Source organism: Sinohyriopsis cumingii, chromosome 19, assembly GCF_028554795.1.
Source record: "Sinohyriopsis cumingii isolate HCF-2022 chromosome 19, ASM2855479v2, whole genome shotgun sequence".
NCBI classification, from domain to species: domain Eukaryota; kingdom Metazoa; phylum Mollusca; class Bivalvia; order Unionida; family Unionidae; genus Sinohyriopsis; species Sinohyriopsis cumingii.
Genome location: NC_142979.1, coordinates 15,407,733 through 15,467,149, shown reverse-complemented (window position 1 = coordinate 15,467,149; position 59,417 = coordinate 15,407,733). Strand labels below are relative to the sequence as shown.

The 59,417-nt window shown below is 35.6% G+C and overlaps 1 protein-coding gene across 1 annotated transcript; it reads left to right on the top strand.

Moving 5' to 3' along the window:
- The first annotated feature begins 22,671 nt into the window (after positions 1 to 22,671).
- On the top strand, positions 22,672 to 35,844 carry LOC149775175 (uncharacterized). The gene is made up of 3 exons (XM_089943868.1): positions 22,672 to 22,822; positions 28,335 to 28,399; positions 34,349 to 35,844. Exons 2-3 carry the CDS (start codon positions 28,355 to 28,357, stop codon positions 35,399 to 35,401), a joined length of 1,098 nt encoding a protein of 365 aa, XP_089799994.1. The 5' UTR covers positions 22,672 to 22,822; positions 28,335 to 28,354; the 3' UTR covers positions 35,402 to 35,844.
- The last annotated feature ends 23,573 nt before the right edge of the window (positions 35,845 to 59,417 follow it).

Here is a 59,417-nt window from a genome sequence, read left to right as displayed (position 1 = left end):
GACCATCATACCCACGCACCAAAACATGCCTTTCTGGAGTTTCAAAATGTAAATCTATATAATATTCAAGAACATAATAGCATGATATTTGACACCTGGGAGTAAAATTCAGCTTGACTATGTAGAAGCCACTATTCATATTGCACGTGCATGCCTTAATTTATTGTCGTATATGGACTGACCTCAAAACATCGTCACGGATCTACAAATTTACCAACAAGATTTATGCACTTTGTACCCGATTTATTTTTTCTCATTGGAACACTTGGAGTTATAATGACAGTCAGTTGTTGACATGTATTTTCCTGCAGATGTAATGTGATGTGATGTGATTTGGATTTGTAACGTAGCTTTAACAATTGTTCTATCATATCGCTACGATGTCTGCAATGTGGCAGTTTATAGTGATGCCTAGCAGTGGGGCATCATGCCGCAGTCATGTATCATGATGTCCCACCCAGTCACATTATTCTGACACCATGCCAACCATTCTTAACAGTAACAGCAAGGCAGCTGTTAGTACCATTTTTGTAAGTCTTTTGTTTGACTCGTTCGCGGTCATGCAGACGTAGCTCCCACTAATTAAAGATGATATGCTGTGATACTTTCTGGCAATAGTCTGTAGCGGGAGGATGCTCGTGGATGAATTAGTATCCTCGATGCACCTGTGGAAAATACATAATTCAACGTGTTACGTATTTAAATATTAATGACCTATTGCAAAAATTAAAAACGTAATTAAAAATGATTGGAGAGTCACATTGAAACTTTCTTCAACAAATGTCTTTGTGGCTGACCAAACACACCTCGCTCTGCTTTAATGCGGCAAAACACATTCACACCTCGGTGACATTAAAAGTATCCAAATCTCAGGTAAAACAAATGCAAAAGACTGATGGAATATTTCCATTCCTTGCAACGATCTCAGCGTTATTATCAGCATCGGCTCCAGCAGGCGCAAAAGCTGTCAGAACTGCATCTGGGATGGTGCTGGAAAAGGCGGCTGGATGCCGTACAAAAAAGGATTGGTCTTCGATTGCCAGAACCAAGTCGCCGAATACCATCCGGAAGAGGTTTTCGATTACCTGGTACAACATGCAGAACGCCACACCGTCAACAAATCTTGATTTGTTCGCGACTGCAAAGTCAATCAAGCGTTTTCGTGGTAATCTTGCATCGATGTTGCCACGTTCCCTTGAAATCGAGATCGACAATCTTGATTTGGCAATGGGACCTGATATTCATTGGGTTACATAAGTGGTGAAACCTGGTTTATATTTTGACTCTTATGGTCATGCACCACCAGTTGAAGCTGCTAATTATTTAACGAAGGGTACTAGCGCCCATAGCGGTTGACCTGAGTAGTGCACCACTGTTTTATTTCGACGATACCAGTATAAACACAGTTGAATGGACCAATGCGTGGTTATCTTGTTGTTGGAGCGTTGTGTGCAGTTGAGCGTTCACCAGCCCCGCAAACACTTATTGATTTCCATTTAAAAAAAAGCTTAATATTATACAAATGTCTATTAAAATTGAAGGACTTTAGCCAGCCCAACGACATGTGGATCGGAACTTGTCTGTCACCAAAGCGGATTTGTACGAGTTTAATTAGTCGTGATGTTGGATTAGACCCAGGTGATCTTGTGGGTTTTCTCGGGGGGGGGGGGGTTAAGATCAAAATGGTAAACTTAAAACGTCAAACGTAAGCAGTCAAAATAATATTGTTAAGCTCGAAGGCTACCTGATTGACAATATTGAAAAAGGTAAACTCAGAGAATCTGGCGCGTCGATTGCGTTTCTCAAAGAGTAAGTTGATGACACTAATGCTACAACAAAATAATACATGGATGAACACATGGATAATGTGTCCGCACCATCACGCGTAGGAGCTGCTTTTATACCATACCTAAAACTGCTGACTAAAGGAAATTCTGAACAGAAAGCTACAATTGGTCAAATTGTTATTGATAATGTGAATGGTTTTGATAAACCTGAATTTAACATCTTAGCTGGCCTGGATAACATTTATTTATCGTATCTGGTTATTGTAGTTGATGGAGTCAATTAAAAGCTTTGATAAACAATCAGACAAGTCCGCGAGTAATAATAGGTCACAAAGTTAACGACAGTACTAGAAAATCTTTCAATATACAACATCAATAGCATCGGCAGCAAAATGATCAAATTAAGTTTGAAGCATTTTATATCAATACATACTGCTAAAGAACCGTCTTTGTGTTTAAGGTTAGATGTATTATATACGCGAAGGATTCTGGCCGTGGTGATGAGGTTAGACAAACTGGCAGCGAATGCTAACACTGATGAGAATTTTGTCCCACTTTTCTATGGAGGGGGATTACCGCCATAATTATATGCATGTATTTTCTATTCTTCCTTGATGCATTATTGTAAATGGCTGCTTGCAAGTGCTACATTCATAATTCTAGTCATGAATTTTCTTTTCTTCACTGGTGCAAACTGGGAATTTGTCTGCTTGCAAGTGCCCAGATCTACTTTCCTTCTGCGACATTGTATCTTGCAGTTTGCCAACTGCTGAATAGATTCCGTAGTTTGTCATCTGACAAATGCTATGTCAGTTATTAAAGTTTGCATTTTCTATTTATAAACTTGCTATATCACAAATTACATCGTTCCAACTGTTGATTACATTTTGCATTACACAGATTTTGCCTTGCAACACAGTAACTTCAAAATGTTCTCCTAGTGCATGTTTTATAACAGATTCTAGCATCATGATTATAATGTAACATCAAGCATGGTGCTAGTTGGCATCAAGGAAGGTTACATACAATAATCCTTCATTATGACAACAGATGGCGCTGTGACACTTTAATTTCTTACAATACGGCTACTCCCCTGACCCTAGTAGCAAGACGTTATACCACTTTACGGCATGTTTGGGCGTCTTTTTTAAAATATCATTCAAATTATATTGCTGCATTACATTCAGCTGGTTCCCAGATTATTAACATTCGGAAGGGAGGTGACCTGCAAGAATCATAAAACAAATTAAATGTATTTACACAATTTTATATTTCTACAGACCCTTCCCACCCCATTTTTATTTGGATATTTTGTGGGTGTAATTTACCGCTACAGCACGGTGAAAGAACAGGGTAGCCACTTACAAGCAAGGTTTAAGGTCATAATTTGTTTACATATTCTCATTCGCAATGTTATCAATTTAGACTATTTTTATTATGTTAGAGTCAAGCAGTGCAAATTCTGCATTCTTTTTAGTTATCGGTAAAAATCTCATAAGGTTTGAGCAAATTGGAGATAATTGCACCTCATGGCCATACTTTCTCTTCTCTAGTCATGAGAGAGAGAGAGAAAGTGAATTACAGAGATGAAGATTATCCCTATGAAATTAAATATTTTGCTGTTAATCTGCTTTACAGTGGCCGTTTAATATCTTTAATTTTATAACAAGAAGCAAGGTAAATATTCAAATCATACAGAACTCATATATATATATATATATATATATATATATATATATATATATATATATATATATATATATATATATATATATATATATATATATATATATATATATATATATATATATATATATGGCATGCATGATTATTTTATAGCCAGCAACTATTGTCACTAGTTGTCTGTGACAAGTATGTCATGTCTCCAATTTCATTTTAAATCTCAAATTCCAATACAATATCAAGAGGCAAATAATCTGAAACAAGGACATCACATGCAAAGTATATACTGTAGCATATATACATGCTACAAAAATATGACTTTATTTTATTATATAAGAAATTAAGTTATAACATTATGAAATATATTTTCTATATTCTAAACATAAAGAACATTTCCATTCAATTATGGGATGCATTTTTACACAGATATCAAACTGGAACAACATATTTTATCATTTAAAATCGTAAGCATCCATATATGTAGCGATATTTGTAGTACAGATAAGATGATTGATTGTAAGGTACTTCACTGATAAAACTATAAAAATATAATATATCGTATATGAATAACGTTGCTACCGCTACCAGTAACCACCTCAATTTGTTTTGTTTTTTATTATTATTTCTACCATACAGTACCAAACTTGCTTGATACATTAGGATATGAAATTAATGAAATAGTTAAAAAGAATAATAAGACTTTTTTACATGTGTCTTCTATAGATATGATTGTTTTCTGTTAGAAGAATAAGACACACACACGCACGCATTATTTTTAAAAAAAGAAACTTTTAAAGTTGTTAAGGCTACTCACAGCTCAGGCTGTTGTAGCATTCATTCCACTGCATAGAGATACTCATTTGTCCGTGATTTTATCATTATTGTGTCCTGCTTAAAATATAAAATAATATTGTCATGAAGGAAAAAGTTATCAGCACAATACAACTATGCCATAAAGCAAAATAAGTAAACTTTTTTGAAAAGTGTATATATTGTCCCGTGCTTAACATTCAGATGAACTATTAGAGAAAAATAAATATTTCATGCAAACCTGCATTCATAAAAAACAATATTGTTCGATGAATTAGTCTAAAAGAAAATTATCATACAAATAGGCATTTATAAGGAACAAATACCTAGATTGTCTTGTTACATTGTTCTTATAGCTTTATTTGTCAATCCCTTTTATTTTTCATTTTCACATAACTAAAACACGAATAAAAACAAGTTTTTCACACACTTTGGCTTTTGGCTTGGATATACAATCATAATTGCTAATTCTGAGGAATTAAAAGTAAATTCTGGATTAGCCGAGTCACAATTATTTTTGTATACCACATACAATTGTAAATTATGCCTCCAGAATATATGACAAAGAGTGGTACTCTTATTAAGTCGGAATCATGCGTCACAACATTAATATTTACAAACATTTATAAAAAATATTCTTAAATCTTTAATGTGACAAAGAACAGCTGAATAATTAGAACCTTAGGGTGCTATGTTTATATTTTTAAAATTCTTGAACCAATTTATTATATTTAATTGGTTTGATCATGGTAAGAGTTACAATAAATAAAAGCAAAATCTCGTTAACATTATGTCTTTTGTCTCCGATTATTTCCACTTTTAGAGTCCCAAGTTTTAAAGGGTGCAAACCAGTTTTTCAGTTTAAAAAACTCCCTGCATTCAAAGGTTGAGGTTCTGTACATTACCAATGCAAATCAAGTATTGGAAAACAACCGTACACTAAATCGTATACTTCTAATCATAAGTAAACATTTTTTTATCATGATACGAACATGATTTTCCACAATTTAATTATTTCAACTTTTGCGATAAAATATGTTCCATAACGACGATTATTATAAGAATAAGAAAATCTTTAGGAATGCTTTTTTAATGTTATTTTACCAATAAACTCTTTTGTGTGCTATTGATGTTGCTCTGAAATATGTTATTTTCGCTGGAGCTTATGTTCAATTGTATCACAGGAAAAGATAAACGTCTGTCCCTTGCGTCAAAGTGGCTAACGTACTATACGATCTTTACAACCAGGGGTCGTCTGATGAAAGCTCATTAACAAGAGTACGAGGGAGTATATAATTGTCATTTTGATCCGCATTTTGCTAAACTAACTAATGTTTCCGAAGTAATGAGATATCACTTTAAAGAAGATTTCATTAGAAATAAAAGTAAATACTAAAGTGCGTCAAAACTGGGCTTGAAGAAGATGGACCCCCCCCCCCTTTAGATCTTCGAGAAAGCACGTGGTTTTAGAAAACGACTAAAACATCGTCTATAACGCACACCTTAAAAAAGGGACTGAAAGAGTTACACTGTTTATTCGACACGTAGATCTAGTAAGTTCTTTCTGATTTCCGCACAAAATGAATGCTGTAAAGCAGTCTAAATTCCCGTGGGGAGCATTTAATGTTTTTGGCAAAGGAAAATCTTTAGAAATATAAGGCTACGTCTCTTTTCAGAACTCCATGTTAATACTTTACTATCCCATTATGACAACAGATGCGACACGAGTTTGGGCGATACTGATAAAACTTAGTATTGAGATTGTTGCAAGGCCAAATCTGTAGGAAAAAAGCCGTTGGAATGATGTAATTTTAATGTGGCAAGTTATAAATAGAATATAAACAAAACTTGTAAAGCATGGAAGATTAGAAAATAATTGCATAGAATTATGGCGGTAATCCCCTTCCATACTTGTCGACGAATACCTGTGCCAGAGTGGTATTACTAGACTCTCGTATACACTCTGATATAAACATTTTAAGTTCCAAATAAAAGTTAATAGTTGGGACCACCCTGACGTGTCAATACCAACTTGATGTCATCTTGGAGTATGTGAACTTGCTCAATCGCTGACAGCACCATCAAGTGCGCAAACACTCCGGGATTGTTTCTATAATGGCGAAGCGGAATCTCTGCGGTATCAATATTTAACACCAAAATTGACTCAATTGAGACAGAAAGATCTCGACTTTCATTCAGCATAGATGCACTTGTTAGGGTAACAGTTACTTGGCAAAGACTATCGTTAGATATAAAAGATGCAGGCTTAATCATTGTTTTTAAATGAAAACAGTGCCAGACCACCAGACAGTGCAGTCAGCGTGGACTTAAATATTTCTGGGCCAGATGTACTCTGTTATTGTATGACAAAAAAGGGTACTTGTCTAGAAGTATATGTGCGTATTGCACCTGGACTTGCTGTGTCCGGACAGGGTCCGCCAATCGTGCAATTGAATTTCGTGTTTGTATTAATAATTGAAGAACTATGATGGACCCTCAATGTTATCGACGTGAAAAAGATAATTGAAAAGGAACAACAGCAAGAGAGCTGCGCTGATAATGAAATATAAGCCCGCTTATTTTGATGCTTTTTATGGTCGTGTCGCAGCAACAACCGTTGGTCTTGGTGTGACTGGAATCGCAACCATGACAACCATCATTGGTGCACCAATCGGTCAGAATTATTGTTGGAGCTATATGGACAGTGCGCTAGGGAAATAATTTCAATACTATTATAATTACGAATACGTATCTATTCAGAACTGCTAGTAGCGGTAGAAAGCAGTCTCAGAACCATTATTAACCTGTATTCAGTGGAAATCAAGGATAACATAATTAGCGAGGCCGAAGAAAAAACAGTGCTGGAAGAAATGGAAAATCACCGACAACTTCGAACAAAACTAACACACCGTAAAGCGGATTTACAGACAAAAATAAAGCCGAGTAAAAATAATCTTCACTTGCATGGATGATTAGCATTAATAGTACACATATTACACATAGTTTATAGCTTGCTTGACCAGCCATGGGGTATAGAGGCTGTGGCGATTATCAGGACCAAAAAAGGCAAATAAACGGAAAACCCTCATAACAGCACCACCAAACGATTCTAGTTTTGAGTCGGTGCTATGCAACATGTGTAAAGGGCATATATAAATAAATTATTGATTTGTGATTGTCCAAAGGTACCATTAAACAAAGAAGCTATTTAATTTTATCAGTAATTGAATCAGGCATTGACATGAGATCGAGTGTAAAATATGGGTTTACTTTTTTGTAATAATTATCTAAGTGTATTGAAACACTTCGTCAAGTATCTACAAGCGATGTGACCTAAACTGTTGTAGGTTGACCCCAGCTGGGAGTTCATGGGCGCTGTATAACTACAACCGTGCGCAAAGAATTATTGAGAGGTTTATCCTTACTAATGTAGGGCGGCTGCATAAGTACCAGTACACCCAGTATTTGCTACTTGCAAAGAAGACTGCCAGCGCACCAGTAAAGCGCAGGACTGAGTGGGTGAGGTGGCTGCTTAACGTTCCGGCAGATCCAAACGGTGAGTTAACGCGGCTTACAGGTAAAAGATTTATTGATTGGTTTATTCTGCTTTATCGAGACCTTTTGTGTAATTTATTCGGCAAGCATAAGGCAACCTGAGGTTATATGTTCAATGGTATCTACGAATTGTTTGTGCAGTCAGCACAATAGATTGGTACCATCATTTAATATTCTGGTTTGAAAAGAGCGGGTATTCACGTATTAATCTAAGGCGGCGAATATAAAGCCTTCTGTTTCAGCTTGTAGTCCACTGCAGTTTTTCCACTGGTTTAATTTTTCTTTGTCCCCTACCCCCCCCCCACCTTGTATCTGCTCATTCCATTGCCATTTACCTATTTGTTTATTTTGTCTTTGGACCTCATTTTTCCAATTTCCCATGGTAAACAACGTGCATATGTGTTTGTTCCCATTTTGTTCACCATTTGATGTGGTAATGTTTCTTCCACTTTTCTTTTGTATGTTTTTTTTTTTTGTTTTGTTTTTCGTTCAAAGATAGGCCACGTCCTTCGTCTGGATTTACACTGAGATTGTTCCGGAATTTATGGCATCTTTTGTGATTGAAAACTTCTTGTTGCGTGTTCAAGCTTGAAGACAGCTTGGAGAAATTCTTCATTTTTCTTCTAACCCCGGAGGTGGACAGCGAATGTTGTTGCTTTGTAGGTGGTTTTGTTTCTATCAAGTCCCTTCCTCCTTCTCTCCTTGTGAGGTATAGTTTATGTACGTCAGCTTTGGGAGGTGCACCTGGTACATTGTTAGAGCTTTCCGGTCCAAGTTTTGTAGTTCTGATATTGTATAGTTTTTACGCTGAAACTCTATGTCGCCATAGGAACAGTGAGCGTATTGATAGCTGTGATCTTATCTGCAGCATTAAGCTCACTTCCCAAAGCAAATCTTGCCCGCCTGTGGTATTCCTTTCTTTTGGTTTCTTTTAAGGGTATATAAAGTGGATTCCATATCCTCTGCTTATTCCTGATGCCTATAGTCTTTCATATTCAAGGTCTTTGATGCTTATTTCTGTGCTAAGTTTGATGTTGTGTGATTCTGTTAGTTTGCCTCGTTTGAATGTAGCATTTACATGTATTTCAAAACCAAATTAGCATCTGATATCCTTGCTGAAATTTGACGGTGTGGATTAGAGTTTCGAGCTGATCAGCAGTTTTTGCAAAAGGTTGAAAGTCATCTATGTAAATGATACAAAAATGGTCTTCTTGTACACTATGCAACCATTTTCTGTTTCATCCAGTTGCATGTTTAATAACTAATGACAAGGCAGAATAGTGGTGCCTTGGAATATTGAACGTTTTATCCTAACATAGTTAGTACTGAACGTTCCTGTATTAAGAATAAGAATGAGATGGGATTTTCCACAATTCCAAGGTTCTCTCCATGACAGTTTTAGCGTTGGTAATTGCTGCTTTATCTCTAGACTTTCGAAAATATTATTATTATTATTATTATTATTATTATTATTATTATTATTATTATTATCATTTTATAAATTTTGCTACTACTACTACTACTAATAATAATAATAATAATGAAAAAATTAATAACACTACACCACCAAACTGCTGCTGCTGTCGTGTAGCCACTACAACAATTATCATTTCCAATAATAATGATAATATTGATAATAACAACAATTATGTTATACTTATAACCATTATTGCTATTATTATTATCATCATCATCATCATTATCATCATCATTATTATTATTATTATTATTATTATTATTGTTATTATTATTATTATTATTATTATTATTATTATTATTATTATTGTCATTATTATTGTACAATAAGCCACATTCCCAGATTGCAAACATGTAAAAAATACGGCACAACTACGAAACAAATTAATTCTAGGATTAAGACATTGACTCTCAAACATTTACAGATTTTGACTGATAAAGAGCAAAACTAATGTAGGATTATAATGCCGTTATTGATTCTTTATGCAAAGTTATATACCTTTACTTGATGTGCATTACAATTAACGTATCATTTCTCTTGTTTACAATTTATGATAGAGTAAGATATTAGAATTGCTATATTGTGTTTAATTTTTTATCCATTATTGTAAATTGTAAGGTTTCTTTTGTAAACAACATATAATATAGATGTCTTTGAATGCAGATTGTATTTTAGGATAATTAGAACTTGTAGATCAACATGTTTACTTGGATTTGAGTTCAAGACATTAGTGTTCCCTTCGGAAATTCATGGTCTACATAATTTTTGTCAGGTTGATTCTCTAAAGTTTAGGAAAACACCTGGCTTTTTACAACTTAGAATGCTCTGGAAATGAACTTTTGACCCTCACACTGGTCCTTTTATTGTGCTTTTAACTTTGTATATTTAGGTTGTCTACATCATACTTATTCATTTCTGTCTTTAACTTCAGTTGTGTTCAGATAAAATTGCTGAGGAATCCTTTGTTTAAATTAATTATTGGAATTATAAAGCGCACATAGGCACATTTACGACTATTGGCACAGCAAAAAGTTCAGATTTAAATTTCATTCGTAACACCACAAAAAAACACCTCTTTCTTTTCCTCCAAAATTGTTATATCAATACGGACAATGGGATTTAACATTGAAATGGCTGTAAAACACAAGCGGGACAATTTAAGGTGGGAATGTCACTTAAGGGACAATGGGAATTTAACATGGGTGATACCACAGGCCTTATAGGGACAGAAAGGAGGTTTATGGGGACAAAGAACTCATACACAAAGAAACAATCAAATACTTATTCAACACAAAGACAAAATTGGCAGTGAGTATATCTTTCCGAGGCATCTGAGGGGCCCTGAAAAGATCCGTTGAATTTCTTTTAATACTTCTTCCAATTTTTCCATCATCTTTTCAGATTTTGCAGGAAATTCATGTTCTTTTTACCGTCTTCAAGCATCCCTTGTGGATAGCCCAGAGCTCTGAACTTTTCATGCACCTTCATCTCATTCACATTCAGCCTGTCAAAGTCTGCTTTTTTGTTAAAGTTCCCTGATCACCATCTCACACTACTTAAGAGTGTGTAAGACCAATGTGCAAAGTCATCTGTCTCTAACTGGAGAAGTGAAGATGTTTTAAAAAGACAAAGAGAAACACATTTATACACCACACACACACACACGCACACACACACACACACACACACACTATCACACAAAATAGGTTAGCATATTTTTATAGCCACGCCACTAAACCCTCACATGCAAACACACATAAAACAAATACATGCAAACACATACAATTTTTGGCAAATGGATCAGTATCTCTTTTTCAGAGATCTGTTGGCTCTGAATAGGCCGGATTTTTGGCTCCATTATACCTGGTTAAAGCCCGCACCTCGCAGGCTGAGCACCACACACACACACAGCGGTGACTCTAGTTATTCTTCCATGCCACGGTCAAAGTTGGGAGTACAGAGGGAGAATGGTCGGCTTCAGACCTAAATCCCACTGAATTCGTTGCTGTGCCTGTGGATGTTGTGGAGGTCGTGGCTCTCATCGCTGAGACTTTCACTCTTGCCGCTGTCGCTCAAACTCTATATTTCAGTTTTCTTTTTGATGAACAGCAAGCCTCCATGGTGGTGGTTGGCTATGTTTTTCCACTTCTTTCTTTCTTTTTCTTCTTCTTCTTCTTTTTCCCTGCTTCTTCAATAGCTTTCATGACCAGTTCTTCCAGGAGGCGACGAGCGTATTCCATGTGCATCTGGAACTCTGACACATTTCCTGTAGTCGGCTCATTTATCGACTGTTGACTAGTCAATGATGGGTAGCCAGACTGGTGAGAGCTTCGCTTTATACATCCGAAAACACCCCTCACATAAACAACAATACACACCATACACAAGACCCTAACAATGACAACATAGACCGCTCGGACCTAAAGAAAACGCTCGCTCCACGTTTTAGATACACAGTATACTAAAAAAATACACACAACCATACATCTACCCTACCAAATACACACTATCATATAAGAAGGTTAGTAAGTGTTTACAGACTCACCTATAAAAATTTACATACAAACACACACTAGAGCATGGAAATGGATGGGGGGGGGGGGGGGCAAAGAAGACACACACGCATAACTAAAACCATAAAATCAAACATACAAAAAAGATTTTGTCAATTAATTTGTCTCTTTTCTAGAGATCAGGTTAGCCCTGAAAAAGGTTGTTTTGTTTTGGCGATTCCTCCATTTAACGTCTGGGAGGAAAACTCATCTATCTGTAGGCTTTCCCACGGGATACGGCTTCCTTCTTCGGAAGGAGATGGAGAACTCTTTGGTGTCCACTCGACAATCCACATAGAATCTCTCCTTCGCCTCATGTTGCTGTTGCTGCCTCTTCTCTTCTTCCTACTTTATTCTCTGTTCCAGTGTGTGTCTCTCTATCCATTTTCATCTTCTTGTTTTACCGCTTCATGAAAGATCTCTTCTATCAGGTCTTAAGCTGCTTTTAACATCGTTACATCCTTTATCTCCTCAGCCGTTCTATTCAGGTTTTGCCTGACACGATGCAAATGAACGTGGGCTTCGTTCTGCTTAGCTATCTTTGAAGTCATGATACTAGTTGACGAGTCAACAATGGATGACGAGACTGATGATGATGATGATGATGATATTGAATTAGGTTCGTTTCGCCTATCGGACATGCACGACTGGTTACTACCCTCATTGTGGATAAATTAATTTTTGGGGGGAGTTAAGGAGCCTTACCACTGCCAGGAGTTAATGTGTGCATAGCACCCTGTTTCATTGTTACTTGTTACGTCTTGGCTGCGGCAAGGAAACCATCCTGCAAGGGAGCCGCTCGCAAACTTCCAGGATTCATTTTAATCCCAGTTAAGGAACTAAAAGTCGTCGTTGCACAATTTTCGAATATTACTAAATGTATGCTATTTTAAGATTGAAGATGAAATGAGCAAGAGAGTCTATGTAAAGAGGTTAAATGGGGATAATTAGCGGAACAGATATAACATAATTATATGTCCTGATCCACTTCAGCATTGTGGTAGATAGGGAGAGAGATAGAACAAATGTTAGTATTACCTGGATATAATGTAGCTCTATGAATATTTATTTGATAGTTGACATGTTTTTATTACCATTGCTGTTTTCTGGTATTGGTCAATATTCTGATTAGGTGCTATTTAATACAGAGTAAGTTAGAATGCTCTGGTACTTGATTACATTACATTTGTTGTATAGAATGTTTGTCATGTTGGTGATTACCTATCATTATATGCATTGTCTTTACAGAGTGCTCTCTTTGTACAACTTGATAATCTTGTCCCATTATTTTGTTTCAATATTTGTTGATATTAACTTCCGGCATGTCACCGTTTACATTGTACATTAAGTTTTAATATCGTTTCAGGTGATGATGCTATAGATTTCCTTAGTGCTGTAGTAGAGTGGAATTTGTTTCTTATCTTTGAACTTATTTTCGGCTGCAAAATCAGCTTTGTCATTTCCTGATATGTCAATGTATGATGGTACCCACATAAATTATTTTGTCTTCATATTGTTTTCCAGGTTCTTTTGTAATATATACGTTCCCTCTACAAAATGGTCTCAAGTGGTATAGTTGCCTGTTGCCAGTGATCTTATTACGTTGAGTGAGTCACTGATGATGACTGTTTATCGGATGTTGGTGGTTTGGATCCATTTTAGGGCTTCGATTATATCCCAGAGCTCGAACTCTACTGTGTATATAGAGCAGTTGTCTGGGAGTCTTTCACCTAGCTCTTTGTTTTCTTCGGGTATTACTACTGCAGCTGATGTTCTGTTAGTATCGGTTGATTTGGATCCATCTGTATAGATTTTGGTGTAATCTTTGTATAATTCGTCGATGTCAGAATGTATTTTTGCTCTTATTTCGAGCGGTTGGTCATACTTGGAGCCAAGTTCCAGTAATAGTTGATGTGTGGGGTGTTGCAGGTCCATGTTGTTGGATCAGGGTATTTGATTTGGTCTGTCTGTCGGGTCTGGATTTCTAAATATTTGGTTAATTCAAGTATCTTCTTACCTCCCGGTGAATTTAGGACTAGCCTGTGCTAAATGGTCTGTTACATCTCACTATGATTGATTTGAATTGCTTGAATGTGTAATATCGTGTACTAATAATCTAGTGACTTGTAATTCTTCCCTTGAGATGTTTCGGTGTGCGCTACATATATACGTTAAGCTTTATATTGAACGCTGTCGAATTACCTCAGGTGATTTGATTTCGATCCGGCAGAGGCTTGGCATCCATAGTCTAGTATAGCTCTAATTAAGGATAATGTGCCCTGGTCCGGCCAGGTGTCTTCTTTTTCGATGCAAATGATAACTTTTGCTGCTTGTTCCTTTGCCTTGTATGTTAAGAAATTCGAAGATAGGCCGGTGTCCTTGAATCTGTGCAGGGCTTTTTTCTTTTTTTTCAGTGTCTGTCTGCATTCGTTGCTTCATTATGGAACTAACGGTTTGCCTTTCGCCCTTCCCATCCACCCGTCCTCGGGATGTTCAATGCCGCCGATGACATTATATTCAGGTTGTAATTGTACATGTTGTCATCTGGTAGTTGCTCCAAGGTCTTGCCCTCAAGGGAAGAGCGGAATACACTCCAGTCAGCCTTATCTAATCTCCACATGAGTTCTTTGGTTGAATTAATAATTGGGATAGATAAATTGGTTTAATAATTATCGAGAAGTGGTTACTTCTTATTGTTTTGGTATGATCGACTTCCCAGTTTGCTATTTCAACTAATTTGGGCGTAACGATTTATAAGTCTATTGCTGATAGCGAGCAGTTTTCCGGATTAATCCAGATACGCGCGCCACTATTTAATATCACAAGTCTGGATTCATTGATCCATATGTTTATTAATCTTCATCATTGATCCAGGTGGTCATCTCCCCATCGTTAACTGTGGGCGTTGAAATCTCCACATATTATATATTCTGAAGGGTTGTCTGATAGTTGAGTATACATTTGGGGCGATGTAAGGTTGTTTCCCCCGGGGTCGTAAATGTTGTAAATGTCAATGGCCGATTGTCCTATGTGGACTACTACATAACGATATTCAAATGATTCTAAATTACTGGGATATGTTTGAATATGTCCTTCTGTGGTATTGGAGATGGAATCGCTAATATAAATAGCTTGACCCCCTCCTTTCTTACTATTTTCTCTCTTTTTGTAATACTTCAGGGATTTCGGTTGCCTTTAATATCACTAGAATAACGAGATTCTTGTAGATAAGTATGGCATTTCCAGTCGACTAATTGACCTTGGAGGTAATAGACGTAGCTCAACATTTTGGAATAGGGAGCACAACAATTGTAAAGGTAGGATTCACATTGGCTGTTAACCTACGGGTTATCGTTTGAACTCTGTGCTATTTGAATTGCAACTTCCTGCTTTGTATTTGCCCCTATACTTATACTTTTATCACTCTTTCCATATTGCATTATTTATCATCAACTCAATATGTTATTGCAGTCAACATCATTCAGTTTGCAAATATTCAAATTTTAGTAATTAAGTAGTAAAGCCATAAAAGGACATACTCCCGTGAACTAGTTTCTTTGTTTCAAAATTCAAATTTGGCACGATTATTTATATTTGCTTTTTTAAACTATATCGCATTAAGAGAATTGAATCTGAACATACTGAAGGGGTGAAAAAAATCTCTTCAAAAAGACGCTAGGCATAATACTTGAACTAGCCTAGGCAGAATCCTTGCGCGTTTTCAAAACCAATTAACTGCTGAAAAATGTTCTGCTACATGAGCAAGGGGACACCAATTCGATTGTAATACCATTCAATTTCAGTCACCAATTACATTTAATTTCATTTTAGTTATATTAGAATCACACATTATTTATAACAGACTTATCACAACGAGTCAGGGATAAAATTAAAATTACCTAAATTAGACGTGTTGTTTGGATATCCACCACGGTATTGAACATGATTGGAACCAACACTAAAACCCCACAAAAGCGCCACCAGTAGAAATAGCAATATTAGCAACATCATTATTAGCAATAGTAGCCCCATCATTGCTCCACCTATTGATTTTCCCGCAGTTATCTGATACTTCCAGTCGAGCCAGACTGCACGCGCACTTGTTGCCTCTATACCATGACCATCCGATGATCCCCACTTATCCGTTCTAGATAAGAAAATAACACAAGGGCATCAAAAGTGTAACTTCCTGCATAATCGTTGTTCGAAATGCCGTGGTTGGTGCTGGTGCCTAATTGCCCCGTGGCTTAGAACAGGGACAAGTAAGATCTCAAATAATTATTCTGCGCAAAGTTAGGTTCAAAGGGTCTGGTAAACAAGGTCTGGTTTTCTTGGACACGTTGAAGTGTTTATAGTTATTTCAAACAGTTCTCAAAATTGTTTTGACTTTGCTATTTGCTAGTGAAGTTTAACAAGCAAAATCATGTTATTTTAATAATTACAATACTGCAGCCCAAGTATTCCTATCCGATAAAATAAGTTAGAATTTATATTTTCCACTGTGCTTGATGGAGTCATATGGCCAAAATGTATGCGCATTACTCAAGAAGGGTACATGAAGCTTAAATTATGTTTTTGTCTCCAAATATACACTAAGACAGTGATATGAGTCTTACATAGTAATTGCCAATTAATTTTATGACTGCAAATAAACCATATAGAACTTAAATCTAAGTCTGTGTTCGACCCATTGCCCCATCATTAGAGGTAGGATGCCCACTTTTAATTCCACTACCGAATCGGATAATTGGCAGTCGTTCTGATCAAAGTGTGACTCATGTCGTTTTTCATTTAAAGCAACCCTTCAATCGGCGCACGTAGAATCAGCCTTCTTGGATGCTGGTTTTGTACTCGTTAGCATTGGCTATCAATGGAAAACAGCAATGTTTCGATTAAGTCTCATTAGGATATCCACTCTGTTCAACAAATACTTGTCTTGCAACCACATGTCCAAATGCAAACGATCGTGGAGCCAAGAAGTCTTGCAGTTTTTTGCATTTCAGGAATGCCGCAGGCCGTGTCGTTGGACACGGTGACTCTTTTCTATTCTCCCGTGTAGTTCTTGTTGGCATACGTCCGTCTCACGACGATGGCTTGGGTTATAGCTCATCTAGTCTTGGTCGTTGTTAATTTGGACGATGCTGTGTTTAGCTCTCTCAAGGTCATTCACGAATAATACTTTACTGCATCCGCTCCCTTTCTGAGGGGAAACGTGGGTCATGAAATGTGTAGCATCGTTGATGTGAAACTTGTCATTGTATTGCTGAACGTGTTAAATCTTTTTGATGAATTTAGGTGTCATTTCTGCTGGGCTGCTAAGCTCGATACTGATACTGAGTCTCAGTTTTAATTATTTGCTTTTATAAGCGTCAATAAACCAGATGAAACTAAGATAAGTCTGCCTTTCATCCTTAGTCCCATAATTAGATATAGGATTTTACCCACATCATAAAGAAATCACTGAGACCTCTTGGGGTTTAATTAAAAGTTTAATTGGACCTTTAAAGTCGGATGAGTTCAGGGGCCACAAAGGGAATAGTCATTGAGTGGTCACCAGCTTATCGGCAAATCCTATCAGATGATAACCTTTTGCTGCCAGACGGTGGAATCTACTTCTTTGAAGGGTGAATCCAGAGATTCGAAGCCAGCCCTATGACAAACACAGACTCATAGACCCTAACGCTGGTACCATATGCTCCTTGATGAAACTGTCAGTGGTGATGAGGAGGATAACTTAAAGACTTTACTTTTGGAAGAGAGGCCATTACGAGTGAGAGAATATCTGCCTGTGAGTGAACTGGATGCAGACTTGCTTATGAATAGTGACGCAGCATCGGAATATCATGGAGAGCAGGAAGATGTAGGTCTTTTGATGAGGGAGAATCTAGGTCGAAACGATCGGACACTAAAGTTACAATGTCTCATACCATTGGAGAATTGACGAGAAATTATGTAGATAATGTTGATTAAGTTGCAAGGCAATACTATGTTGATCTGAATGATGCTGCTGCAGTGAACAAAGCTGCAACTATGTATGCCTATATTTTTATAACTTCTGGTACATGATAATGTCTAATTTTATAATTTTTGTTCAATGAATGATGGGATTTGGATGGTTCTAGAAGAAATCTGTAACTTCCAATTGGTTGGATTATATCACATGAATATTAAGTTTTCGAAATGAATTGAGTAGTGTGAAATGTCATGTAGGGAATAATATGAAATACCTTGGTATTATAAGGTGTAAGTAACGAGATAATTGGGTAATCGGACTTGCTCGTATTTTGGAGTCATCATCGTTTCTTGTCTTCTTGTTGTAAGTCTGCAGAAGTGTTTTATGTTTACATAGATATTATTCGGGAAGGAAAAACCATTTGTTTGGACTGTTCAGTGGAAATTGAACATTTTTGGTATTTGGACTATAATATTATTGTGGAACTATTGTGAATTAGTTTAATGAGCTCTTGACGACGGCATCTTGACAACATCATGATTCTTGGGAGGACTAGTACATTTCCGGTTTTAAAATATAAATTTGCGGAAAATTTCATACTTTTGGACTTTCAGAGAACTTTATACGGATTATTTTGGATTCACTTCATAATAATGTAAGTTCCTCTCATGTTTTCATTTATAACTTTAATAATTAAAATGTTCGTTAAGTTTTACACATCGTGTTGGTTTTGCCTCCTTCTGCTACTTAGTTTGTGACCATAGCGTCGTAACATATCATCAAGAAACTTCACAGTTCCCTATTTGGAGCGAATTAGAAGCAACAAGGTATACCTCGGGCATTTCCGGTTCAAGACAGGGCAAACCTTGACAGACCATCAGGAGTCATGGTGAAAATCTTCCTGCATTTAATGAAGGAAAGGGTGTGTAAAGGGGGGATCAGTGATTTCTCAGCAGTAATAAACTTCACCCTAAATAGAACAGTCCAAAACAAATACATTTATATGTAAATTATGTACTAAACATGTATCACTAAAGCTGAGGTTACTCACTCTTATGGTTTGAATTCAGTGTTACTATAATGTGAAGACACCTCTTGCTGTGCTAATATGTACATACATAGAGTTGTTTCAAAGTAGTTATCAAAATTGTTTTGACTTTGCTATTTCCTAGTGAAGTTTAACAAGCAAAATCATGTTATTTTAATAATTACAATACTGCAGCCCAAGTATTCCTATCCAATAAAATAAGTTAGAATTTATATTTTCCACTGTGCTTGATGGAGTCATATGGCCAAAGTGTATGACGCATTACTCAAGAAAGGTACATGAAGCTTAAATTATGTTTGTGTCTCCAAATATACACTCAGTCTGTGATATGAGTCTTACATATTAACTGCCAATTAATTTTATGACTGCAAATAAACCATATAGAACTTAAATCTGAGTCTGTGTTCGACCCAGGAGGTAGGATGCCCACTTCATCAGGAATTTACAGAGATGCCTTGAAGTTTAGATCTGAGCGTTTATTCTCTGAAGACCTCATAGAGTACAATCAATCATCCAGTTATCACCAAGCTATCCAGGAGTGCAATCCCGTAATTTTTATGTTAAACATGCATACCCTGTCAACACCGAAAACTTTGAATCAAATCACACCAATAGATTCTACTCTAAAATTACACGCAACGTCCAAATCGACACGCGTAATAGCTAACAAATACACACTTATTATGCCGTTTTACATGCATACAAATTTAAAATCTACAAGAATACTTTGGAATTTGCACATATATAGAGTGGAACACATAAACGGTTATTGTATATGCACTAGCAGCATTTATTTAACGAGACGGAATATTTAAGACCAACTAACAACAGAGACAGCGAAGCATATACGAACAGTACGATAACTTAGAAGTAGCTGAGAACTAAAAGAAATACTTCATAACTGAAAGCATCTAAAAGCTGTAAGCAAAATTACAGAAACGAATACTAAACGATGCTGCACATGCGGCCAAGCTAAACTGACTATATGTAACAATGGGAGGAAAAAATATAAAACTAAGTGTGGACAACAAAAACCTAATTAGGTTAAACTAAAAGTCATCAGCAAATCTACAAGACTAAAACCCTACATGCACCAGATAATAACATCAGCAATTTCTTAACATGAATCAACTCATAGAGCATTAACACAATATCTCTCAGATTTCAACTTTTCAGGGTTAGTCGTCAGTGACTGACTTCCATGTTTTAATAGTCTGTGTGAAATACAATCTATACCAGTTGCATCTTTGATGCAAATATTTAATATGGTTTTAGCTATAAAGCATGAGAGCGAATGATATAATTTCCGCCAGCTGCTTATTACCTGTCTTCTTCATGAAAATCACTGCTGTCCTTATCACGTCATCTTGTGGTAGGATAACTTAGTTTTCTGATAAAACGCATTTGTATACTTGAAAAAGTTTAATGGAGGGCCAAAAATACGTGCTTGTTATTTCACATAGGCAGTGTTTGAAAATGCATTATTTCATGGCGATAGTCTGATCTGTGTCACCAATCTATTTACTGTTTTTGTTTTATTCTTTTGTAACGTTCCGATTTTATAAGTCGAGATATCTCTTGTTTTTGAAATAGTGGAGTTCTCCTGTGCATAGTATTTCTTAGGTTACCAATGATAAAGACCTAGTGAGCTGATGCTTTCCTTCTTGTTTTTGTTTACAAGATGCATTTTCCTCGGTCACATTTATGAATAATTTCTTCAACGTCTAGATTACATAATCGTGATCATCAAATATATAAGCTACATGAAAAGGAGTACACTGTAGGTCTGCCTTGCAGTTTCCCTGATTAAAAAGTTTTGAAAATGTATTTAATTTTACTTAGGATTGTTGTTGATACCCTTCTTTTGAACCTATTTAATCCCATAGACTATATAAGTGCATATTCTTTTCTTATCACATACATTAAAGTGAGAGCATCAACATAACCTGTTGCCCCAGATTTATTATGATACATATGAATAATCCCTCTTATTTGACCAAAATCATTCTCACTTAGTACATTGTGCTGAAATAACTTATTTTATTGCATTTATGAAAATCTATGAGCTGAATCCACTGATAATAAGCCATCATGCCATACAACTTTCTGCCAGTAATAACCATCTTTATCAAAAGTCCATTGTAAGGATTTTATACATTCTATCAATAAAATGTTCAATTTCTGTTTGTTTCACTAAATCACAATATTATCGTTTATCAGTGACGTCTAATGCACACATTTATATCGATACACTGCAATGGTTTTGTTCCCTATAGGTATTACGATACCGTCCCCACAGACCACATTTCTTTGGAGAAATAAAGATACCATCTGCCCTATTTCAGTAAGTGTGGCACACACTGTCATAGAAAACAACCTTCAATCGACATTTTATACTGTAAACTTAAGAGAGCTTAATCTGCCAGATTAGTACAGAGTTAACATATTCAGTAATGTGTATCACATTTAATCATGAAAAGTACAAAGCCTGATAATATATAAACTTAATTTCACATTTAACCGAGTGACTCAACATTTTTAATTTTGACAGAAACTAGAACTCTTGCATAATGCACCAATCACACATATCTTTTGTGTTAATTCTGAATACAATGTTCCCTACACCATTAGCTAACCCCATTTTCCTAGACATGAGCACTTAGTACTCTTGTGCCTTCATTTTCCTAGACGTGAGCACTTAGTACTCTTGTGCCTTCATTTTCCTAGACATGAGCACTTAGTACTCTTGTGCCTTCATTTTCCTAGACATGAGCACTTAGTACTCTTGTGCCTTCATTTTCCTAGACATGAGCACTTAGTACTCTTGTGCCTTCATTTTCCTAGACGTGAGCACTTAGTACTCTTGTGCCTTCATTTTCCTAGACGTGAGCACTTAGTACTCTTGTGTCTTCATTTTCCTAGACGTGAGCACTTAGTACTCTTGTGCCTTCATTTTCCTAGACGCGAGCACTTAGTACTCTTGTGCCTTCATTTTCCAGACCAGGCAAGTATTACTACTAAACCTCATAACGTCCGGTGCTTTTTTTCCAAAACCGCCCAGTTTCATTTATATACATTATGAGATTGCAGACTACATTTAAGATTTACTGATCTCCAAAACCGCCCAGTTTCATTTATATACATTATGAGATTGCAGACTACATTTAAGATTTACTGATCTCCAAAACCGCCCAGTTTCATTTATATACATTATGAGATTGCAGACTACATTTAAGATTTACTGATCTCCAAAACCGCCCAGTTTCATTTATATACATTATGAGATTGCAGACTACATTTAAGATTTACTGATCTCCAAAACCGCCCAGTTTCATTTATATACATTATGAGATCGCAGACTACATTTAAGATTTACTGATCTCCAAAACCGCCCAGTTTCATTTATATACATTATGAGATTGCAGACTACATTTAAGATTTACTGATCTCCAAAACCGCCCAGTTTCATTTATATACATTATGAGATTGCAGACTACATTTAAGATTTACTGATCTCCAAAATTTGTAAAAGTGTTAATGTGACAAAACCTCCGAAACTGTATATTTGAAAACGAAAATGCTCGAATTGGCATTACCAATTTAACATATTGATTTTTGGCGTAGGGATAATATATAATATTGGATAGTAGATGGCTAGATAGCAGATGCGCATGCTTAGCGGCAATGGTAAGGAATGGTGGCGCTACATGGCATCACCATATCGACCAGTTAAATAACTTGTTGTTTGTTAATCAAAAGCACACACTTGTCTGGACTCCATATTGTAACATTAATGTCATGTAAGGTGTAGATCACTTCTTGGGTAGTGAATTTTGTAAAACTGATTTGAGATATTAAACTTTATTTGAAATCGAAATATGCGACTATTTATCCATTCATTTCGAGTGTAGGGAGTAATTGTTAGAGTTCCATTTGCGTTTCGTCATTTTTACAGAGGTAAGTTTCTTGATTTGCAACATTTACTTACAGTTGTATTGTAACGTGTCTCTCATCATTCATTACCATCACGTTCAAGAGATTAAAATACTTCAATATGTGTAATGTTGTTGAAGAGTCAAGTATTTAGAGACTGGAATTGCATGAATTTAGCATTAAATTTAATGGTGAATCTGTGAAAGATTGTTATTCAAACTCGTAAACAACTGTTTTTGTAGTTGTTCAAAGTATCAAAGATTTATAGTAATTCTTACTTAAAAATCAATGTTTTTTCTTTAAACAATATATATCAATGCTTAAGTTCTGTACATCAAAACAACTAGAGTTGTTGTTATTCATGATACAGTCGTTAGCTATGAACTTTTTCATGCAATTATCGTTTCTAACAACAACAGAAACAGTGACTGCATTGATAGGGAACACCATTAAGAGTGGTTAAAGTGTATCAGTATTCATATCACATCTTTACGTGATTCTTTTAAAGTAACTAATGCATATACTAGTAAGTTGTACAATGACACGCTGGCACTAAAAGGTACACTACTTTTCAGGCTAATAACTTGACACATATCAACTCATTGGAGGAACAAGTTTACAAGAGATCAACAGAGTTTGAAAATGTGGTGCTGAAATAGTGAACACACTCTCAGATCTACGAAAACAGATTGATGAGACAAAAGTAGAAAATACTTCAAATGTATATGATTAGGTTTTAGAACTCATTTTTAGAGACCAACATAACCCGTGACCTAGAAACTGCAATAAACTAGAGCGAAGGCCGGGCACAGGTCTGAGCTGAAACTTATAATTAATCTATTACTGATATGAGAGTTGGTCTTCTAAGAATCTAAAAGCGGTGAAAGATCTGACTGTTACTTAATTTTACAACAGTTTACAGATCTAAGACTCAAACAAAGATATAAAAAATATTATGATTGAAACGTGGTTAACAAGATAGGCATAACAAATTGCAGTATAAAAATGTTGGCATCAACAACATATGTATTCAAAAGTTAAATAGAATGCAAAGCGTATCATATTAATTTCCATCAAAGATACATTTGAAACCGACATAAACAAAATCTTAGAACCATGTAAAACTGAACTGAACATGGACATGAATCTAAAGATTCTTGTATTGGGTGTTAGGATGGAAGAATTAAAATTAGGAAATCAATAATAATAAATAGAGCATCCAGATAACAATACAATAATATTTGGACGTGTAATACTTTATGATTTTGCCTTGCATGGGAATATAAGTGATCTAGTGTGAAATTAAGACCAGATTAGATGCTAATATTGAATAGAAATATACGAAAGAGTTGTTAAATACTGAAATATTTTAAACTACGTCGAAATGAATAGTAACCAGTTATAGACTTAACTACGCTTTATCAAGTTTCGCTGCTTACAAGGGACACAGATATACGCTTCAGATCAATAGGTTATTCCAAGCAGAAAATCAAGTTGATGCACACTATTTTTAAGATTGAACCTGGAAGACTGTTTCAGTTTGTATTGAGTTCTCCATTCAGACTGATGTAGACAGCCAACTTGCTATAAGAATCTGAATGAAGCACGAACCTAATCTAATCAGTTTAAGAAGAAAATAAAAACACGTACATAGAAGAATATCTTAGAAATCAGATCCAAGCGCAGTAACAGTCTAAATAAGCCAGAATGGACGATTGTAGAAAACTACCACACTGTAGTAAAGATTATATTAATATTAGCGTGTTTTACCGAAAGAAGAAAAATGCAATTGTAACTCTCTTGTAAGAATAACATTTTAGTCCGAACGAAGTAAAACTAGAAATTGTAGATACGTAGGAATAAATAATGAAACGTAAATTTCTTTTTCAATGTAAGGTCCTTACTTTTGGCTGTATATAATGTACTTCACAGGCTATTCTGCTTTATAGATGTTACTTGTCCCGTGATGGGTTGAGTAAATTCATTTCTTGGTAATTTTTCTGGTGACAAGCTATGCAATATTTATACACTTCAAAAGTATAATACCTTTTAAATCACGTTTTGTTTTCCTTTACTATCTTTTATTCTTTGTATGTTGTGAATGAATATATTTGCCCTTAACCCACAACACTTTGCAATCGGATTTACATTCAACTCACCCTTAAAATAGCGAGGAAGTTTCTTCTTCATTTCATTTATAATAATATCCTTTGGAATGTCACTACTATTGCGAATACCCTTAAAACAGCGAGGAAGTTTCTTCTTCATTTCATTTATAATATTATCCTTTGGAAAGTCACTACTATTGCAAATCTTGATCTTCATTCCGGTCACTTTAAAAACGTTCTGTCTGAACATAGATACACAACAAAGTAAATGAGTAACAATCATGAGTAACCTGATTATATGAATATTTGTTTGGATCATCTTTCTACAGTAAATAAAATACATTAGCAATTTAAATGACTTTATATACAAGGTAAATTGGCTTGTTAATTTAATTTATTGTCTTTCAAGCTGACGAACACCAATTCATCGAAAATAATTGTTCTCTTGGCATATGGTAGACATTTCTGACTTCTCAATAATTGATTTCTTTATATTCTTAGTTTTAATGCTATTCTTTTACCGTGAATTTACATATGTTTACCAAAGACACGGTTTTTATTAGTCTCCATAATTCTTTATCAAAACACATTTTTGGCTTTATTTTTTAAATTTTGGTTCATTTTAATACGTGGTTTAACCACTGTTCTAGAGAAAATAAGTCACCAGTATGCAGCCATTTGATTCATTTTGAAACCCAACTCCACGCAAAGCTTCAGATTTCACAGAGGGAGAAAAATATTTTGTATTAGGTTTTAATTTATCTGGATGTAATGAGTTGTCTTTAAGACAGTCACCAATGTGTAATGAAATCTCGAAATCCACTTCTAAAATGGAACCATTATTATAGTAATGTTATTTCTCCCATCTGATTTATTCATTTTAAAGCTTTAACTGGCATATACTGGCACAAATAGATGTCATAACAAATAATAACCTTGATCCTTTGTACTCACAGCCATATTTCTGGCCATCATCTCTGTCTAAGCAATATTCATGATTTACTTCAGAATATGTATGAATTATGATTCTAAATAAATATCCCTTTACACTCATTTATCAAGAACTAATTACAGTCGGTCAATAAAACATTTTTTGGATGATATAACTGTATCGTTAAATCTTTTTAAAACTATTTATGTATTCACATGAGTTTGTCTTTCAAAAAACATAGCTGTATAGACAATGTAGAGTTCACTTAAAATTTAACCATCTTTTCTATGTACTGCCATATAAATGTAATGTAACGTGTAAACCTGATTGTGCTTTAGGTTGTTGTTTATTTCCTTTTGTCATGGTCTAATATTAGCAATTATGAAATTATTTATAAATGAAACATATTCTTCATTAGTTTCATTTTAATAAATGTTTTAATAAATAACCGACTGTTATAACCGTGTAAGTTATGAACAAATAATGACAAGTAGTTTGGGTATTTGCAATTTAAGTTACATTAGTTTTATGCTCCAAGTCTATACTTACATGTTAAGTGACCAAGGTCTCCAGCGCTATCTTCACTTATTTTGTTACCACACATGCAAATTATATGTGTTAAATTAAAATGTTTTTCTTTATCTTCTTCTATGAGCACCATATATTTTGAATATGATCTTAATTCTTTATACATTAGTTTTGCTATTTTACACAACGCGTGCGTATAAAATGTTCCTCTGTAATTGTCGTTTTATACTGTGGATTAATTTAAATAATAAGCGAAATCATAATGGAATGTGTTTAGCAGTTTGATTCTCCATGATGGGACAGATAGTTCCTCCAGTAAACATTGCCTATGCCTGCGGCCTGCGGCACTATTATTCTTTCAGAATCATAATAAATAAGACATTGCTCTTTAAATGGTTTTGTTTAAATTTTAAAATGGGTTTTCTTCAGGCTATCGAGTTTTCTACATTGTGACATGTTCTTATGTTCCGTTAATGCTTCTAGTGTAAAGGAATAAAATCGACCATTTTCACATATATATTTCTTTCCGTCTGTATTAATAGCATGTATTTCGATTTATCTTGTAATAGGTCGAACATGTTTTGTGTAGCATGATTAGACTATTTAATACACGTTTACAGATATATCAAGTTTGTTTTCAATTTTTGAATTGTTCGCTATTTGATCAGTTTATCTGTGAAATCAATGTATGTATCTGTTTAAATCGTACTTTGATGGTGCATATACATGATGATTTATTATGTTTGAAGCAGATTTCGCAACATATAAAAACATCCACCGTATTTGTTTCACATTGAAATAAGCATTTTCATGCTCTGTACCCATTCAAGGAAATATATGTATGACCTTGTTCATAGCTAGTGACATTACTCAATTTGCAATTTTAAATATTCAATTCTGTTAGCATCTAATTTATACCTTCGCATATCTTATATCCATATTAGGTACGTAAAATGACACATTACGTTTCATTTTTACTGACTGAATTAATTGAACTGGTTTTGCTGTAAACATTTCTATACTCCATGTATTCACCTTCCTGGAATCGTACTTTCATACGTTTGATCGTTAGGTCCAATTGAGTTTTTGGAGAACGATTTGTTAACTTTTGAAATCATTATCTTCTCCAAATATGACTTAATGGAATTGAAGAATACAAGCAAATCTTTGTTATTTCAACAGTAAGATCTAAAATTAATTCATTTGAAGAGAATGTCTATGTAATGAATATTATTTGCAAATTTTGTAATTTCATCCTCTTTTCTATTTTCTAATTAAAATACGTATAAAAATGGGTTTTATTTGTATCTCTTATTTTTGTATTATTGCATCAATTATAGAAGCTGTCTTTTTAATTACAAATATTTTAATATATAAATAAATATTCTTTTGTTTTGCAAAATTTCCATCTCACTGTTTATAGATGCTACTCTTGTTATAAGTTAAATCAGGACAACAACACTTAAAATAGCTCTGTTGAAATGACATTCTTACAGCTGGTCTTTCCCTCCTTACCGGAAAAATAGGTCGGAAGGCTCACCCCCAACATGTCGTAAGTGGAGACTACTGGAGTCAATTGTTTTTAATTGGAGTATATCGCGTTCGACGAATGGAACTTTGTTTTTGAAGAGTTTCACGTTTTTTTCCGTTTTCTTTGTATGTTTGGCTTTTCTGGATATCTCAACGTACTCTTGTCTGTATAGCTATAACGATTCCGATGTGCCGTTCGACTCTACATGCATACATACATACATACATGCATACATACATACATACATACATACATACATACATACATACATACATACATACATATTCGTATATCTTCTCATCCGCTAGATATCCATCTACACTGTTAGAAACATTTTGACATAATCATATACCCCAATTTATACTGTTTTTAATATTCCTTTTTCATCAAATTAGATTATAATTACAACTTGTATACGTTTTTAATTTGACTTTGCAGACGTGTTTCTTTCAAAGACCATGTTGACGAAAATGAGATTTTCGAGAAGAATTGTATTTTTAGTGGTAAGTCAATACAATTAGTTTACTGCATACAAATGTAATATCACCCAACATTTTTCCGTATTGCACCAGCAGTATTTGTATTCCACCTGAGCAGGAACCATTTGCACATTATTCTTTTAGTATTGTTCATCATTTAAAACGTAAATAATGGCTAAATGCATTAATATTGTTTCTTTCTTTTTAAAATGTTCTGCTGTGAATATTATAGGCCGGCGAAATAAGGAACACCGGGCATTCTATGTTAAACAGAGTCAAAATTGTATATGATATCGGGGAATTTAACATTAGGCCGACATTTTGAAATTATGTTTCTGATAGTGTAGCATCATCAGTCGGTCTGCTCTTGGACAGAAATCAAGAACGTCATGCCTTTCATGACACCTATGCCGACTAGAGCATATTATATACATTGTTACATTGTTAGAAGTTGTTTACCTTAAATATAACTCTATGGCCTCTAACAGGAATTTAACAATGAGATATATTGTAACTCTATTTTAGGTTGCTGACCTCAATATTTATAGAGCCGATGGCAATATAGACATAAACGGGTCGAATATTTATAGAGACAAAAGCGAATTTAACATTGGAATAGTTATCTACTATCCATCTCTTTTACGTCCATTAATTACTTAGTGACCTACAATCTAAGTATTAGTTATCTACTATCCAATACTTAGCTATCTGCTGACCAATGCCGAACATATAGTATACAAAACGAAGTCAATATGACGAGAACATCACACCTACGATTTCACCAAATATGTAGGATGTACAATATGGGGACGAAACAGTCAGAAACATGCAATCATACACAAGTAAGGTAAGGATAGGAGTGTTTATAGATATATTCCATCCACACGAGCATGCTATCGCACACATGCAAGGCAAGGATATACATGCTTTTAGACGCACTATACTCGCAAATACTATCATAAAAAGCTAGTCGAGGGAAGACATATTTATAGACACACTGTGTTTATAAACATTTGTATACCTATACAAGCATACTAAAACACCCACGAGGTTTATTTAAGTTTTAGCGTAGTGGAGATACAAATATATTCACATACATACAAACAAACAAAAGCAATCGGCAATGATTCAATGATGACAACGTAGTAAACTAAGACTATACTTCCAATCATTTAGTATAGTGTCACTTTGAAATTAATGTGAATGATGTCTCTGGGTTAAAGAAAATACATAACAAAATCACTTTTCTATTAACTTTTATCCTGACTGTTTTGACCATCATATCAAAGTGCACACAATGTAACTCAAACTTCCCAATTTCCATCATCATTTGAACATTCGTTCACAGTAATAATGATAAACAGTATTTTCAGCAAAAATAATGTATTAAAGAAGGCAGTGGTTGAAGTTACGTCTCCCTCAATCCTTCCATTTCGCATTGACTTACCTTGCTATATTACGCAAAAACAGGTTGTTTGGCGCTGATTGACCTAGCTACATTCTCTACTAAGCAAGCAGTGGAAGAAATTAAGTGTCCATCAAACACGCCGTTCCGTATAGACTGACCGTACGACACCACTTACTAAATCGCTATGAGGCCATTTCTCACTGACAGACCTCACTACATCATGTGCTAAGACGAGCAACGGTTGAAGTTAAGTGCGCTAAAAACACACCATCTCATACTGGAACACTACAAAATAAACCGCTATCAGGCCCTTTCGCACTGACTGACCTAGCCTCTTGAATGGCTTCAAGAGCTACTATGAGTACGCGATAAATATTGTCAAATGAACGCAGTAAAATAAGTCGTGTCTCAAATTGAATACATGTCATGTTGTGATTATATCTTGTGATTACAATACTGCAATTTCGTTTTTTGAACTAAATCCAACTTGACCAAGCGTGGAGAGAAACAGGTTTTACATCCAGTCTCTGTCATCGTCTAAAATAATCTGGGTCCAATTTTGGTCATATTTTTTAAAATTATTTAGCCAATAGGAATTTTCTATTCTGACCAATTTTCACCCTGATTAAGATATGCAGAACAAACCATGTATCTCCATGCCAAAGATTTATTATTCTGTATCACGTTTTCGGTACTAGTATTAGAACAAAGTAGCATTATGCAATCTCACAATTTATTCAATATCCAGTTGCATCATATGCCTTACTCAAATGGACATAAAATTATTATTATTATTATTTTTGTTATTATTATCATTATTATTATTATTATTATTATTATTATTATTATTATTATTATTACTTCGCAATGAAAAAAGAGAAAGAGAGAGAGGGATTTAACATTACACCGGAGAGAGAGAGAGAGAGAAGTAAATAATGAATGGTAGAAGATAGAAACGTAGGGTGTCATTTTTTTTCGTATTACTTTGCTGCATTATAGAACTAGGCAAAATTAACGCTATGTTGCCCTTTCTAAAGTAAAGGCTTAATCTTATTTTAGAAATGTTAATTGCCATATTAATGAAAAACATTGTCATCCTTACTGTCGAATGAATGCAGTAACATTTGGAACTCTGTCTATTTAATATCTGACATGCTCCAACACACGAATTGACGTTACAGACAATAATTCCCTACTACAAACCGATGCCAAATTGTAAAGTCGTGAGAATAGGGAATAAAAAAGTCAAGTAAACAAGCTAACTCTTGTTTGATAAAATTCTCAATGCTGTGTGAAATGAACTATGACAGAAAACACTGATTGATGCACATAGACTATAGACCTATACACTCCATAGCCTCCCAACTCTCATAACCACTACGAAAAAAACACAGTAACAGCCAGAAATGTGTTATGTCAAAAATGCTTTATTCTAATTTTGTTAAGCATCTCCATTGTGCCACAGTTAAATCAAAATTATACCTACAATATTTAATGACAAATAATGGACTTGCCAGTCAGAAGGAATTATTTATCCGTCAACACATTGATCCATCTGCATATTTCACTGTTTCACTGTAGCACTTGCCATATTTCCAAGACAAAAAAAAACTAATTTTCAAAGAATCCGTGAAGTTTAAAGTTTAGCGCATGGTTATCCTCTATGGTCCGGATTTGGAGGGTCTTTTATACACGGGGGTAATTTTACAATCAATATTAAGGACAACACAAGTATGTCACAAACATTTTCACCTCCTCCAAAGAAAAGGAACGCTTTATACGATAGTGACACAGATCACTAATTGCCCTTGAATAATCTAATGCAACATGTTACTCTTCGTGACAGCTTGTACTATGTATAACCACAGCAGAGCTGAGTACCCAGTATCGTTTCATTAATTACAATATAACTTTACAAAATTGGAACTGATGAAAATGAAACAGTTTGTTGTAATTATTTATTGTCAATTTCATATAACATCCATATATTAAATGTGGTAATACCTCATTACAATGCGATGTTTTATATCGTTATTTTTCTTAGCTCACGCGTATAAACTGTGTACTTCGGATGCAACGATCACACCACAGCCCTCATTAACGTATTTGTATTAATGAGCCACATGTAAACATTTGCACGTGAACTATATTGCACTAGTGAAGAGTTCTTTTTACTTGAAAGGAAAATATTGGGGTTACATTATGCTTCCCTAATCGGCAAGCCTCGTTGGGAGACAAATAATGTAACCCCATGACTGGTATTTCTTTGTCTCGGTCCAAACCCCAACATAGATTCTGCATGTATGTGTGTGTGTTTGTGCGTGAGAGTGATAAATAAGGAATAGTAGCTAGCCAGTAGGAATCGTCTATGCTGACTGTTGTGATGTGCTAAAAATGGTATTCAACAGTTTCCTGAATAAATTAATATGTAACATAGAACACTGGAAGGGACGTAATTGATGAAGCTCAATCCGTATTTCGAAAGGACAGTAGTCCTCAAACTCTCGTGCAAAAATATCTAAGCAGACCTGGTGGATGCGTACTTTGTCTCTTCGTCCGTGCTCAACAGGCTCTTAATTCAATAGCTCAATGAAAAAATTAGTGAATATTTTGTCGTAGAGGTAATGTCTGAGTACTGTCAGGTCAACTGATCTCAACCCGATCATGGTGTATGTTCGCATGAGAGAGGGGGGAGGGAGGGAGAGAGTTCATTGAATATTATCTTGCAAATTATTCTATACTTGGTTTTATAAAATAACAACCATGATAAAATATTCAGCAGCTGTTATACACATAGTTAATCTACTTTACAAAGTGTACAATATTTAAAATAAAGTTTGTCGCTCGCGGGAAAGAATTTATGACAAAACAATTTAACCTTGTCAGATTACACTTTTTGTCCAAGTTTTGTTTTAAAAAATGTGATGCAGCATCATAGATCGTAAGACTAACACTAAATAATAAAACAAATAAAAGAAGCAAATAGTATTTAGTATCTGTAATGTATACATGAACTTATCTAATTCTATTTTTTTAAATCCCTAGCTGACATTTAGCAAGACTTGAATTTAGAAGAGTCGATCAAGTATGGTATTTATATAATTCATATATAAAGATATAGAATTAATACGCAAACAAATATTTTAATTGAAATCCATTTTTATAAAAATAATATGCACAAATTTAATAACAACAAACATATCGAAGCAATTGGAAGAATTTACACTCATATAAAACCATGTCCATCCTAACTGTTTCCAAAGTTACCGCCATTGACATGTACATTTGCGACTCCACCGGAAAAAAAGAGATTAAATTCAAATAGTTTTTGAGTCGATCGGATCATCGCTCTGACGTTTCAGGTTGATTAATAACATCTTGGGTAGATGTAAGAATCCACGCTAGTTTTATGATTCGCCTCCGAAGTGCTACAGAAAAAGCCGACACTGTTCTAAAATAAAACTTTGTCTTCTTCCGCCACCATATGCAGTAATGGGAACAAACGTTGTTCCAAATATCATTCTCAGTGGCGAAGAATTACATCTAATGTTTCTTGGCTTGACAAAAAAAGCGGAAGTTGTTCTATGTTTGGTTCATAGTACCTGTATAGAACCAGTATGGATAGATCCTGTGGCCATTAAAATTTCGATCCATATCTTGAATGTCTGATTCGCCACAAATTTAAACACGGGTATAATTAATTCGAATCAAATGGGGATAAATATAGCGATTACGAGCCTAATAGCTGGATTGTCCATGTCAGTGATAGATACTATATATTAATATCTCTTCACACTGCAAGATAACGGAGTTACGAAACATGCAAACTGGCAGAAAGATCTCCACATTTTAAGCAAGCGCATGGCGTTTATCAAGATGTCAGAACGTAGGAAACATTATCGAGAACGCAAATGTTCTTTAAAATCAATTATTTGGCCTAAGACGGGTCGCAATAAATAGGTAGCGAAATGACGTGGTAGGCTGTACATCTATTTATGTAGCCCTACCTACCTACCTACCTACTTACCTACCTACCTACCTACCTACATACATACATACATACATACATACATACAGACAGACATACATACATACATACATACATACATACATACGTTAAAAGTGCGAGGCCCTAGCTTATCTATCCAAATAAGTGATTATCTTATGAACAACAAAAAGACATTAACTCGATTTCCTTCGTCTACAAGTCTTATGACAATATTTTAGTTTCCTTTACGTACGTTGAACATTCTTCCTCACACAAACGCTGCTGCATGCTCGATATCTAGGATACATTAGCACTATACAGTATAATCCTACCTACGTTGTGCCGAGAAAAGGAAAGTCGTAAAAAATAAGAAAAGTTAAACAGATACTAAAATCTTTCGAAAGACAAAATCAACACGACTCGAGTTATGTATATGAGCCACTTTTTGATTATATCTCTGACAACCATACTTATTTTTCTTTTTGATGACTGGTTACTACACGTTTCTTTTCCTAGTCTTCAAATGCTATTGCCACTGAACTTTGTATTGAATATGTATTTGCTTTCTTTTTCACAGATCATTATTAGCATGGGACTACTGACGCTTGCCTTCTCGTGTGTACGATTACTGTTCTCGGTGCCCAAGTGTTACCACCAGCCTAGGTATAGATCTGACGGCACCTTGGTCACAAACCCTGGCCGCTACTTAATAAATACCTGTGTAGATGCTGACCAATGCTTCGGATGGGGAGACAGGGAAAGGGCCATTGTTACAACGTACCTAATTTCCATTTTGTCCAACAGAACATATGGCATTTTAATGAACAATCCATGTCGTCTGGAAAGCTTTCTTGTTCCAAACGAAGTCAACTGGATAGTTAAAGCGGACGAACTTGATGGCTTGTGTGCCAGGGATTTCTATATGTACAACGATTTGGCCGAAAACTTTCGTCAACATCAGATGATTGAATGGGCCAACTTTAACCAACTATTTCCAGAGGATGTTATTTTATTTCACACTGCCCAGGATTACGTGACTTCTATCAGAAGAAATAAGTTGACAGCAGACGTGATGCCGTGGTTGCACAATTACACCCTTGGTCAGGTTTACGGTTATGTCATGAGGCATCTGTTTGTCCTCAACAATCACACAAATAAACAAGTGGAGGACGTGTTTTCAAAACAGGTCAAAGGCCGCTCTCTAGTTTGTGCTCACATTAGGATGGGAATCAAAGGTTTAGACGCAGAGAGGACTGCAAAAAACGAAATGCATGCAATCTGGACATTTTTGCAGACATATAATGACGTATCCAAATACAGCATCTACGTAGCCACTGATTCAAACGAGACAAAGGTAGAAGCAAAGAAACTCTTTCGAGAGCAGTTTGTTGATACGGTGGGAATCATCGACCAGATGGAAAGAGCACGTGACTGTGGGGTATTCAGAAGGGTAGTCGTTGAGCAAGAAATACTTACTAGATGTGATATCCTAATGCTGACACGAAGTAGCCTTGGTTTAATTGCAGCCTTCATGAGAAACAAAAACAGTGGGTTATATTGCTTCTTCAAGGAACGAGTATTTCCGTGTAGAATGGAAGTATTGCATGAGCTTCACGATTATGTACTGTAGCATTGGGGCACTACTGGGCATGGTAGATTGAGCAATTTCCTTGAACTTTTTATCTGAATTAGAAAATAGAAAATACCAGAGGTCTATAGCATGGTATAAATTTGTATCAGATTTTCAAAATAGACAAAGTCAGACGTCTATAGCAAGGTAGCATTTCACTGTGGCCAATGTTTCCTATCAATCCGTCCGCCTAACTATACTGCACACACACACCCATTGTTATATACATTTGCAAAATTGTCCAAAGTAATTTGAAACCGTTATCCACATCTACTGACCATCCCCAGTCACATCCCAAACTTTATATTGTTAAAAGCGTAGGAATAATAATAATAATAATTATAATAATAATAATAATAGTCTTAATTTAAAAAACATATCATATTTGGTCATTATGATACATCTGCCACGTGGTTCTCAACGTATTAAAAGGTAAGGTTATAATAAAATCTCTTAGACAAGCACAGGCATACTCGCACACACTTTCACACAGATTCAAGCTATATATAAATATATATATATATATATATATATATATATATATATATATATATATATATATATATATATATATATATATATATATATACACAAGGGTCAACAGTTGCGTACAAGAACATGTAGTATAAATGAGTATGCAAATAACAACATGTCAATGGTTATCGAAACATATGCAGAATAAAATTCTTATATTATAACACAGTGATTGAATATTGTGATGGGAGACTATCATCCATCATTCAGCTGATCAAGAAAGTCAATCTTTACTGAGGTTATAATGAGAAAAGAAATTTTAATTATGCATCACCAGAGATAGAGGACTCCAAAGGTAGATTCTGATACAGAGTTTTTGAAATGGTTAGTTCTCGGAATCTGGAGTTCATTATCCAGAAATTTCCTACAGTAAGTTTCTTTTCCAATTAAATGGCTTAGATTATGCCCTGGAAATTCTTAAAATGCAGGAGTTTCCGGGGGATTAGACTCTTGGTTCACCACTTGAGGCCATATACCAAACATGTTTACCACCCCAGCAAACCTTAATGATGCTTCTGTTCTACGTTCAAGCTTTCTCACCTGCTACCGCATTGTTGAGAATAGAGGTGCGCGGTTTTACAGGTTTTCTACTGCGATACGTTATCACGGTATCGTTTCACTGTACCGGTAAGTCGGTTATTCCCGTCAGTAAGGAATGTACGGAAATTCCCGAGTAATCTTGTTACGAATTTATTTATATTAACATGTTTTAATTTTCATGCCCAAATAATTTAAAACAAAATTATTCATTTTTAAAAGGAGTTGTATTTGTTACAAATTAATTCTTAAAATTAAAAATGTAATTATATTTATAATCTTTTAATCACAGATTTGACATGTGACACTTATGAAAACTTGGTGGCCAAATGGGATGTTGTAAAAGATATTAGGCACAAGTGCAACGTTGTGGACAAATGTCTGATTTAGATATGTAGAAGTCATTTTTAGTTACTACGTTAATGTGTGAAGTATAGGCATTCCTTTTTTAAGACTGCACATCATCCTTGGATTTTTAGGAGAGCATGTGTTTTCTGTTTGAACATTATGCAATTTTTGAAATCTACTGTATAGTTCAGCGTTTGTTCAGTAACTGTGTTGCTCTCACTGATATATATCTTGTCGGATGTCGGCACCCCACTCAATGCTTCTCTGTCTGCTATATCAAAAATGTAGCTATTCAATTTTAGGTTTCAGTGTCAACACTTCCTATTTTTATTACAAAGCACTATAATATTAGCACAATGTACTTCGCAGGGTGTCTGCGATAGAGTAAGCTTAATCACTCCACTTTAGTTACAGTTTTTATATTAAAACGTATACAACTATGAGCATTTTTAAATAGAAAGATTGTCTACTATTAGGTGATTTCGGTTTGGGTGGGGGGGGGGCTTCGAGTTTCTTTTCAGCTGCGATATTATTATTTTTTATTTTATCTCAATATCAGTATTGTGTTTTGTTGTCAATTATTGTAATGGGTATACTATGCTGTTATTTGTCTATAATTCAGCACTTTATATTTTTGTATCTATTGACAGACGGACTTCATTTTACTCAAAAAAGTGTCAGGCCTCTGCCCCAGACTATTATACTATTGCTCCCTAATAAATACCGTCGTACCCAGATCTAGTTGAGAATGTTGTTGATATAATGATATAATACGCTTCGCTTTCAAGATAAATTGGTTGTGATTGGGTAAATGAAGACACGTGAAGGCATAAATCATATTTCTGTACTATGTTTATTGTAAAGTTTAAATGAGAGATCTTTTTCATAATTCCATGTAAATGTTTACAAATTCTGGATTTATTTTAACCGTTAGAGTATGAAGGTCACGGATTCTGTATGTGTTAGGCTTGAATCATACCGCACAACACTTCCACAACAAGAACACTCGCACAAACTAAATGATTGATTTAGAGGATATACGGTTGTTGCGCTGTTCCATCAGGGCCTCCTTTGCAACCATAGAGGTGAGCAGGCTTTATTTAGAGAATATATGGCATAGTTATCTGATTTGACTGACTTTTGCCCTGTGTTGAACAATGAATGGACACCCTGTTATATATGAGAATGACTCACAGCTTCATCGAAGTATGTTGATAAAAATGAAATGGCTTTCAAGACAGAGTTTGATGTCAAAGCTTTTCAGGATAAGATAGCACTTACTTTATCATCAGCATTGATAGTAAAATAAGTCATATCCGTTAAGTATAACCATCATAAAGTTGAAAAAAGTGACGCGCCTCGCATACAAGTCAAACTGCATTATCACTACGCAACGCGACTTTGCATAAATAGCCGAAAGCCAGGACAGCCATGAAATCATTATCTCCCATCTTTCCGAACAGTGCAGGAATCAATATGGTGTGCAATTTGGTTCTGATTATCATCTTCTGTTCGTGAATTACCGCTTCCTCCAAAATTAGTTTATTCCGAAAGTAAGTTAAGTAGGTTAAAATGTCACACTGAAAGATAATAACAGATATATAAAGCTCGCCGGCTAACGTTGGTACGTGGGAAAGCCTGCAGGTAGCTTCTCGTGGTTCTTCCCTGGGTTTTCCAGGGTTCTTCCCCCGCCAGTTATACTGGCGGCCATGTATAGCCTATCTTGTGCTGAAAAATGGCGTAAAACCATAGAACAACAACAACAATATAAAGCTCGCAATTAGTTAGAAAAGAATCTTGAAGTATTGCACTTTGAAACACAAGGTCAAAGTATCCTGAGTATTAAACGTTTCAAACATTCATCAGCGTGGTTTAGTACTGCTCTCCAGCAGCAGGGGTGGGGGTGGGGACGAACCCTACAAATTTTAGAAGGTTCCAAAAGCCGAAATAAGATCTCCACAAGGAGGGGTTTCAACCGGAAATAACGTCGACTACGTTTCAGGAGGAACTCCCGGAGAGATAAGCCTCTTTGGGAGGTCCTCATGAGTTAGTCCAAATGTGGTTTCTGGTTGAAAAACCCATTAATGGCGCTTCGATTACAAAAAATGAACCAATTCGTTCTCGTCGCATCCCCTGCTGCTATGAATTAAAAATTTTATCAAGACCGACTCGATACCTTGTTCTGGGATCATGTAAATTTATTGTTATAAATCCGTGCGGAGTAACTTGCGCTTGTAAAAATAAATTTTTAAACTTATTCGTGTCCATATCACCGCTGCACCAGGTCTGATGAATATTTCGTAACGTGTAAGTATCAACTCCTTTAAACACAGCAAGAATGTTACAGTTATCCCTGATCACTTTAGGGATTTGTGTATACCGCTGGGTTACATAAATCACATCTTTGTTTTTGTGTCTACCTCTGGAAAATATTCTAGCTGGATTTGGTTGTTTTTCCAGCATTACATCATCGTAAACAACTAAATTATTAATAAATCCATCAATATCATCAGTACTTGGTGCTTCATTAATGTCAGTTAAAAATTCAACAACATCATCTCCGCTCTCATTTAACGATAATGCACTTCCATTAAAATCTTTTAACACTTCGTAGCATCGTTGATCATCAACTGACGGGGCTACCAAATACAACTTGTCCCATATCATCCACTTCATTATTAAATTCAACAGTAATTGTGTTTTACCACTTCCAGATGGACCTATAATAATCATACGAACAGAATTTGGTAGCGCTGCGTGATGCTTAACTGGTTCTCGTTTCCTTGTAGCAGAAAAGTCAGTGATTTCCATTAGATATAATATAAAATAAATATGGATTTATATTGTGTGAAATGCAGGGCGCGCACGCCAACAAGTGATCTAACAACCATTACAACACGCAATAACAGATCTGCGGTTACAGGCAAGTGTGAACGGTGCGGTACAAAGAAATTTAAATGTATTCCCAAATCAGGTGATAAACCAAAGTCAAAGATAAAGCCAAGTAAAAAGAAAGCAACATGGAGGTGACATCGCAGCAAAATTAACAAAATTACCTGGGACTCCGTAGGCTAAATAACCCAGGAGAAAAACACCTCCCAGGATATAATTACTGTGGCCCAGGAACCCGACTTGATATCAGACTTGATGACCAAGATCAACCAAAACCAGATGAGTATCCGATAAACGCTATTGATAAGGCCTGTCATGCTCATGATGTTGCTTATAAAAGTAAAAATCTACAAGATAGGCATCTCGCAGATGTGAAATTAATTCACGCGCTAAATTCCATCACTGATAAATCTTTCAAGGAGAGGTTAGCTAGTTGGTTGGTTAGATCCGTAAATTAGCCCTAGGTGCTGGTAATTAATTATAATGGAGTCTATCTATTATTCCCCAAGAGGATACTGGAAGGGTACCCCAGCGATTCAGGACAAGAGATCATGCGAATGGGTTGCAAGATTACCAAGTGTGACAGCTGCATTAAATAATGAAATTACTCGAACAACCAACATGAAACCTATTAACGCAATTACCAAAAAACATATACCACAATGACGTGATTTTTCAGCACAAACAATACTGGGTAAGGTCACTGTGAGATATTTATATGAACCAGGTGAACTTGAAGGTGGTAAAAAAAAGAGCGACTGATCCTATCACTACACACAAGATATCTGGTATAACTAGACCTACTGGTAGACCAGCAGTCTACAGGCTGGATTCGACTGCTCGTCAACGTGGATTCACACGTGAACAGTTACAAGCAATTCCCGAGGAAACACAATTACCGCCCAGATCACTTAACTAGCGCCTCTACGTCGATTACACTCAAGACAGGTCAGCATCACATTTTTTCGTGTATGACCATGGCTGCTATCCTTTCTATCTACGGTGAATTGTCTTGCATTATTACTCAGATACTGCCACAACATTATACAATTACAGCTTGCACAATGATTATTCTGCTGTTGTTTCAGTGTCATGATAAATTCAACATCAAGATCAAAATCGCGCTTATTTTTTAATCACTTTCTTTATAACCGGTTAATTTTTTTCTTATTATATCGACTTGACATTTATCGTTGTCATCGATCACTGACTCATCCAAGACAATTCTCGGCAGCTGAGATATTCTTCTAACTCTGGACACTGCCAAATAAACTAAGTTTGACCACTCGATTCTATCATCAACGATCCAAACAACTGTATTAGAGATAGTCAGTCCTTGAGATAAATGTATCGTCATTGCGTATCCTAGCGTCCACGGGGATTTATCAGCTCGCAGTGCATCTTCAACAACATTGACATCAACTGTGACAATATCATTTAATACGAGATTTTGTTTTTCGGTCTGTCCTGGTATATCAACGTCAATATTTTGCCGTCGTGTATCAGCTGGTCTATAACACAACGGCACTGGCAACGCTGGAAACTTCTCCTGTTGTAACTGAAACAACCGCTGTTGAAGTGTGTCTCTGACAATTTCTACTTGCCACTATCAAGTCGTTTGGTCTCCACGTTTGCAGAAAGTCGCTCATTGAAGTCTCTGAAATTATTTTACGCATTATTTCGCATTGACTTTTATTCGGTTGTAGTCTGATTAATTTTGTTAAACTCGTTTAATTCTGCATCAAGCTCTATAATCATCAGTTATCTCCTCGTAATAATCAACAAAATCTTTTAACCACAAATGTGGAGATGGACCAACAAAGGGCGGTGGCTGACCATGATCGCCACACATTATCACAGCTGTATTTTTTGTTAATAACCAATCGAGAAATGTTTTTAATGTTTCTAACGGTACCGTACATATTTCATCCCAGATAATGATCTTCGGAATATATTTCTCTCCCATTCGATCAGGAGTCCATGCGTCGCCCTTGTATCTGAAAAAGCTGTGATACGTGCATGAGTTAACCCCTCGTTGTTACATCTCTCGCGCGAGTATGTGTGTAGGTGTTAACACGATCATATCTGAATTCCGAAATAATTCAATCGCTCGAGTTGTCTTACCAGACCCTCCCGGCCCATTGAGATAAACAGTTTTGTGTCTGGATACTGGATCGTACATAGCTGGCTCACTCCACGTTTCCCATAATTCTGATTTATAATAACATCTGCGATCTCACAATAATCATATACCATTTCTTCTTTTATTCTCCACGAACCCCATGATGCATCATCAGTTGTAAAACGAGTTACCGAATTCAGGTATTTCTTGTTGATGCAAAACGAATCTATTGCAATTCTAACTGCAGTGTCGGGAAATCTATTTATCATCGATAGCAAATTGATGGAAACATAAGCTAGCATTTAAGATCTTAAATGAGTATACTGAGGTGACTCGCCATTAGTATAACTAACAATTGGGTCTAACTTTTTTCCGTCGGATAAGAAAACATCTTGCCGATCACAAATTATACCTTTTTCTATTGCATCAGCGGCCACAAATTTATACTCGGCGGGATCCATAATCAGTCTTGCGTGATGCCGTTTATGATCATATGCACCACCCTGAGTAAATTTACCAATTATTCTTCTACCAAGATCGTTCGCGTTTCTTTTCTCTTCGAGGTTGGCGATTAATGTACTGTAATCATCACTTTCGCAATCAACCAGTTCAGGTGTTGGTAACCAAACTTCAGTCTGTGCCCGATATGATATAATTGCCTCACTGACCGTCAACGATATCAGTATTTTACAGTCAAGCATATATCGTAAAAACACTATTGGTGCCCAGCGCTTTTCACTAAAATGCCGACCAAACCAAACATAACAAATAACATGAAGACCCTTAGCCATTTCAAATGACACTACACGAGCGAAACCTGTCAGGTCAAAATCGGGTAATGGTCCATTAATGGCCACTCGCGTCATCGAGTTCGTCGGGTGTCCAAATCTTTTAAAATACTCGCTACATTCTCACATCCCGAGAAAACTTCCTGGATAACACGCAACCATATCAACTGATATCATTTCCTTGTAATTATACTTGGTATTCCACAATCTGCCGTGTCCGTGTTCACAACAACTTAATTGTACATCTTCGAAGAACTCACTTCCGGTTGGCTTCCAGGAATTTTTTTCTCTGGCAGCGTGGGCCGCAACTGATGGGACAGTGAAACAATTAGCTAGTAATCGGTCAGAATCTTTTGAGTGTCTCTGTGCAAGTTTTCTCATTGTTTCATGAAGAGATTCTTTACGGTATATTTCACCGTTAATGCGTACAAATTGATCATATATTTCATTATCTGAACTCGAAAATAACCACACTGACACAGGATCGTTTTTACCTATCTCATTATTAAAATCAAACATGTTTCTCCCAGAGTTCTCCCCGGAAAACTCAGGGGGATAAAATCTTACAGTTCGATCTAGTGGGAATATTGTGACTGCACTGGTCCAAGGGTGAGCGCTATGATCAATGATATTTATTGGAGCTCCGTTCCTATTATATTTCGATTCGTATAATATAATACTTCCCCTGTTATCGTTGCTACGGTTATTGGGAATCTTAGTGTTTTTTCTAACTCGGCAACATCGTTTATTGTAGCTCCGGTATCCTTGACCCGTTCAGCCCATTTGTTTATTTTTTCACGTCGTAACGCTGTTAGACCGTTTCCGCGTATTGCATTTGTAAAATGTTCTGCTACTCGTTCAGCTACACAATTCAGTGATGAAAATCACATTGGGGCAAGATCATTAATGTTGGGTTTTTTTATCGGATAGATTCCATAAATGACTGCTGTTACTGGATACGCTCGCTCATAATATGGTTTATCAATCCCAGTCAGCGCTCCTGATTTGGAATTTTTACTCAGTATGACAGTTTTTCCATTAGCAAGGACAGGGTCACGGTTGTCGCGGATAATCCAATTACCTGTTTCTGCTCGCGCGATAAATTTTGCTCTGAAAAAATATTTTTGATCACTATGATGAATATCAAAGAGGTAATCGATAATTGTTTTCGCTCTTGTATCGCTAAATGTAGCGTCCTTGACAGAGTCGATGACCTTGTCCTTGACTCTGTCAAGGCGTATAATTTTGAATGTAGACCACACGTGAGATGCTCCATCATCAAGAAATTCTTTTTTGGCATCTCTGATAATATCAATCAGATCAGTCAGAGCGAGTCAGTTGTCAGTCTGTCAAGATCGAATCTAGAAGCTTTCCAGGGCTTGATTTTGGATAATCTTTCAAACTCCTCCACATTATATTTAAGACAAACATTTGAATTATATATATATATATATATATATATATATATATATATATATATATATATATATATATATATATATATATATATATATATATATATATATATATATATATATAATGCCTCAAACCAACCAGTGCAAGTGGCTTAAAGTGAGATCTGTAACCCCTTGTAACAAATCCTGCAGAAAAGAATTCTGCGGCGAACATTCACAAAGTATTCGAAGAGGGAGTTTAGGACTAATACCGTGTCTGCGATGTGGTATTGGAGTTAGGGGTAAAACACAGCTGTGCGCAAGTGGCGGCGGAAAAAAGATATCGTAAACTTAAGCAATATCATGATAAAAATAATAATAATAATATGCTGAAATGTGAGCGCAATTATGTAACTAAGTTCTCAGGCAAATTATAAATTAGACAAATGGCATTATTATTGTATAATGAACCAAGAATTTGTCCCACATCCTATCATCAAGAATTATGAAGCGTCTCGTGATGGAATAGTTAGACATTGCAGGTTGAAAAAACCAGTTCGTGCTGTTGGTAATGCTGGTTATCTTGGATTTACTGCTGGGAAGAAACATTATCTCTGTCATGGTTTCGTGTTCGAGGTGTTTCATGGGGTGATCAAGGATGGTCTTGTGATCGATCACATCAACCGTATAAAAACCGATAATTCTTTATTCAATCTGAGAGCTGTCCCGCAGAGCGAGAACTGTAAACTTGGAGAAACTGGCTGTAACAATAAGATAACCAAGGCAGTTGCATCCATAAATCTAAAGACAAACGAAAAAAAAATTTCATTCGATAAACGCAGCTGGCAAATATTTTGATATTCACAGATTCTCAATACACTCCGAGACGAAAAATATAACCATATCCGCACTCTCTAAAAAATATAATCAAATGATTACTTTTCATTATTGTTAGATGTGTTTTATTTAACTTTTTGTTTGTACTTCGCTAAAATCCGAGGTTTATATGTCAATTTAGCATTATTTAAGGGAGATAACTCAGTTTAGCATATATCATGCAATTATTTCCCTCCCCTTGATCTCATCAAGAAGATTGCGCAACACAATGTCATTACCTTTACAGATAATATATTATCCAGCGCGGCAGAACTGAATACAGTTATTTTTTTTTACAACCAATACAGTTCGTGGCGTAACCGTCTTATTGTATACACACTGCGTCACAGTCTGTTTCAATACATTAACACTTCCTCGTTTGATAAAATCAAAAATTGTAAGTACAGGTAGGTGTTATATTTTCACGGGTAATGTTTAGAATTCAAATCCAGTTCAGAACTTAAATTCAGCTGCAAATTGTTAACTGTCTGTCAACAGTTACCTATTTGATAATTTTTAAATCCTATATCATTAGATTAGACTATGGTGCAGTGGTAGAACGGCTGACTCTCGTCCCCGACTCTGTCAATGCCAGTGGTTCGAGTCTCGTAACAGGCATATTGTCGATGGTGCCCGTTAATAGGATTTTATAATTGGGGTGGCAGCCGAAGCCGTTCATGTACATCTCTCCCCCACGTCAAATCGTGGGGGGGGGTGTTTTTCCCCCCTGGGATTTGATCTGGGGGATGTATATGAATGCAATGCACAGACATCCTTCTGAATACTCTAACATTTCGTTTCACTTTCGCTTAGAGAATTCGCTGGAGGTATGTTTGTGACGCGCCCCCAAAATAAACAGTAGCTGTGGATGCATAAGCTTAAGTCACATGGGCCCCACAAAAACAAAACATTCAGAAAGAATGTGGCCCTTGACAACGTCAAGGAAGAAACCGATCACGGGGATGCCGAGAAGGCCATAAGAAAGGTCTCTGTAAGACAAACGTCTCAAGACAAAAGTCTGAAAGGACCTCGTGGAGACACAAAGGCCAGTGCTGAGGGTCCATGCCTGATAACCGCTCATCATAGCTACTATTTATTTTTGGTCTAAAATATTTTTTTTTAAATATATAATATCGGTATATATAATTATATGAATTACGAAAATATCAATGATGTATTTGTTGCTATTACAAATTAGAAGAAAACGGAATTGATATATCTGATGAATTATATCCTGAAAAAAATCATGTCTGATTTTGAAATACTGCATGAGGATAAATGCGAAGGGCGGTGTATTCTGCCGGCTCAGTACAGAGTTATAAAAAAAAATCAAACGGCTATGTATCAATCGCTAGCTATGGTAGAAGAAGCACAAATAAATGAATTTGTTTCGTTGTCTCGTGCAATTGAAAAAATTCGATCACAATTATCTCAAGAATACGAATAAAAAAAATAACTAATACTCGCGTACGGCAACTAAAAAAAATTATGTCAGATTGTGAAACGATCGAAAGTTAGACCCCTTGATCAAATCAAGGTGATTTTATCAATGTGATTTCATCAAGGATACTTGGAAAAGTCAAGTACGTGGAAATGAAATCGAAAGTTAAAAAAAAAATATTTTTTACCTGCATCAATCTGATGAGTTAGATAATATTTATTTTTACTTGTATCAATCTGACCTGCATCAATCTGATGAGTTAGATAATATATCCTTAAGTCGATCAGATTTAATGCAAGAGTGCGCGTAATTTAGAATCTGATCTTTATCACACGTGACCATATAAATATGTTCTCGCTGTAGTTTATCCAGCTGCGATTGTGTCAATAAAAGATCCTCGTTACAGTATACATCAATAACCAAATCAACTGGGCCAACTAGAAACTATGTAAATATTTTTTTGCCGTAGTTTTCAAGTACTTGCTTGTCGTGTATGAAAACCTTCACGTGTTGGTACATTATATAATTACTCGCTTGATTAATTAAAAATCAAGGTCTGTCAGTAAAAAATAAATATTTTTGTGCTTTGCAGATTTCTTTTTTTATTTTCGTTTGTGCACGATTTTGACTAGTAATTACTTTCCGAATCATGCAAAATGTAACATCCACCTGAGAAAATCTAATCGCAGATTTTAGGATAAAAGTCTTAAGAGAAAATCCTTAGGATGAGATCTTTACGATCTTAACTATTTCATCCTTCAAATCCAGAAGGTGGTCTGATTGGTCTGTTAGTTTGAAATTTATTCTTGATAACAGTGGATTATGACATCGTAGATATACTGGATTGATCGGCTCTTGCACAATCAGAAATCCAGGTGGTTCTTTTGGTGTGAATGAATAAAGAACAAATCCTTGCTGGGCTTGATTTGATACTGTCGTGTCCGTACTGTAGCTGCCATCATTGACATCACACACAAGATTGACCGCGACCACAGGGGTTATATTTACTATTTCGGGGGATACATGTCGCCCTGTCCCTTCGGTGTCATTGTTGTGCCGGAGAATAGTTGCTGGTGGTAGTGTTTTTCTCCACTCGGCAAGTATATCAGGAAAGAACTCATCAATCATATCATAGCTCGGTTGCGTTATACCAGGGAAGTTTAAAATTCGGTAGATTCGCCTCTGGTACTCTAAAGAAGTCTAAAAATTGTTGCTTATATTTGTATGTGCCGTCAACATGATCGATTATCGCCTGAATTAATCGCTGGTTAAAATATTCCATATCGTATGCGAGCTGATTTAATAGATCAATTTGTTTAATAATTTCGCTGCGTAAAGTTATATCAAAAAGATGTTCTTGAAAACTTTGCTGTAGTCGCCGTAGTTGTCTTTTATGCTCTTGATCAATGAATTTGAAATAATCATTGATCTCATCTAGGGGTATAGTCATGTATTTAGCTGTTCCTCTTTGGAGATCTTGTTCGTAAGCGAAAAACCATTTGATATTATCCTTACTGTGAAATTCAAAAATATACTACCCAACGTTGTGCTTTTTAGTTGAATTAAATTTTCCTCGTATAATGGTAAATCTCCGTGGTATGATTGTTTGTCCGTGACATAATCAGACTTTTTCGGTTCTGGTGGTATCGGTGGTGCTTCAGGTGGAATTTCAGGCCATCCTAACACTGTTCTGATCGAACTCTGATATATATCCACGGCGTAGTCTAGAGAGTTTATCTCAATTGCACAAGACAGCTTTGGTTCATGAACGGTTATTGTTATCTTGGATTCTTTTCCTGTGATATTTTATATTCGACGTTGTAATTCCTCATTGATTTCTTCGATTTGATAAGACCCGGTTGGTATTCCAACAACGTTCCAGTCGGGTGTACCATCTGGTCGGTTTTTATTTGCAAACACAAACGAATTAGTCCCTGGTAATCCACCAAATGATTTTGATTTGATATTGGGCCAACTGTGATATACTCGCAACTGTGCCAGCGCGATTTCACTTACCGAAAATTAATACTGAGTTCTGGTTTAGTCGAGCTTACTGCTATCATTGAAGTTCTTTTGGGGCTTGTATTTTCGGCTATCTGTTGAAGTAATTATGTCATTATTGTTTTTTGTTTCCTTCAAAACGTGGATTTGTTTGTAGTCTTCGTATATCTTTGCCATGTTCGTGAATTCAGAATATGATATTGTTGTATCATCGAGGCTTGATGATATCAACAACGACAATTTTGAGTACTCAGCCGTGGCTGTGTTTAGCCGCGTGACATAATCGTGCAATTTTGTGCTCGTGCATGAGGATATTTTTTTGCGATTATATTAAAAACACCTGCGATGGCATCCGATGATGAAACGCATATTGTTACTACGATTGCAGTTGTTACTGGCGTTAGCGATGATAATACTACTCCGGTGGATGCAACTAACGCGGATACTGAGTATGCTAACGCATCCAACACGATCACACGTAGCTGGTATTTTTTTACTTTTGTTGTGTACGTGTCAAGGATGGTTTTTAACTCTGACTACCATTCGCGTACTTGATCGTATCTATATTGCTGGACATCTAATGTTGTTGTTGACGCTGTCATTCCCATTGTCGTTGACTTCGTCAATACCATTTATTATTTTACGCAGTAAACAATTGAGGTGTTTCAGCTAGAAATTCCAAACACCACCAGTAAGATGTCGCGTTTAATGTCTTATCGGCTGCTTCCAGTTTAAATTCCTCTTCGGTTCCGCTATTTAATATGATAGTAACAACTCCGGGAAACATGTCGGTGGAATGTTGCCAGGGATATGTTGTAAATATCTCAAATTTTGCAGCACTGAACACAGACAGCCTGTACACACCAGTGACTGTTGCGGTATTTTTGATAGTATTATTTTGTTTAGACCATGTTGCGAATCCAGATGATACCGTGTATACTATGTTGGTGATATGCCCGGGAGTAACTCCAGGTGAGATTTTAATCAAACTGGTTTTGTTAACGATCTCAGGAATTCCACTTACGATATCTTGCTGTGTTTGTTTGATCGTGTCGATGTTCGTTTTGATATCAGAAACTTTTATGTCAACGGTGAGCGGAGTACCAAAGAATTCTTCTGCGGTTTCATTAATTTTTCTAAAGTTTCTGCGAAGATTTGCAAACGCGTTTACGTGAACGTCATACTCGTTCCGCAACGTGGATATTTCATAGTAAACGACGCAGGAGTTAACGTCAACATATTTTTTCGTTGCGGCATCTTCGTCGGATGTTGGATCTCTTAAAATCACTATTTTGTTTCCGTTCCTGTTGAGTTCACCTGTCATTGTGTCACCGGTATTTTTTAAGCGATTAGTCACGCTTTTTGCAATTTCATCTCTGATGGCTGTAACGATATACCTGAGTCTCTGATTTTTCCGCTGTCAGTAAACACGGGGATGTTGTCCGCGGTAGCTCCAAAAACCCTGCGAATTATGTCATTCCATTTGATATTGCTGGTTTTTAGTTTTCCGTATCGGTCCTGAAAAATAACAGCCTCATCTGGGTCTATCCCGGATAACTTTAAAAGATTGTCGATTTCATCTTTGGTCGCATATTTTGATAAATCTACGTCGCCGCGTTTTTTTTGTCTTAGTTTCGATGAGAGATCTTCGGTAAATATAAACCATTATTATTTAGGGATTGTTTAAAATGTTAAATCGGCCCGCGGTATACTCGTGCACGACTTTATGAGGCGGTTTGGTTGATTTTGATAACGCGTCAAGCACATTAATTACTTCACTGGCACATATTGGTGGATCGGTTAATGTTTGTGTTGTTAGCGTTGAATTCCAGACTGGAATGGAAGTGCTTTGCACGTATTTTAGAAATTCAACTGGCGGTGATAACCCGTACGAATCGAAATAGATAATTCCACGTGGATCGATTGCGTAAGCAACCCAGTGAGTTCCTGGACCATCGCTGTTATCGAGATTAATAATTCCAGTTTCTGGATTATTCGGTTGTTGTGGTAATTGATCTCTCATAAAAACATCTCTGAAATTTTTTTATTTTAACTTGTTTAGCAGCATCGAGCAAATCAAAATTTGACATCGTTGTCAACGGCGTTTGGGGTGCCATGAGGACGGAGTTCCTGAAAGTCTTAGGCCGCGTCCGTACCATGAGGGTGGAGTTCCTGGAAGTCTTAGACCCCGTCCTTTTTTTGGTATCCTTTTCCAGTTGCTTTCTTTAATGCCATTCCAGCAGCTGTTCCAACAGGACCTAACGCGGCTGCTTTTGCGACAGCTGGGGCAGCAGCAGCTATCAGTGCTGGTATTGCTGCGAGGAGTGGAAATATACCACCGGTTTTAATCATGTTGCTGATGGCTTTTGGAGCGAAATCAAGTTGAACTCCGGTTTGTGCTTGCTTCCCTTTATTGAAATGTTTTAGTTCGGTTTTAGTTAGCGATAACTTGTTTGGGCCACCATTAGCAATTTGATCTTGTTTTAGTGTTATCGTTGCCCCACATGCGCTCGCGTTTTTTGATTGTAATTTCTTTGCTTGACCAGGAGTCAGAGTGACATTAACGTGATTGTATGACATTTTTATAATTAATGAGATTGATCTAATTGTCTACATATTATCCACTGGTGCATCAACGACTCTCATTCGACCACTAATACCTTCAAGCAACATTGCCTTGTCACTGAGTATGACCGCGATTGCTCTGTAACCAGGGTCTGCACCACCAATTGGCGGGTTATTAACATGAGCTCGGAAGTGTATATCAACGACAGATTGCTTGGATAAATCAAGATGTTTCAGCGGAAAGTAATAAATCGGGTACAAATTTGTAAAATTAAACTGTGATATTTGCGTCCCAGTAAGTATATTTAGATTACGCGGCAGAAACGTCAACCAGCGATTATATGCGCGCGCCACATGATTATGTGTAAAATTTAATGATATATCTTCGGATGGTTCTTGTTGTCCGTTTATTCTCAACGAAACATCGGTAACGCCAAATGTGTCTAATATCATATGAGATTGTTCCTGACTATTTAACCGATTTTTATTTTGCAGCGCAATAAAAATATGTCGTGGCGCAGAAACACCTATGCTATATGCCAAGTAAATAAACCTCTGGCGGAACTTTGGATGGCGTCTGTGGTTACTGTTAACCACGATAGCAATGATTTAAAACCTTGATTGATAAAAGAGAGTAATCGCGGTTCTTCTGTGACCGATGGAGTTAATACCGGCATCCACAGTGAGAGTTTTGTTATATTTACTCTACCAGCATGGCCAGCTCTTCGCCAAATCGCATCATTATCATCACTTTTTCTAAAAAGCACAATTGTGTGTCTGGCTCCAAAGATGACCTTTCTAAAATCCCTGCAAAATCCAAAGATGTGAGATTGCGGAATCGCGCAAGAAAAACTTTTATTATCGTCTGACTTTAACATTGCTCGGCTTGTTGCAAATCCCGAGTTGTAAGTCGCACTAATGCCTTTTATAATATCAAAATCAGCACCTGGTCTATCTTTATGTTCAAAGTCAGCTGGTTGTGGATTGGCTGCGGTATCTCGTGGTGTTCGCAACTTAACATATTGAATATGATCGGCGTTGTCGAAAGCACTAAAATATCAGTGGTGCACAACCCTGGCAATGCTACTGTCTCATGTACAAACTTAACTTGAAAACCTCGGGGCCAAATGTAAAATTCATTTACTCCAAAATAATGATAGGGATTGAAGAGCTTGGATGCATATTTACATCTCTTTAGAACACAGATATTTTGTTGACTGTGGATAATATTGACATGAAATAGCCCTTGATTAGTGTCATCAAAATCCCAGATATATTCAGCTGCGCTTTGAACAGCAAAAATATTTATCCTACATTCTTTTGTCCGTGATTATGCCATCAAATTGCCCTTGATAAATCTGGATAGAAATTGTCTTCTTCTTCTTCTTCTTCTTCTGGCTCTGGTAAGGCCAGTCTTTCGCCGCAGTATGATAGGTACGTGCTTTTTGATTGTGAATGTTTCCTCAATAATAACTTTCTATCAAATGTTGTAAGGCATACTGAATCCGTTGGCTTCGAAATTGTTGTAACTACTGATTATGTTTTGGACTTGAAATGCCCTACAGGTTTTACATCTTTTCTGTTTGCATAAATAGGAAATTCAGGAAGCTCTTCTGAAAACATCTATGCCGATTTATACAGTTCACTGTCCAAAAGTGTTAGGTAATTGCGAGAAGTAACTTGTTAATTGATACGTTGCATGATCCATTTTCCTGGGAAATCTTTTCTCTTTGGAAAGCATGCTATTAATAAATATCCAGTAATACATACAAAGTACGTATAAAACAAGGCACACATACATATATAATGAGCTGTTAGTCTGGTACGCGAAAACATTGCAACAAATAGGCTTGGTGATACTCATCACACTGTGGCAAAATACTATTATATTTACTTCAGAGTTTCACGTTACCTGTCTTTGTCAAATCAAATTTCTTAAGTGGCTGTGTGTTTTATCCTCATTGAATACATATATGATCTTCTCTTGAAACTTTTGTAAGCAGCTTTCATACCTAAAATTGTGTCAAAATATTCATGAAATATTACAATGACGAGGACTGATCATTTACTATTGTCAGTGTCATAGCATGTGGCCGGGCGTTTAAACTTTAAATTCCATTCATGACAAGAGAAATTACAATTTTAAACTTAGTTGGTGTCTGACAATTGGATATAATAACTTTTCTATTGTATAGCCTTATACTTAAAACGGCTTGGACTATATGAAGATATTGAATAGTTATTAGAAAAATAACTAATTACCTAAACAAATTTCTGTAATCACTATCTTTAATCTCACCTAGGAATTTTCAAACTTCAATAGAAAGCGAATTAATACAGATATAATTGTATTAGAAACTTATTTATATCTGCTACTTTTCTGCAAGCCATGTTAGAAAACAATTATGGAAGAATAAAATTCTTTCCTAATCAATTTAGTTTTAATATAAAATGTTTCATGTTTTATACTGAGCATGTTTCGACTTAGAATAAAAATAATGTGAGTTATGTTCTTTTCTCGGAAACAATAAGCATGAAAAGAATTTATTATAAAAAGTTTGACAATGTGCAAATATTTTGGTAAAATGTCAGAAACTATATTAAGTCAACACACGTTTGTAAGAAGGGCTGATAATGAAAATGTTCTTCCAAAATCAATGTAGAGTACTGGAACAAAAGAAGGCCGATGTTTAATTTTCCTCTTCTAAAAATAAAGGTGTATCACGCATACAGTGGTCAAATGATGCATACAAATTAAAATCTAATTAATGGTAATAATGGGTTGTAAGGTTTAGTGTGAGGCTTTAACATTAATGTTTGTGATAATAAACGACTTCGATGTTGCCTATGGGACAGAATAACTTTAATACACAGTAACGTATTTTCCTAGTAATAAAGCATTTTTGATACGCTACGTTGATTTAGAACAACAGATCATGGAAGCCCTTGTTGTATAATAAAATCGTAGGGGTCATCTGAAGGTGACATGGAGTGAAAGTGTATGTTATAGCATGATAAAGCATTCTCTCTCTCTCACTCTCTGGCTAAGTAAAATAACTAAAGGAGCCTTATATCTTTTTTGGACGGTAAAGATCGAATTAGGCTAAAAGTGCAACATATGGAACTAAGAGATTACATTTGTTTTAAATTGTGAAGGATGAAACTATTAGTTAGTCGTCACTTACAAGATAAGAGTTTATAATATAAGTATTTGTTTTGTTTAATCGGTATATGTTGACTACAATAAATAGTAGAATATCCATTTGAGTTGGTTTTGACTTGCCAAGTGTAATACTAAGAAATCTCTTTCTTAAAAGGAAACCTAACCCGGTATTTTCAAATAGTATACCCTATTCTTCTCTACCCATTTTAATAAACTTCTGAGACACACACAGTTATCTTAGAGAAACTTAACAATTTTCTACATAGAATGTTATTATTCAACCTTTCATTCCATTAAAATAATAAAGAATGACAGAGTGGAACCTGACAACAGCTTTTATAGACATATATTTTTTCCACAAAGTAAAATCTGACTTAGTTTGGTTTATAAATGCAAATAGTCGTTTTTCGCTAGGCGTGACAAATATTAATCAAGTTTTCGTCATCTTAAAACGCAAACTACTAAATACTGAATTCTTAATTTGATGGAATTGTCCTGGTCCACAATGTACCTGTTACAGCTTCTCTTCATTCCTCTTACTCAAAAAAACTTGAACTAGAGCTGATAGTGATCAGGGGTTCACAAACTCCATTTCTGTGACACAATTCAGAGAGTCAGACATTACTAATAGACTGCAGCTGACAACATTCCATTTTTGGTGTGTGACATAACTGTTTTTCCTATTTGCAGTTGTAAATCACATTTAGTGGTAATTGGTTACAACCTGTTAGAATCTGAACACAGACGCCGTTTATATACTCCTATTAAAGAGGTCATATTGACCGAATTTTAATGTGAAACGAATTCGTTTTGTACTTCTAATGCTAAAACATGTTATAATTAAGCACTGGCACACTCTCTAAGTATTGTTTAAAAATTCTTGAACTATTCTAATTCTAAGATACATTTTAATGTATGTTTACATCAATAGGTGAAAACGTATTGGAATTGGAGTCCCAACTTATTTGTCGCCTTGTTTTTGTACTAAATAGTAAGTCAAAGTGGCCAAGAATTGGTGTAAAACACGTTCTCGTACCATCCAATTATACATAAAATGTTTAAGTTTAACGTCAAAATAAGTGTTGCTCTCACAGGAAAGATATACATTTTCTTTTTCTTGGATTTCGAACAAAATCATGATAAAACACTTTATAATAACCCAATTGTTGGTTTGAAACATGCCCACCGTAATATAAACTCTCAGTAGATGTTTGGTTACAATAGGTTACGTTTTAGCATCATAACATATTAATAAATTGAGAAACGAGGGTTCAGTGAGAGTATTACGTCCAAATCTTTAAGATCTACAGCCCACACTGCTGGCATTGACACAATTATAAAGCAATTGTAACAAACTCTGGGTATCGAGCACTGCTATTTACCTGTGCTGAACAACACACGTTCATTGTAAGATACGTCTCTAACTCAAGTGTATATGACTTGGTGAATAGATGAGAGTCCAGGTGCAATTTGAATAACTTTTTGTTCTCGATAAATCCAGCAAATTAAGTCTGATTTGAAAGTACAACTGCATAATACATGCTCATCCTATGCTAGATGTAATAAGTGAAGCAGTATGATTAATATCATGGAAATGGAAGAGAGATAGATGGACACGCACAGAAGGGAAAGAAAATCCCACATACAGTCACCTTATTGACATGACACAATAAAACGGAAATATTTTGAAAAGGACACATATGAATATTGAGAACTACTAGGTTGCCTCCTTTTGCAAAATGAAGTGAAATATAATAGTAATTTGCAGGTTACACGGGATTCATATACAATTTTCTCAATATAGTGGTGTTAACATACTTCGGAACCATTTCGTGGGTTCAAAACTAATTTAGAATTTGTTTTATACTATGAATGTTGATTTAACTGCTCTACTGGCTTAGTTTTCAAAATGCAAAATATGTCTTCCAAAAGACAGATGTAAAAGACACACGGATGCTATGGAGACTAGGGCAAAAACATTGGTTTGAGGGTAACTTATGAAACATTTCCGGAATGTTTGATAACATTATACGAAATGTTTTTGAGAAGATGTCAAAATTATGTTTATGACCTGGCTATCATCGAGACAAAGAGGCACATATCTGTTCTAGATCACGTCAAGATAAATATGTCCTTCTAGTCTTTGGTTAAAATTTGACCAGTGTGGGGTTGTACGGAGATGGAAAATACATGGAGTGTCAATGGGAGCCATCTTCATCATAATTTAACTCGTTCAAAACTATTCCTTGAAAGTGCAACCATGTCTCATATTTCAGTGAGGTTCCTGACAATTGGAACATATTTGCAGCTTATGTCACAAAACATTTAATGTGAAGATTTCTTTGGTACCAATGTCTGTGTCAAATTTATCTTACGGAAAGTTATTTTAAATCATAAATCTTCGAAGAAGCAGCATGTATGCATGACCTTTTTAATGCATTCTTAATTCATTATTGCTATAACCTCCAGCATATAAAGTTAGTGAAAATTCGAAGACAAAGGCAGCTAAGGCACATCTACTCATAACACCAAGAATTCACATCAATATCACCTGGGTTGAAATCCGGACTACATGTGTCAGCTAAAATCCGTTAAATATCCTGTTAAAGAAGACAAAATTTATCGAGGAGGTGGCAGTGAAATGTGACACAATCTAGAGGCTTCAAGTAACAGTGGTACCACACAACATATTATATGCCATTCTTGCGACTTTTACCCTACCTATGGTCATGATCTTTGATCTAATAGCCTCCCATCTCAATAATAAGCTGTGTAGTTTGGTAACGTTTCGTCACAATATTAATTACAAGGAGTTATGACTCGGGAGCAAGTCCTCTTTCCTAAGGTGTGTAGTGGACATGTGTCTGTATGCATCACAGGTCTTTTAACCGATAAATGGTTAGGACGGATTCTAAACTATTCGTATGCTGTGCTCCAGGGGTAAATCCCCAACATAAAGGGCCTGACCCATGTTTTGTCATGAATATGTCTTATTTTATCTCATGTCCGTCAAACCTATACATGGTTAAAGGGCGAAGACATCGGCAGTTTCTAAGTTGTGACTGATGAAGCAACATCTAAGACTGCATTCCGAAATCAAATCGCAAATGTTATAGCAATGTTGATGGCATCCCCAACTCCAAACCGCAATGGCTATGCTAAAATCTTAAAGATCACCTGTAATCAAATCCAAAAGTTTCAAGTCTGTATCTTCAATGTGCCCAATGTTTGGAATGAGGATCACATCGTAATTTTGTTCTCACTCACTGAGCAGTTTATATACTTGGTCTAAATTTTCCACTAGGAGCCGGTGCTGTTTATGAAAGGTTGGCGGGCTGGAATGAAAGCTGGATTCTGGTCAGCGAGCTGTTTTTGTTGGATATCCCTGGTGCAGGAGATACACTACTTTATTAATAGATGGATAGAAAGAACAGACATGCATGAAAATATGATCCTAACCTTTCTTAAAAACATGCACAGGGTTACAGGGTATTATTAATCTCTCGGACTTTAACATTATGATTGTCAGTGAAAATTATGAAACAATATCAAATACTATAAATATTTATAAAACAATCTTTGCTTTACAGACAGATACATTTCTAATGTAACGGCCTGTTTATGACATGAGAAACAAAGTAAATTTATAGATATGAAAAATACCTACAAAATAATAGCTACATATATGAACTAAATTAAAAAGTCTTTTATTTTTAATTCTCATTGTTCATTATACTTCTATCACAGATATAACCTATCGAAACAATAAATAAAGCATTTTTATTTTTAACTAACATATTAATATTATATTTCAGATGACTTCTTATACTTCATACAATATACATTTTGATTTTCCACTCAACTGAAAAGGGAAGGGTTGTGAGTTATATACAACTAGCAAAAATGATAAGTAAAATAGCAAATAACAATCAATGCACATTACTGGGAAAAACTATCATCATCATCATCATCATTATCATCATCATCATCATCTTATTATTATTATTATTATTATTATTATTATTATTATTATTATTATTATTATTCTTTCAAGTTTAATAATTAGAACCATAAAGTCCTTTAAGTTTCGGCTTTATACGAAGCTGTCATTAGAAGATTCCATGATATTTGTAATAGCCATGTTCCTCAAAGTATTAGGCATTCAATGTCTACTCTGAGTATTGGGTATTCATAGTCTACTCAACAAGTTAGGTATTAAAAGCCTACTCAGGGTATTAGATATTCAAAGTATAGACAGGTATTAGGTATACAAGGTCTGCTCAGAGTATTAGGTGTTCAAAGTCTACCCAACGTATTAGGTATTCATAGTATACTCAGTACATTATGCATTACAGTCTTCTCAAATTATTAGGTATTCAAAGTTTGCTTAGAGCCTTAGGTATTCAGAGTACTCATGGTATTAGATATTAAAAGTGCACTAAGGGTATTAGATATTCAAAGTCTACTCAGAACGATCGGTATTTAAAGTCTAATCAAATTATTAGGTATTCATAGTTTATTCAAAACATTAGGTATTCAAAGTCTACCCAGGGTTTTAGGTATTCAAAGTCACCACAAAGTATTAGGTATTCATAGTCTACACAAAGTATTAGGTATTTATATTTTACTCAAAATATTAGGTATTTAAAGTCTACTCAGAGTATTAGGTATTCAAAGTCTGCTCCAAGTATTTGGTATTCATAGTCTACTCATAGTCAACTCAAAAAAATATGCATTTAAAGTCTACTTAGAGTATTAGGCATTTAAAGTCAACTCATTTCATTATATATTCAAAGTCTATCTGGGTTATTATACAATGAAAGCATACCCAGGGTGTTAGGTATTCAAAGTCTCCTCAGAGTATTAGGCATTCATAGTCTACTCAGAACATTAGGCATTCAAAGTCTCCTCAGAGTATTCGGTATTTATAGTCTACTCAGGGTGTTAGGTATTCAAAATCTCCTCAGAATATTAGGTATTCATAATCTACTCGAAGTGTTAGGTATTCAAAGTCACCTAAGGGTATTAGGTATTCATAGTCTAGTCAGAGTGTTAGGCAATGAAAGTCTACTCAGAACATTAAGTATTCAAAGTTTATTCAGAGTGTTAGGCAATCAAAGTCTCTTCAGAGTTTTGGATATTAAAAGTCTAACCAGAGTATTAGATATCCAAAGTCTACCTAGAGTATGAGATATTCAAAGTCTAATCGAGTGTTAGGTATTCACATTCTCCTCAGTGTATTAAGTGTTCAAAATCTAGTCTGGGTATTAGATTTTCAAGGTCTGCTCAGAACACTAAGCATTTAAAGTCTACTAAAAAAATCAGGTATTCAAAGTCTACTCAAGTCTGGAAAGA

Excerpts from the sequence above, each read along its gene's own strand:
- LOC149775175 (XM_089943868.1), top strand. The coding sequence starts at position 28,355 with ATGTTGACGAAAATGAGATTTTCGAGAAGAATTGTATTTTTAGTG. Across the intron at positions 28,400-34,348 it reads GAAGAATTGTATTTTTAGTG|ATCATTATTAGCATGGGACT; the intron begins GTAAGTCAATAC and ends TCTTTTTCACAG.